The 71,805-nt window shown below is 42.4% G+C and overlaps 2 protein-coding genes across 2 annotated transcripts; one reads left to right on the forward strand and one right to left on the reverse strand.

Moving 5' to 3' along the window:
* Nucleotides 1–7,060: 7,060 nt before the first annotated feature.
* Alg2 (ALG2 alpha-1,3/1,6-mannosyltransferase) lies at nt 7,061–19,621 on the reverse strand. Its single transcript, XM_027931033.2, has 2 exons — nt 19,255–19,621; nt 7,061–16,731 (listed from the first exon to the last, which is right to left on the reverse strand). Exons 1-2 carry the CDS (start codon nt 19,600–19,602, stop codon nt 15,829–15,831), a joined length of 1,251 nt encoding a protein of 416 aa, XP_027786834.2. The 5' UTR covers nt 19,603–19,621; the 3' UTR covers nt 7,061–15,828.
* A 323-nt stretch (nt 19,622–19,944) lies between these two features.
* Sec61b (SEC61 translocon subunit beta) lies at nt 19,945–28,334 on the forward strand. The gene is made up of 4 exons (XM_027930979.2): nt 19,945–20,055; nt 20,250–20,347; nt 24,783–24,884; nt 28,048–28,334. The coding sequence occupies exons 1-4, from the start codon at nt 20,053–20,055 to the stop codon at nt 28,133–28,135; spliced, it is 291 nt and encodes a 96-aa protein (XP_027786780.1). The 5' UTR covers nt 19,945–20,052; the 3' UTR covers nt 28,136–28,334.
* The last annotated feature ends 43,471 nt before the right edge of the window (nt 28,335–71,805 follow it).

Genomic DNA, 71,805 nt, shown 5'->3' on the forward strand with positions numbered 1-71,805 from the left:
GGAAATAAAATAAAGGTTCATCAACAAGTAAAATATATATATATATATATATATATATATATATATATATATATATATAGAATATATATATATATATATATATATATATATATATATATATATCCCAAATGTGTATTTGTATTTGTGTGTGTGTGTGTGTGTGTGTGTGTGTTATTTTTTAAGGTACTAGGGACTGAACCCAGTCTTTGACTTGAGTGCTTGACTACTGCACCACATCCCCAGACCTTTTTGTTTTTTTATTTTGAGACAGGGTCTTGCTAAGTTGCTTAGGGCCTCACTATGTTGCTGAGGCTGGCCTTGAATTTTTGATCCTTCTGCCTTGCGGGGAAGGATTAAGGTGTGTGCCACTATGCAGGGCTGAATATTTTACCTTTCGTGGTAAAAGGGACTTTGTGGATGTGAGTTAAGGATCTTGAGGTGTGTGTGTGTGTGTGTGTGTGTGTGAGTGTGTGAGAGAGTGTGTGTGTGTGTGTGTGAGTGTGTGTGTGTGTGAGTGTGTGTGTGTGGTGCTGAGGATGGAACCCCTAGGCAAGCACTCCAGCACTCCAGCTTTCCTGGCTAGTTGAGGATCTTGAGGTGGGGAGATCATCTTGGGCATCGAGGTGGGCCTGACTTAATCACAAGCGTCTATGAGAGGGATAAAGCAGTAGCAGAGAGGAGGCCATGGAAGCAGCAACAAGGGTCCTAGGGCCACGTGCCCAGAAATACAGGCAGCCTCTACAAGTTGGAAGAGGCAGGAGCCGGTGCTCTTGGAAGGCTTCCGGGGAAGCAGCCCTGCCAGCACTTGGATCTTAGCCCCATGGGACTCACTTCAGATGTCTGAGTTCCAGGGTGGTAGGACAACGGATCTGTGGTGTTGTGAGCTGCTGAGTTGTAGTAACTGGTTATAGCAGCAATGAAGAACACACACAACTCAGAAGCAATATAATAGCTCGAAAGTTAGAGATTGAATCTCATAGAGAAAAATGCCTGGGAGAGGGAGTGGAGCGCTGCAGTGAGGAGAAGTGGAGTCTGGTTCTATCCTTATCAGCCAGGACCATGGGCAAGTGATGTGCCCTCTCTAAGCCTCAACTTCTTCATCTGTGAAATGGGGATAAAGACCTCAAAGTCTTTTTGTAAGAACTAAACTGTGTGTGGAACACAGTCAGCAATCACTAAGCAGTGATATCTATCCATCCATCCCTCCTCCTCCTCCTCCTCCTCCTCCTCCTGGAAAAGGAATCTGAAAGGATTTACAGCTACATGACAGTCACCCCAGGGTGAAGAAGGAGCCCTTGTGAAGGGAGCAGTGCCTGGAGGGCAGGTGATGGGGTCAGGGGAAGTAGATGCACTCCCTCTGTCCTTGCCTTGAGTTGTCACAGGGAGAGACATCTGAAGGTCAGGAAGAGCGCCCTCACCAGTGCCCAGGTGCCCTGGTCCCCTGGTCTTGGCATCCAGCTTCTAGAATGGTAAGAAAATAACTTTCTGTTGTTTAGGCCACCCAGGTTCTGGTATTTTCTTATGGCAGCCCAGTCAGACTTGGACAATCTCCTGAGAGTAAGAGCATGCTCCTACACGGCCAGATACTCTCATTATGAAGACAATTCATGATCATTCTGTGACTTCACCTAACATCAGGTCTGTATTCAATTGTCCCCAAAATGAGTTTTAGAGCTGTTTTATTTTAATCTGCTCCGGTTTCATCATGGTTGTTTTACTTATCTGAGTTAAACTGACCTCAGGATAGCCCAAGGCTATTCTCCGTAGAGCATTTGTTCACTTCGCGGAGCCCTGTTTAAAAGAAAACCAGGTCTGCAGGAGAGCCTCACCCAGGGACGACAGTACCATGTCTTATAAGAAAAGCTAGACTTTTTCAACTCCCTTTCTGACCGCCTGCAGAGGAGCCTCGGCTCTCATCTTCAGAGCCATCTGATGGAAAGAAATGCAAGAAATCAGTTCTCAGGCCCCTTTCTCAGGTACCAACTTTGAATTGATTCGATTCAGCAAACCTTTATTAAGTAGCTCCATGTGCTGGGTCCTTTCACCTACATTGTCTTGTTCAAGGCCACAGAAACTCTGCAGAGCAGTTTAGTGGGTATGATTCTAGAATCCCAGGTGTACAAGAAATGTTACCATTCTTTATTTCCTTGAAGGCAACTCCGGCTCTAAGTTCTTACTTTACCATTCTTTTGCAGCTATTGTTGGGGCCCCCTCTCCCCCTCTTTCCTTTCTTCAACCCCTCCCCTTAGTCCCTCCACCCTCTTTCATTCCCCTCTTGCTCTTCCCTCCTCCGCCTCCCACCTCCCCCTCTGGCCTGAACTTGCTCTGCTCTTCCCTCCCTCTGCCCTCTCTCCTTCCCTCCGCCACTCTGAGCCCTGGAGGATGTTGAACCCCAGCAGTGAATCCTCTTTGTGGAGTGCTCACTGCACAGCAGGCGTATGGAGGATTCTAGATACTCTTCATAACCAAAAACCCAACCAACACAGGCGTGGACCATGGGGACGTCTCTCCTTTACCTAACAGGACAGGGGAGGAGCCATGTTGCTGGCCTCAGTTCAGCTCTCCAACAATGGCATCAAGGACCCCAGCCTTCTGCTCTGCTCATTCTTTGGGCTGTTTTCTTCACGGTTACAAGATACTATTGGGCCCATGTCTGCATTCAGAAACTAGGAGCAGAAAAAGGGGAATGGGGGGATGGGGGGATGGGGGGGATGGGAATGGGAAAGACAGTAGAATGAATCGGACGTAACTTTCCCATCTTCATGTATGAATGAATACATGATCAGTGAAACTCCTTATCGTGTACAACCACAAGAATGGGAAGTGATACTCCATGCATGTATGTCAAAATATATTCTACTGTCATGTGTAACTAAAAAGAATTTTTTAAAGTTTATATTAAAAAAAAAAAAAGGAGCAAGGCAGAGGCTGTGGATGGAGTCTTTCTCGCCTGTGCTTGTCTCTTTTAGGGAAAGAATATCTTTCCCTAAACTTCCCTTTTTTAAATCATTGGCCTAAAATGAGTTCTCAAGCTACTTCTAGTTACAGGGAGGCTAAGGGGCTGGGTTTTCAGCTTCCTTGTCCTCTGCAGTGGTGAGACCAGAAGGGACATGGGACTTTCCTTTGAGGAGCCCTTTAATACTGTCTGCCTTATGATTGGTCCCACTCTTACAAAATGAAGTCTGAGGCTCGGAGAAGTTATGACTACCCAAGGGACATACTGCTAACAAATGGAAGGAAGGGACTTGAATCCACCTCTCTTTGACTTCAAATTCACAGAAGTTTTTTAACACGCAATACTTAGTGACTGAGAGCACTCCATGGGGCACGTAGCTGTCACCAGCCTCACGCACACCTCCATTCAAACTTCTCTAAGTGCTTGCTGTCATGTGCCCTGGACCAAACACCTGAGAGTCCACAGACGGATGAGGTGGATGTAGTCTAGGGGGCTCAGGATGTGCCACCAGATGACTGCAGTGTGGAGTGCTGAGTGCTCAGGGACAGCTGGCCTGTGAGCTCCGGCAAGGAGGGTGTCAATGACCAAACCTTGGAAAGGCACCTTGCCAACATCACCAGACAGAAGGCAGCGGAGCAGGGATGCACAATCTGAGTTCTCTGATTACAAAACCAGCCCTTTGCCTCTCTTGCCTTGCACCTTCTGCCACATACAATGGAGGGGACAACGGGTACCTAAGCAAGCTACAGGACCCTCCTGGGGGAGATGGTTTCTGAATGACAGTGGTTCTCTGTGCGTCTGTTCCACAGAAAGGATGCTGTGCCCAAGGACAACAAAAGCTCCACCACTCCAGAGGAAGTCCCCCCCAGCCTGCTCAGAGTGGCTTTAGAAAGAATGTCTGACCCCATCTATAAGGTGGGCTCAGCAGAGCACAGACCACCAACTGGACCGCATCTCTCAGATGCTTGTTTTTCTTCAATGGTAGCATTTTCCCTCTTACCTAAATGCCCTCACTCCCCACCTGGCTTTGTTCATAGGATGTGAGTGAAAGGAAAGGCCAGTCGCTCCAACTTGGAGGAGAGTCTTGCTCAGCCCCCACTCTCGTTATCTTCCCACTATAGACGCTGAAAACAGCAGACACTCACATGCCAGTCTCCCTTGGACCAGGCAGAGCTGTGGTCTGGGCTCAGGTGGGGCAGACTTGTAGCTCCTGGTTGGAATTACAAGTGAATGGAGTAGAGAAGGAGGGATCCTGCAAGAAGACCTTCTGGCAAGGATGTTGGCAGCTCTAGCAGCTACACCATCCCTCGAGGTAGCAGATCTGATGGCTGAATCTGAATCTAATAGCAGAATGAATACACGACCAGTGAAACTCCTTATCATGTACAACCACAAGAATGGGAAGTGATATTCCACATATGTATGATATGTCATAGTTCACCCACTCATGGTGGGTGGGTCTGTGGCAGCAACAGTGGGGTCTCCACAGGTCGGTTCTGCAGCCCGTTTCCAACACCGCAGCTGTGTAGCCTTCAAGGTTGGCTTTGAGCCTTCTTAGAGACTGTGCTGTCCGGTGTCCTGCAAGCATTCATTTTCTGTGCAAACGAGTCAGAGCAGATTTCTGCAGCTGCAAACAGGGACCTTGACTGAAACCTGCGTGACCTCTAGAAGGGCGTCTAGAAACAATCCATTCCTAAAAAGAATAGTCTCACCGCCAGTTTACCACTACGCGTTCAACAGATACAGAAAACTTCCTTTTCTCTAAATCAACTTTTAATTTTAGAATCATTTTAGACATACAGAACAAGTGCCAAAGTAGTACAGAGAGCTTTTGTAGACGCCACACCCAGTTTCCCTGTTGTCAACATCTTACATTAGTCTGCATGTTACAGTTGTCATGAAACATCATTGATCTATTATTTTTAACATCAGCTCAAAAATTATACAGATTTTCTTAGTTTTTACCCATTTTATCCAAAGTCCCATTTTACCCTTTTCATGTCACTGCTTCCCACGCAGGATGTTATGTTGTATTTATTATGTCTCTGGTGTGACAGGCTTTCAGGTTCCTTGTTTCTGAGGATCTTGATGGTTTTGAGGTGTACCAGTTGGGTATTTTGTATGATGTCCTCTACTGGAATGTGTTTGAGGCTTTTTGCATGACTAGTCTGGGGTTATGGATTTAGGGGGAGGAGACCACAGAGGTGAAGTGTCATTCTCATCTTATTGCTTTAAGGGTACATTCTATCAACGTGAGTTAGCACTGCTGACCTTGACCTTGATCACCTGAATGGGATAGTGGTTCCCGGTTTCTCCACTGCAGAGTTACTCTTCTCCCCCTTCCCTTACTGAACTCTTTGGAAGGAAGTAACTGTACCAGCCCCAAGTTAGAGAGGAGGGGGTTATGCTCCCCCTCCTCTTTTCTACATAAATTATGTGGCTTTCTTTTGCTTGGCAGATTTGTCTGTTCTACTGTGTCCCATTTATTTATTTATTCAATCATCTATTTATATCTCTGTGGAGTCAAGGGTATGTGTTTATCCTTTAGGTTGTACCTGAGTTCTGCTTTTTTTTGTCCTTCCTGGGTCTCACTGACACACCTTCGACCAGGGTGGGGTTGGTTTTTTCAAAGCACTTCCTTCCTGACTTTCTGAAGATGCTCTGGGCTTATCTGGTATATTTCCTGTGCCATTCTAAAGTTGGCCATTTCTCTTAGGGGCTCTGGACCTCTTTTGGACAACGGCACTGGGCACCAAGGTCTGGGGCCAGGTGTGCTGCTTGCTACTGCAATGTCATTGCATCTTGATCCTCTCAGCTGGTACAGCAAGGAAATATGTGTTCGTGTACCTACCTATTATATTTACATACCTATAAATATTTGTGTGTACCATCTGGGTCTATGGTAAGTGAAGTAGGAGTCCATATGATGTTTCCCGCTCTGATCCATTGCCACCTTGATCATCTAAGACCCTCCCCTTACTTACCTGTAAGCTCTCACTCTAACCATGAAAAGCCAGGCTGCTACCATCTGCCATGCATTTCATGGTCTGGTTCCAGTGCACATGCATGGTGGCTGCAGGAATGCTACTCTAAATCCCCAGGGGAAACAAGTTGGTCAATTATATTATAGTGCTTACGCACCATTTCTTTTGCCTTAGTTTTCCAGAGCTTACTAATTTCCAGAGTTACCTAGGTCGGCGCCCTTTTTAATCACCCATTTCAGTGAGGCTGTTTCGGATGCTTGTACAAAATTTCTTTTTCTCTTATTAGGCTGACTTTCTGTCTAGATAGCTTTAGCCTCACACAATCTCCTGGGCATGACCTATCTGCCTCCTTTCTACCATTTTCCCTCCTTCCTGAAATCGTAGCTTTATCCTGCCAGCCCTTCACCTTGTGCTGGCCTTGGAACACACATTTGTTTTCTTTCCTGATGGAGTAAATCACACAATGTGGAGAATGTCCCATAAGCCTCTGGGGGAGCAGGTCTAGACCCCCAGGTCTGTGAAACAAGAAAATCTTCCCCTTCCTGATATGCATGCCTTTAATAGTTTAAGAATGCTATTATGATAACCCCCACCCAGAAGTAAGAATCGAAAGGAAAGAGAAAAAACGAGGTGAATGAGGTCAGAGAACATCATTCTGCCTGTGGAAGACCAGGAGAACCTGCTGCAAACCTGGGTGGGACTCACTCATGCTACAGTCCTGCAGAACGGAGATTTTCCAAAACCAAGTTTTTCATGTAACAAAATTTTATTTGCCTTGAAACATTATGTTCTTCAAAATTCTCTGTTATGTTTATTAAAAAGAGACACAGAACATTAGAATACTTTGAAAAATCACTCACTCCTCCCTGAAAGGTGACCTAAATAACATTCTCATAGTTAGAATAATCCTGGTGGCTCTGGGGTGAGGGGCCTGAAGTGAAATGACATCCCTCATGAATTCAGTCCTTGGGGATGGAGTGGGAGCCTGACAGCTGATCACTTCTTGCTTTGATAAGCACCTTTCTTATTCTAATTACACCTTTCCCTAAAGTAACTTTTCCAGCTTCCCTCCTCACACCACCCCTTGCAACCCTGTTTGAAAGGAGCTTATTCAGACAGCTGGTGGACAATGGTGCTCTGGGATGGTTTAATTGGGGAAAGGAAACCTGTAGAGGGTCTTATCTGGGGTGAGCGTCTCAAGCATCCAAGATTATGTCCCTGTCACCCTGTGACCCATCTTCTTCATGCCACCTTTTAATTTTGGTAGCAATTACGGTGTATCTGGATAATGCCCATTAGCATATTCATGGTCATCTCTTCATATTTATTGTCCGCACAACTCATTAATCTTCATCTACTTTTGTGTGCTTGACAGCTCAATCTATTTTGCAATCTCTGGGAAGCTGCCATAGCCCCCCAAAGCCTTTGTTTTCCTGTAAATAAACTGTGTTGGGGACCAGAGGACAATGGTGCATCCTGTGGTGATTGACACCAGCCACGGCTACTAATCAGGATGGGACTTCGTTGCCAGCTGAGTCAAGTGCATTATGGGGCCATTGTTCCAACGCTGCCAGGGCAAGAACACACACAGCCAGTCACCTTCGCAAGATGGGCTGATTGTTCTTCAAGATTAGACTGAGTTGCTTTATTATCCACCCTAGACAACAAGGCATCTCACCCAAGCAGATGCAATTGCAGGAATGGCCAGTGCACCAGCCACATTTGAATTGCTAATGTATAATCTGCCCGGCACAGATGTGCAATGAATATTTGGATGTTGTTTTTCCCGTCAGTTGAGGAGGATGAATTGATGAGGTGATGAGTATCCAGTGATGGGTCCTGGACATTGGCCAAAAGCAGAGTTGGAGCACTTATATGGGTGATAATCAGATTACCCCCCAAAGTGCCTTTGCCACAGTGCAGCAGCAAATTCCGTGACAGTCTAGCAAGACATATTTCTGGTTGGTGGAAAGTTATCTTTCTCTTCTGGTACAATTAGGTGCTTTGCTATGTTTTTTAGACTTGGGAAAGATATATAGAAGTTGCTTTTATTTTACTCTTACCTTCCAACTCTTAAGACGATGAATGAAGTGATGAGCGCTGTCTGGGTTTGAATTCGACTTCACTGTTTTCTAGCTTGTTTTCTTCAGCTCTTTGTGCCTGAGATTCCTCATCTGTTAAAACAGGTTGGAAAATTCCACCAACCAGATGGAGCTGATGGGAGGATTAAACTAGTTGATATACATCGACTGAATCCTAGAACAGTGCCAAGTGAGTAAGAACGTGACAAATGTTACCAGTTCTCATATTACTGGCCATTTGCGTTCTTTCAATATAACTAATCAAATAGAGTGGGAAATAAAGTTCAACCATCTTCATTACCTCAGGATGTCTCCTGGCCTTTATTGTACTACTTGTCAGGGTACATTTCCAATAGAATGCAACATTTCTTCTATCTAGGGGACCACAGAACTCTTTTTCCAGAACCATCTCTGCAGCTTATTTTCCCTATAACACTCTATAGGAAAGGCTGCCTTGGAAGACGATGACATACCATTTACAAAGCTTTGAAAGAAAAACATGTGATTCAAGAATTTTAATCAAGCTATTTATTTTGGAGAACAATGGAAATTATGCAAATGCACACTACATATTCTCTCTGAAAAAATATTACTTAAAGAGAAGTCCAATAGGAAGGAAACACTGAACCATAGGTGGAAACTCAAGAATATCAGATAAGTTTATCAGATAAGACTATCAGATAAGAACCAGTCTCACTGGTAGGAAGCAGTGAGAGCCATTGATTGTATTGATATAAGCCCAAACAATTGCAGCAAATATATTGCCAAAATTAAAATAAAAAAGAGTAAAATATTTGAAATTATTTACACCCAAATAATGGGACAATAGCATTTAATAATGGAGAGTAAAAGAATAAAGAAATGAGGAAGGGAAATCAGAGGGTATATGTCCATAATATGCCAGTATAATAATAGAAACCCCAGTTGTCCTTTTTTCCTTTCTTTAGCCCTTAGTATTAACCCAGGGCCTTGTGGATGGTAGGCAAGCGCTGTTCCACTGAGCTAACTCCCTAGCCCCCTAGCACTTGAGCACTTGTGTGGGTGAGAATCAGTTTGTACCCCAAAGTGCTTTTGCTACAATGCAGCAGCAAATTCTGTGATACTATTTAATGCTTTAATGAAGCATTAAATGTCAATACTATTAGATCAAAAAAATAAATAAATTTAAAAAAGAAAGATCAAATCACAACGAGCAAATCTTAAGTCCAAGTTTCTCTGCTTATCAGAAAAATAAAACAAAAATTAAAAATTAAAAATCTGGGTAAGATATACTTCTTCAAATGTGAAAAAAGAGAAAGTCAGGCCTGGGAATATGAATATCAAATATTACAGAATTATATAAGCTTCTTGGTTTGGATTTAAATGTCCCCCACAGGCTTATGTATAAAAGGCTTGGTTTCCAGGTTGTGGAGTTAGTGGGAGATGGCACCTTTAAAACATGGGGCCTTAGTGGAAAGAAGGTGGGTCATTGGTGGTGTGCCTTTGAAGGGGATATTGGCATGCTAGCCCATTCTCTTTTCACTTGTAAACATAAGTGGCTTCCTGGCCATGAAATGAAAAGTTCTCCTTTGCCACATGCTCCTACCATGATGTGCTGTTTTGCCAAAGACCCAAAGCAACAGGAAAAAGCAACCATGTAACTGAAATCTCTAAAACTATGAGCCAAAATAAACCTTCCTCATTTTAAATTGATTGGACTAGTCTTAGGTGTTTTGTCATAGTGACAGAAAGCTGAGTAACAGAGAAGTTGAAGAGTATTAAACTATTTATTTATGTGCAGTTTAGTTTCTTGCACAAGGTAGGTCATAAATTATATTAGTAAAATTGATTTATTATGGAAGTGGAAGCAATGAACAGAAGGTGTGTGGGAAGGGATGGATGCTTGCTAGGCCCCTTGGGTATAAGTTATTAAGGCTTTTCTATTTCTGAGCACTGGAGAGAACATTTACTTGCCTGCCCAGGTCACCTTCTTTAGGGGACTGCTTGCTCTTCTTTCTATAATACCCCATTCCCCCAACTCCTCTTGCGGCTATGATTCCTGCTGTTATGTAATCTTGAATCTGGGCCCCAGTTGCTGGGCTCAAGGTTAGGTTGCTGACATGAACCTGCCTATCCCTAATAGCATCTTGTCTCTCAGCCTTGCTTCATTAAGTTTAGGGAGGTCCCTGAACCAAGAATGGTCCATCATAATCCTCCATTAGTGTTTTCTCTCTGGTAACAGAATCAGTGAGAGGGAGATCTTATCCACATTTCCTGCCATAAGGAAGAAACTACTCTACAATGAAAGACAATGATATACTGTATAAAGAAAGGGTGTTCAGGTGGCATTTGAATTCCTGGTTTCTTTTGCATTTCAAGCCTAAAGCTGCATCCCTGCATTTCACCTAGACCAACTGTGTAACTCTTCCTTTGTCTGATCCAATCAAGTAGCTTCCCAAGCATTTCCCTTTTCTAAGCAGCACACATTTATGGCATATGGTATGGTTTTGACACATGGATATATTGTATAATATATATCAGGTATTGAGCATTTCCATGACCTCACACATTTATCATTTCTTTGTAGTGAAAATAATAAAAATCCTGTCAATACAATATTTTCACCATAGTCACCCCACTGTGCACACTAGAACATATCCCTCCTGTCTGCACACTGTACCTCTTCACCAATCTCCCCATCACCACCTCACTACTCTCCCCATCCTCTGGCCACCACTATTCTATTCTACATCTATGAACCTGCTTCTTTAGGTTCTCTATAAAAGATCGTGGAGTCTGTGTCTTCCTGTGGTTGGCTTATTTCACTTAACTCAATGTCCTCCAGGTTCATCCACGTTGCACCAACATACTTTATTGTTGGGAAAACCCCTCCTAATTTATGAATATCAAAAATGGTTAGAAAACTAACTTATGGACTATCAGGAAATACAAAAGGACAAACGAAAGTTTTCTGGCCTGGTTCCTCTCAGGTTAAATTGCTGACATAAACCTGGCAAACCCTAATGGCACCTTGTTTCTCAGCCTTGCTTCACTAGGTTTAGGGAAGGTCCCTGAACTAAAAGGGTCCATAATAATCCTCCATTAGTGTCTTTTCTCTCTGATAACAGAACCAGAGGACAGTAGTGTTTGGGAGCCTCATTTCCTTTAAAGAAGGTGTTATGGTTTAGATGTGGTGTCCCTCAAGCCTCTGCCCCTCCTCTAATCCCCTGTTCTCTTGACAAGGACCTAGGTGTTGTTCCAGCAGACTGTTGACTCAGAATCAGCAGATAAAATCCACTTCCTTCTCTTCCCTCCCAAGAGCAACTGTTTAACCAAGGACAGTTAGAAACTGGTCTGTCACTGGGAAATGCCCCCACCCCAGAGTTAGCAGTCATGAGGGCACTAGTGTCTGAATGGTGGCACTCACACAAGGAACAAAGCTGTAGAGGGTTGAGGTTAGGAACAAAGGAGTAAGTTGGAAGTGGCAGGAAATGAGGTGTGTGTGTGTGTGTGTGTGTGATAAAAGAAGATGGAGGGGGTTCAGAAAGAAGATAGAGGAGGCTGCAACTGTCCTGTCACCTCAGGAAAGTCCCTTTCTCTTTCTGGGCCTGTTACCCATCTATGCAAAAGAAAATTCGGTTGGGTGATCATTGGGGTCCCAGTTTGCTTTGAATCTGGGAGCTGGAAATACAAAGAAAGGAAGTCACAGGATAGTTAGTGACGCTGGTAGTGGTGGGCAGAAGGGTTGACTGGGTGAGTAAAGGGGACAGTAGTGTTTGGGAGCCTCATTTCCTTTAAAGAAGGTATTATGATTTAGATGTGGTGTCTCTCAAAAGCTCACATGTAAAACAATGCAAGAAGGTTTGGAGGAGAAATGACTGGGTTTTAGCCTTAGCATAATCAGTGAATTAATCCCTGATGGGATTAACTGAGTGGTAACTGGAGAAAGGTGGGGTGTGGCTGGAGGAAGTGGCTTATTGAGGGCATGGCTATGGGGTATATATTTGTATCTGGAGAATGAAGTCCCTGCTTCCTGATCATTATGTGAGCTGTTTCCCTCTGCCACACTCTTCCGCTATGATGTCCTGCCTCACCTCAAGCTCCAAGGCGTAGAGCCCATCTTCTATAGACTAAGACCTCTGAGACCATGAGCTCTCAAACTTTTCCTCCTGTACAATTGTTCTGGTGAGATCTTTAAGTCATAATAGCTAAAAGCTGACTAAAACATGAGGAGATGATGTAGAATATTGCAGACAGAACCAGGTGCCTGGGGCAGGTTAGAAGGTGAAGCATTTATGAAGGAGGTGTTCTTACTTCAATTGAAAGAACTCTTGACCCACAGTTGCACTGACCCAGACTTGAACTCTTGCTCTGTTGCCTCCTGGTTTTAAGCCTCAGATTTCCCACCTGTAAAAATGTTTGTAATAATTACCTGGAGGGATGTTGTGAAGAGCACATGGCATTACAGAGCAAAGATCTGCTGCACAGCTGAGGCAGCCATGGAGCTCCTGATACTGGTTCTTATGATCATGCCAGAAAAGATTTCAGACATGTCACTGAGCAGCAGATGAATTTATCAGTAGAGACAGGAAATGGCGAGAAGGGGACACTCAGGGGAAAGAGTGTCCAGAAAAGTTTCCAGAGTCCCACCCAGTCCACCTCTTGACATCTGACAGCGCGACTGCCTCAGACTTCCAAGGCCCCACTGCTCATGGTAAAGGTCCAAGGCAGCTTTGGGTCACTTCAGCCCACACTGATTCTAACTGGAACTTCTTTGTCTCCCTGAGTTCTGGAATCTAGTCTGGGTAAGGATAACGAAAGTCCCCCCCTTTAGGTAACCTGTGTTCTTACCAGCAGGGAGACTTTCTGTCTGGATTTGTCCTGCAGATCATAGGTTGTATGCTGAGGAATGTGACATTTCTATTGACTTAAGCCAAGGCTGCAAGTAAATTGCCTTTTACAAGAAATCATGTGGGGGTCAGCTCAGTTGGCCCAGTTTACAGAATCATCCCCTTAACTTCATGTTCCCACTGCTCACGTTTATTACCTACCAATGGGAAACTTGGAATGAGCTTTGCAGACTCTAAAGGCCACCCATAGGGGCTCAGTTGTCAGTCACTGGATCACTGTCAGGCAGGAAGAATTGCAATTCTGCTCCCCCTTAGTTGAGTGGGTGAATTACATTTATGTGCAACATGACCACCCCAGCCCCCCACCAGACGAGTATGTATGAGAGACATACAATATTTCTTCATATCTAAGGGAAGCAGGCTGAGAAATTCTGCTCTGTGTGGAGTCCTGAATGGACCAAGTAACACTGACACCTGGCTCAGTCCCTTTTCAGTTTTGGTACTCTTTCACTTGTCCGAACTTTGTGCATAAAACGGGGAATTATATCCATCTCACAGATGGCCCCAAAGATGAGAAGAGAAAATGAAGAACAAAGTCTTTCTTAACTGGTGTATCTGAGCAAGTGCCCCTGCAGAGGTGCAGGGGGAGGTGGGTGAATTACATTTATGTGCAACATGACCACACATGGGGCTTGCTGAGGAGGTGGGACTTCAGAATCAGAGCCTTGAGACTCTGCCTATCCCTCAAAAACTGTGACCCAGGCAAGTTGTTAAACTACACTTATCTACAAAGGGAAATATATCTACACTCCCAAGACAATGAGAGGATGGAATGAGCTGTCCTCTCTGTATCTCCTGTTGTACCGAGCAAACAGAGAAGAGCCAATTATTTAAGCACTAGGCTTATTATTGATGAAGTCCCTGACAAGTCACCTCCAAAGTTCCACTGATTTTCCCTAATTCACATGTTAGAAATTTGAACACATCTTGTATGCAAAACTCCATTCTTAGCTGGCATCCAATCAGGAGCCAATGGAAGCTTGCTGGGTGCAGTGGTACACGCCTGTAATCTTAGCAGCTTGGGAGGGTGAGACAGGAGGATTGCAAGTTCAAAGCCAGCCTCAGCAATGGCGAGGAGCTAAGCAGCTCAGTGAGACCCTGTCTCTAAACAAAAGACAAAATAGGGCTGGGGATGTGGCTCAGTGGTCGAGTGTCCCTGAGTTCAATCCCTGGTACCCCCCCCAAAAAATTGAAAGCTCACGGCAGGCAAGGGTTTGCAATCCTCTCAGACTGTGAAGACCTAGTGTCACCACCGGGGCTGAGGGTAATGAAGTCAAGCTAAACTAAAGCTCTATGAACACATCTATTCCATTTTGAAAGGATCTGCATAAAATAATGGTCAAATAAGCAGATCGTTAGTGCTTGGAAGGGGTGACAGTCATTAATTCTGCTCATCTTAAACCCAGTGGCCAGTCACCAGATTTTCTGGAAAGACACAATTCCCATAAACACAGCACACCAATCCACAAAATGGGGAATCACCTAGTTTACTGGGTGGTGAACTTTCACAATGCCAAAGAAAATGGAATTGATTTGGCACTTCACTTTGTAGAACGCCTTTTGGTGGTGTTATGTGGATAAAATACTCTTGTGATACAGATGCACATGATGAATAAATTTCAACCTCTAAAGAATCCCCCCAAAATATGGTAGTGTGGAATGAACCTACATAAAACTTGTAATAATTTCCATATCCCCAAATTGCAAAATAGCAGCAGTTAACATTATGTACCAACTATTAAGTACTTTAAATTATTGAAATCTGTCATAATCACACTATGAGGAAAGTATGACAGGACAATTATCCTATTTACCATAGATAAAGAAACTGAGGTGCAGAGATAACTTTTCCTCAGGCCATACAGGCTGTTGGCTCTCAATTTGTGCTCTTAAGAGATGATTAACATGGAGCCTTTGACTAGTAATATTTGCTAGTTTTCAAAAAATTAATCTATCTTTAAATACACTGAAAATTTTGCTTTGTTTACTATTTGTACTTAGACCAATAGGTGAATACTGAATTCTAGGACTGGTTAGAGTCCTAGAATATATGAAAGGGACATTACCTCCAGTTTGAGAGGTAAGTGGAGGGTCAAGGCAAACTTCACAGCAGTGGCATTTAAGCCAGGCCTTGACAGATAATTATGTACTATGTTTACTTAGTAGGAACCTAGTTAATATAACAGATATTAACAAAACTGGAACTCAGACAACATCAGGAAACAGGTCCTAAACAAAGTGCATGTTGCACGTTGTGACAATGTGACCTCTTCGGTCAACATCCAGTTTACTCAGCTTTCTAATTTCAGGTTTGGCTCTTACCTATATTTCTAACACCAACACAGATCAAGGAAGCCAAAACCTAATCTTTTGTCTCCTCTTTTGATAAAAATTTTTTATTGTCATGTCTCAGTGTGCAAAAATACAATATCATCTTTGTAAAAAAATAAAAACAAAAAATAGAGCACTCTTGCTGTGAATTTAGACAAAAGTCTAACAAAATTTCCTAACACTACAGTAACCCTGTTCTCATTATGCCGTAAAATCAAATTAATGAACTTTGATGATGATATACTTAAACCATCAAAACCAATTAAGGCATAATATAATTCAAAATTCACATGCAGAGAAACAATAATCCAGAGAAAATATAATTACAATATTTTGCTGAAGATGGATTTGTACTTTTTAAAATTTCATACTGGTAAGACTTGGATTGATGATAGCATAAAAGATACAGGATAGTATGCACTGCATATACATAGCATAATATTTTTCTGAGACAGGGATTTGTGGTATATAGGAAGAAGAGCTCACATTCAAGACTTGGGTTTATTAAAAAAATCTCTTCTGTGCTAGATTCTGGATTTCTACTTTTTTTTTTTCCAAAACTGTATCATAGAGCTTAAAAAATTTGATTATACTAGCAGTTTGGTGACATATTGGTAGAGCTGTTCTGTAAATGCTTCAGAAGAAAACTTCTCCTTCACCCTGGCTCTTCCAGCTAGACCCATCGTGGCTTTTAAAGAAGGGTCACGGATGAACTTTTCTATTGCTTCTGAGAAGTGCAAGGGGTCAGGCTCACACAGAAACCCTGTGACACTGTGGATGATGGACTCCAAGGGCCCACCAGAATTAACAGCAATGACTGGACACTGCATGTACATGGCCTCCACAGGGACAATGCCAAAGTGTTCATTGCTTGGTGTGTAAAGCACACATGTGCAGTTATGGAGGAGTGAAATTTTTTGTTTGTCTGAGAAGGACCGCAGGAAGGTCACATATCCTCCAAGGTCAGATTGCTGGACCATTTTCTTCAATTCCTGATAGTGTTCCACGTTCTCCAGGACTCTCTCATCATAACCACCTGCCATGATCAGATGAACCCTCTCCCAATCTTGAGATGTCAATCGTGCACGTAGCTGTACTAGGGCTTCTAGTGCCAAAGACAGATTTTTCTTCCTTTCATATCTGTTAATGGAGAGGAACAGGAATTCTTTTTCTTTGGGGACTAGGTCATCAAGTTTTTCAGGAACAGTTGAGTCAAAGCTGGTGACATTCAGAGATGGGTAGAGAACATCAGGGTCTATGTGAGATAAGGACTTGAAGGTTTCCTTAAAAATGGCAGCTGTGAACTGGCTGTTGACCAAGATGCAGTCTGCCATGCCTGTGGTGTATTCCTCTATCCAGTCAATTGGGGCCCTGTATAGCCTTTTAAGAAAAGAATCTCTCCGGGTGAGCAGCAGATCTGGGAAGTGACAGTAAAACAGGATCTTCTTAGGCCGTCTGGCCAGCTTGAACACTGGGATACAGGCAGACACCTAACCAAAGCAAAAATTAACAGCAGATAAAGTGACTGTTCAACTCAGCCTCAACCACAGCAGAAGAACAGACAACCTGCCCTCCCTACCAGTGGGTGGCTCCATGGGCACTTCTGATTTGCTTTGTATCCTCCTTTCTAAGTCCAGTACAATGACTAGTATATAGAAGGGCAGCAGATATTTGCAGAATGTGTGCTAAGCATTCAACACTTCAAGTCCAGTGGTTTCCTCTCAGTGTCATCCAACAGAAATAAAATAAAAACCCAGTAACATTCAACATTTAAGGATGAAATTGATTTTAATATATTTTAATCATTTCAAAATGTAATCAATTCTAAAAAATATGAACGAAATGCTTGTTTTTCATATTAAATCTTCAAAATCAGGTTTATATTTTATACTTCAGCATATCTCAGTTCAGACTTGCCATGTTCCAAGTACTCAACAGCCATATGTGGCTACCATGTTGTACAAGGTAGCTGTGGGATCTTTCTCTTCCTAAGGAATTAATAAATGAGCAACAGTAGTTTAGAGCACAGATTCTGGAATCAAGATTGCTACGGTTTAAATCTCAGTTCTTTTAACTGTGTGACCATGATCAAATAATCAACCCCTCTTTGGATTTCAGTTTCTTCCTATGTAACATGGTGACCATCATTAGACAAAAAACTAGTATAGTTTTTATGATTATGAAATGTACTGATTTTTTATACTTACCAATTTATATTAAGAATTTAATATACAGAATGTGCTCCATAAATATCAATCAAAATCATTACTGAGAATGAACTACAAACATTACCAGAGACTTTCCTATTGGGTAACCTTTACAAATCACTTAATCCCCCGCTCCCTTGAATAACACCTGAAGGAGCTGAGGATATGGCTCAGTTGGTAGAGTGCTTGCCTTGCATGCACAAGGCCCTGGATTCATTCCCCAGCACCACAAAACAACAACAAAACAAAACAAAAAAACTAAAACATTTGAAGAAGGTGAGCTTTAGGGATATTGTGCAAATATATACAAACCTGCTTAAAGCAGCAGATATAGAACTTGAATATTCCTACCTCCAAGCCCCCTTTTTTTCTCTACCCAGTATATCTCAACTGGCTGACACATGCAGGTGTTTGGAATGTTTGCATTTTTTGAAAAGAAATGACTTCCACATAAGCAAGGATGATCAAAAAAGTAATTGAGGAGTCATAATTAAGGAAACAAATGCAAATATGATGCTATTTCCACTTATCAGTTTGGCAAAGATTAAAATGGTTGATGATATTCAATGTGGACAAGAGCACAGAGTAATAGGCTCTATCACAGACTGAGGGAGATTTAAGCCACACAACCTCTTTAGAAAGCAAATTTGGTGACCAGTACTGACATTTAAAATGAAGTGCTCTTTGACCTACAACTTTATTTCAAGGAATTCACTCAAAGGATGTTTGCAGAAGTTAACAAAAAAGTGTAGAAATGTTTACCACACCACCAGCATCCTTCAACAGAATGCATAAATTATGTTAAATTCAAACAAAAGTGCATTTCCTGCCATTAAAAAAAATGAAGTGAATCTCTGTAATGATATCTAAAGATTCTCCAAATAAGAGATTTTTGCTGGGCTGGGGATGTGGCTCAAGCGGTAGCACGCTCGCCTGGCATGCGTGCGGCCCGGGTTCCATCTTCAGCACCACATACAAACAAAGATGTTGTGTACGCCGAAAACTAAAAAATATTAAAATTATTTCTCTCTTTGCTGAAAAAAAGCAAAGTGCTCAATAGTAGGTATGTCATAATCCCAATTATGTACAAATAAGATGTATCTATAAACAGATACACACATACTGGTATGCCACAACTTTTGGGAGGATACAGGACTTTTACACTGTATTCTTTAATACTACTTAACATTTTAGTTTAAAATTAAAAGTCCTGAAGAAATGTTACTTTTTAAAATGAAAAATTGAGTGTTGGAAAAAAGTCTAGAATAGCCACAGGTAAAGAATTTGGACTTTCCCTCAAAGACCAATAAGGAGCCATGTTAAAGTTTTATCGGGGATATAATGTGTTTAGTTGGGTGTTTTATTTTTAATGTATTTTGAATTTTAAGACGGAATCTTGTCCCGGCCTGGTCTTGAACACACAACGCTCCTGCTTCGACCTCCCAGCTTCGTGTTTTAACACCAAGACATTGCTGATGGATTAGGGTGGCCTGGAAGCAGAGTCAAGGAGTATAATGGAAAAGAGGGAAGACAACACACGAGTTAGATGTAAAAGGTGACAGAAGTGGACCGCTAATGCTAATGTGCTTTAGGGCTATCCCCAAGTCCCATCTGTGGCAGAGCGCCCGAAGACCTGGTTAAAATGCAGATTTCTGGCCCCACTTCAGGGCTCCAGGAAGAAAGTTTCCTGGAATGTGAGCCCTGCGACACGCAACGACTAGAAAACAGTCTCAATCGCGGTCTACAGGCCAGTTCCGACCTACACTGGGCAGAGGTCCTCCCTCCGAGGCCCGGTGGCCTCCTCACCTGGTCGCACACAACCACGTCGAATTCCTCATCTGCGAGGAACAGCACGTAAAGCGCCAAGAAGATCATGCGCACGTAGGCGCAGACCGCAGAACCGCGGCCGCCCCAGCCCAGGCTGCGCGGCAGCCAGTCCCCAGCGCAGCGCACGGGTAGCTCGCGACTTTCAGCGAAGCAGTGGCCCGGGTCATAGTGTGCTGTCCAGATCTTCACTCTACACCCGCGCGCCCGCAGCGCCAGCGCCGCGTCCAGCACCAGCCGCTCGGCGCCGCCGACGCCCAGATCTGGGTGTAGGAACAGCACCGACGGGCCGGGCCCAGGACTCCCTCCCGGATCCTGCCTCTGCGCCATGGCCCGGAAGCCGCGTCTACACCCCGAGCCCGAAAGAGGGCTTCCCGCAAGCTCCGCCCCCGGAACCCGCTGGCCACTGAGGGCTGGCTCCGCCCCGCCGCGCGTGCGTCCGTTAGGACACATCAGCACAAATATGTGGTCGCCTAGTAACTGCCGGAGAAAATTTCTCGTCTGACTTGGCTATAGCCTCCCTGTGGGAGACATTTGTCCCCGTGAAGGAAGCTTTTAACCAAGGAAAGGATACTGACGGTCTGTGCTTTCCACTCAGCCAAGTCGCTACAAGCAGGATTTCTACAGGCATATCGTGGGGCAACCCTAGCGTCCTTGGAGTCAGCGAGGACCCTGCCAGCAGGTTTGGGGGCGGGGCCTGGGCCAGTCTCTCTACCCGTGGGTTCTCAACGCGACCGGCAACTTTCCTGCCGTCTCCTCAGTTCCCTGTCTACCTTCAGCATGGTATGCGGCCCCAGACTTCTCTTTACTCCCGCCTCTCCCGGGAGTGCTGCCTCTTGCCTTGTGTCTCGCTCTTCCCCCGGGGTTCCCCTGCTTCCCCAAGCTTCGAATGCGGGTGCCGGTCTCGGCGGTGTCAGCCAGCGGACCGGGGTGGGCCCGCGACATTCACCGTCTGTCTTGTTTTTCTCCTTCTGCAGCCGGGTCCGACCCCCAGTGGCACTAACGTGGGCTCTTCTGGGCGTTCTCCCAGCAAAGCGGTGGCGGCCCGGGCGGCGGGATCCACTGTCCGGCAGAGGTGAGGATCTCCGCGGCCCACCCTCTGGCGGACTTCGGAGAGTTGTGCCCTGAGATTCGTTGGATAAGGGGAGGAGACCTTTGGATAGTAAGACTTACAAGGGCAAGATGAGCCTGAGGTGACGTGACCATTGGGAGGGAACTCAGGGGGTGCCACTCTTAAAAAATAAAAACTAAACTGGACAACTTTGAAAAAATGAGGTCATTAAACTAATGTCTGTGAACTTGAGCTTTTGCCCTCACATTACCATCAGGAGGTTCCCTACACACTTAAATTTAAAATAACTTGGTGGCAAAACTTTCTCCTTTAACTGTAACCGCCTCCCCCCACCCCATAGTGTCTTCTTACTTCCGTATGGCACTGCCATGCAGTCATTCACTCAATACCAGAAACTTAAGCATCATTTTTTTTTCTCATGCTCTCCGTGCAGTCATATACTAGACTTTAAATTCTGCATGAAAAATCTTCTCATTAGTTCATTTCTTCTCCATTTCCCGTGTCCTTTCATCTACTTTTGCATTAGTGGCTAACTTTTTTGTCCAAGCCATTTACATTCCAATCCACCCTCCAGTCCCCTTTACTCTTCTGATTAGTTTCTTTGTTAGTTTTTCCTTGCTGATCATTTAGAAAAGAGCGACACCAAGGATTGGTGGTCTTTCCAGTCTAACCTCTCTCCTCCATCTCTTCTGTAATCTACCATTAGTGAATTTTTTTTTTTTTTTTTTTTTTTTACTGTTTTTTGAACTGACTAGCTCCTAGCTTGGTTTCTCACCCCCAGTTTATATTTATTTTCCCAAACTAGCTTAGGTTATTTCCTTGTGAGACCTCTGACAGTAGGCAGAGTAGCTACTATCCCCCCCCAATACCATTTTGTTCATGTTATTTTAAGACCACTTATGTTTCCATATTTATCTCCTACTTTAGGTTTTGATAGAGCAACTGCTCAAGTCTTCTCTCTCCCCATTTTCTATAAGTCCTAACAAAATGATGAATTAATGAAGGGATCAAGCAACCCTAGTGTTTTGGGATTTTTGAAGTAACTAGTAAGGTGGCATCTAGAGAGGAGATGAACTTAGGATCTATGAAAACTCTCCTTAAGGATGTGAAGAGGGATGATTAAGATAGAAAATCTAGATTTATGGAAGAAAATCTAAAACTGATGATTTGAAAGTACATGAACTATTTCAACTCAGAACAAGAAATTCTAATAGGCCTGTCAGAAAGAGTATCCTGAAGAGAGAATTGGCAGTACTGAGGCAGGGAAGTTTGGCAATTTGAGAGTTTTTAGAGAAAGAGCAAATGTTTAACTCACACATATAAATATGCTGTGTGCATAACTTGTTTACATAATAAATAAGAATGAAGTAACAAATGAGTGGATAAATGCAACTTCTAAAGTTGTGAAAAAAAAGTTGATGTCATCTTTTAGGTTCAGTATGGTAGGGCTACCGTAACTGAGAACATTTTTTTTAAATTTATTTTTTATTTATAGATGAATATCTTTATTTTGTTTTTATGTGGTGCTGAGGATTGAACCCAGTGCCTCACACATGCTAGGCAAGCACTCTACCTCCGAGCCACAATCCCAGCCCTTGAGAATATTTTTATGTCATTGAGAGACCCTGCAATAGTCTATTCTACAGGTTTGGTCCTGGTTAAGTATTACTTCAAGAATATAATGTAAAAGTATTGGCTAAGAACATATTCACATTTTGTAAGTCTTTGAGAAAAAGTTGAAGCTAATGGTTAATAATAATGCTGTTATAGTTTGAAGATTTGCATTCTACATGAATGAAGTAATAGAAGTGATGCAGGACTTAAATGATATTGGGCTGGAGTTGGAGTCTTTCCTCTGCTTGATTCAAGGTAAAAGGACCTTTCTGTGAGGATGAAAAGTAACAATAATGCATTAAAAACTGTAGAACTCTGAAGTGCTACACAGTATTCAAGCAGAATTAATGGGATTCAGGAATATTAAGATGGTAGTATATTAAGATGGTCATCAAGTAATTATTAGGGGTCTACTACATGCCGAACACTGTTGTAGCTTGAACGATATATCTGTGAAGAAGATAGTCAGGGTTTGTCCTCATGAACCTTGTATGCCAGTGTGGCATATTTATTTTGCAAGCCAAATAAATAAGTAACATAATTTTAGGCAGTAAAGGCTATGAAGAAAATAAAGCTGAGTGGGGAATAGAGAGTGTAGGGATAGGGTGGGGGTGGATAGTGTTTTTAGATAGGGTGTTCAGAGTGGTATTTGAGTAGAGAACTGAAAGAAGTAAGGGAGCAAATCATGAGGTGGTCTGGAGAGGAATAGACTTCTAGGTGGAAGGAATGGTTAAGTGTAAAACTGAGGTCAGTGAACTTGGCTTGTTTCTCAAACAGCCAGCATGAACTATTATAGAAGGAGGAAGGCAGTTACAGGCCAGAAAGAATTGATAAAATAGATCTCAAATAGAAATTTAAGAGATTAAAGTGGGCTCTGTTATTAACCTCTGCTTAGTTCCTAGTGATGGAATGAGGTATTTTGACTATATTTTGGTATTTCTAGGGGCCCTGATTTTCAAATCCTCTGCTGTGTCCCATGTACCACCAGATGTAAGAAATATTAAAAGAGGTTACACTGATTCTGCTGGGGGTGCTGTAATTCCAACTTTGAAGGCAGGAAATTGAGAGAATATTGACAAGAATGTGGGTCCTAGTCCTGGCTGAGCCAGTGACTTACCATGTTGACAATGGGTTTTACCTTTTAGGTCAAATTTCTCTTTAGGAACAAGGAGGAAAGTTTCAGGTACCTGCAACGTGGGTTAAAGGCTGTTTATCTTTGAGTGAAAGCTTTTCAAAGTGCATGAATTATTCTGTAAATTACATTTGTTATTCACAATGAGTTTTTCCATAGAAACAGTTATACAAATAGAGTTGTAAGTGCCTAGTTGACCAAGTAGCCCATAATTAATGTGTCTGAAATATAATTCTCTAGTACATAGACCAAAATTATTGTTTGACACTAATTGCTTTCAGAGTTATATCATGAACATAGCTTTTCCTGCTGGAACCCAAACTGGAAGTAGACCTTGATTCATCCCCTCATCAGTAGAGAAAGCTCCTTGAGCTGTAGACAATGCTTTTTGCATTTAGAGTGTGATGTAAAAGCGGGGTGAGGTGGCCATTAAGACCAGAGTTGGGAGGAAAGCAAGAAGAATTGGGTTTTCACTTGCATTTCCTCCCAATATACTCTTTCCTTTTTCAAAAATCTAGAACCTGCAGTCCACATCTACTGGAATGGTATTTTAAGGGAGTGTATATTGGGACTTGGTTATAAGTGCATAACTTGTTTACATAATAAATAAGAATGAAGTAACAAATGAGTGGATAAATGCAACTTCTAAAGTTGTGAAAAAAATGGGGGCAGGAAATAAGACAGGGTTTTCCCTCTCTGCTCTTTATTTCTGCTCACTTAGGACTTCTGAGTTGGTGATAAGTGGGCTGGAAAAGATTTCTTTTGACTTCTCCTTCCACCACTTACTAACCTCCCTATTATACACTAGCACAGGGTGGGGATGAGCAGCTGGGATTGGGATAATGTGTGGATAATTGCTGGGTGGGGTTCCCTAGTGGCTGAGGGGTGACCCCAGAGAGGAGGGAATGGACTCCCTGGGCCTGTTCCTGGTCAGCAGTATCAATGCTGCTTGTCTGCTGTCTGCCAGGGCTGCCTGTCCTATACCTCATCTTATAAGCCTTGTCCCTTTGGGAGGACAGTTCTGTTTGGGTGTTTTCTCCATTTTTCACATCCTATCTCTCTGTCCAAGATGTATGGTCAGTATATAAAATTGACAAAAACAAATTACAAAGTTCTTTTTCATAAAATAAAATATATTCCATTTTTGGAACCTGGATATAATTGAAGCTTATGCTTTTTCTTCTTTTTTTTAGTAAATATAGTAATTTGAATATCTTTTAAAGTAGGATTTTAAGACTGATTATATAGATTTAGGGCATTTTAAAACAGAGGTTTATTACTTGACTTCACCAAAATACATGTACACAGAAACTGAAATGCGCTGTCCAAATTAGAAGACTGTATATGGTGGGCAATGGATGGGTGCTAGGGTCAGAACTGGGTCCACATTCCCTGTTGGCCACCTGCTGGCCATGTGGTCTTAAGACACTTTGCTTAACCTTCTGAATCTAATTTTCCTCATTTTTGAAATGAGAAATAGTAACTACCTTTTAGGGTTATTGTATACATTGCCATGAGACAGGTGCTTACTTCATAGTGGTTATGATCAGACAGTAAAAGCAGGAATTTGAGTCTTAATAGCAAAAAAATTTTTCTTATTGGTTCTTTAACCACATCATGGTAGCATTTGTTATAATCCTATTAAAAGAATTTCCAAGAAAAGTCTGTTGGTAACATTTTTCTCTTTCACAGGAAAAATGCCAGCTGTGGAACAAGGAGCGCAGGCCGCACGACTTCAGCAGGCACTGGGGGGATGTGGCGATTCTACACAGAAGATTCACCAGGGCTCAAAGTGTAAGTCTTGGGAGCAGACCTTGTGTATCTGTCCAGTGTGGCAGAGTAGAGCAGTGCTGTCTGTCTCTGCCACATGTGGCACTTGGCTCCTCACAACAGCTTCGTTTGTGTCAATTTGGCTCAATTTGGTTTGCTTATTTTTCACTTGGTTGGCCAGGTTAGGACCTGGAATGACATCTCTTCATGGAGTGAGTGAAAGGAGAGGGAGCTCATCATGTAGCTATGTCAGAGTAAGTGATAGGAACAGAGAGAACTGGAGGGGATACTGATTAATTAGATGATTGCTCTTCAATTTCTTCAGTGTTCTTGCCCCACACTGAGAAGTAGGAGTAAACATTCAAATTAGGTGATTTATCAGCATTCTGCTGGAGGCATTCACTGATATTAAGGCCTAATGGATGTTTTCCCATTATACTATGTTACCAAAAGTCCTCTAGTCACCTTGCCTTTGGTGGGTGGTGAGTGGATTTGGGAAGATGAACTAATCACTTGCCAAGTTTTCAGACTTGGGGAGTGCTCACTAGGTGATGGGAAGTGGGCATCCAGGAGACCATACCTGGCTTTCCTTGCTTGCCAGGGTTTCTGGTACTGTGGCAGACTTAGTCCCAGATCAGGTTTCCTGATGAGTAGGCTCCAGAACACTGCTACTTATAGCTTTTCCCTGACTAAACTCAGTGGGGTGAGGAATTGGAATAATTATGGCAAATTTCATTTGCATTGCACTTGGTGCTTTGCAAAGAACTTGAGTATCTACTTTCTGGTTTGATCTGTTCAGCAGTCCTGTGAGGTGGGAGATAATGCCATTTGGAGATGGTAAAGCTCAGGTTTAGAGAGGCAAAGTGACGTGCTGAAGACACAGAAAAAGATGGAACCAGATATTCTGTTAAGTCCCATGCTATTTACATGTCTGTCTGGTAGAAAAGAGACAAATTGGATTAGTTTAATTGGACCAATAGCTTTACTTGGATTATAGATTGTTTATGGGGCTTCCCTAAAATTCTTGATATTTGGTTTAATTCATGTATTGATTTTTTTCCCTGTTATATTAGAGATTTGAAATGTAAGAATATATTTAGGAAATAACTTGGGGAGTTGGGGATATGTGAGTTAGTATCATTCTGACTGACAACCTTTTGGTATGAGTATTTCAGAGAGGAATTTTGAATTCAATAGCTCTTGGGATGTCCAGGGGATTTATTTTAAACTCTTCCTTCTCAAGTGGGTGGGAAACCTGTTTTCCTGTGGGTAAATCTTCCTGTGCTTGCTCTGAGCTCCTTGCTGTGATGCAACCAGGCTTGTAAGTCCCCCCCAGGATTGGTAGAGACTATTCCTTGATGTCATACCACATTCTTATCATATCAGAGATAGGGATTTTTGGTGAAAGGACACAGTTGGGAATTTTTACCTACAAATCTACATCTTGGAATAGTCAAGCAACATCTTGGAGCTTGTTTTTTGCTCATTCTAGGAGTTCAGAGTTATTTCAAGTTAATGTTGACAGCATTTTACGAGAGCTTACTATACGTCAGTGTTGTATGTGTGTTAATGTACTTTATACCTCAGCCGTCCTATAAGAGATACTGTGATTGTTTCCACTTTATAGATGAGGAAACTCAGACTTGAAGAAGGTAAGTAATGGGGGCCACAGTCACAGCTTGTGAGTGACAGAGCAGGTTTCCAAGCCCTAGCACTTTATTTCTGTGAGCTGTTCCCTCAGCATTATGCCCTGTGGCTGATGCTGCTCCAACATTGCCTTAAAGAAAGTAAGATCCAGTGCAGCGTGAGGATAGTCTCTGTACAGATGCCTTTAAATTTATTTACACCCTTAATTGTATGTATTTTGGAAAAACAAAATAGTAGTGTAGTGAAGACTTTAATCTCTGTGCATCATTCATTGTCCAGTCATGGTCTCTGTTACTCCTGCTACCTCACTGGGGTTTTTCCATTGCCTTGACGATTATGAAGATTTCTTTTCTATGGTCTTTCTTACTCTCCACTCCCTATTTGTATCTGGAAGATGAAGTGAGACATCTTGAACTCCCCAAAAGTGGTGAGGGCAGGAAGAGACATAGAGGTGGGGTCCTAAAATGCACATTCATAGCTTGTGAAGATCAGGGAGTTCTTTAATGAACCCATGAACAATTCCCAATTGGAAAAACATTCCATTTAGGGAAGGGCTGTGTTAATCAGCTTCTTGTTGCTGTGACCAAAATACCTGATAAGAACAACTCAGAGGAGGAAAAGTTTATTTGGCCTCATAGTTTCAGAGGTCTCAGTCCATGGTGGTTCAACTCCATTCTGGACCCCAGGTGAGGCAGAACATCATGACAGAAAGGTGTGGTAGAGGAGAGCTGCTCAGTTCATGGTTGGGGGCAGACCATCGGAAGGGAGCATGGATAGATATAGTTCAGGCCACAGCCCCCACCCCAGTGAGCTTCTTCCTTTAACCATGCCCCACCTGTCTACAATATATGTGGTAGTCACTTCACAGTTTAATCCATTAAATGGATTAATCCAGTGATAGTTAAATAGCTCTCATAATCTTTTCATTTACCTCTGAAGATTCCTCTATTGTCTAACACACAAAGCTTTTTGGGGGATATTAAAGATCCAAACCATAACAGGCAGACGAGTAAAATCTCTTTTCTTCCTACATTAATATATAAATATACGTCAGACTCATTGCATGCTGCCTAGAGTGTTTGCTCTTTGAAGATGAAAATGTTGAGATGGCAAAGTGAGCATATGTGTGGAATCAGAATACCTGAGTCTAAGTCTCTCTTGGTCTTCTGGCTGTGTGTTTTTAGGAAGATAATAATCTCTCTGAGCCTCAGTTTTATTTATTTATAAAATGAGATTAATACTTGTATTCCTTTGTCATGAATTTGTTGTACAAATCAAATGGTATCATATATTTAAAAACACTTTTGAATTATATAATGTGATACTTATTTTTGCATATCTAATACATTATAGTAAACAATGAAGTTTGTCTTTAAATAAGTCTTAATTTGAGAAAAGCGGTTTACTTGCCTTTTTTTCCCTCTTGAATGCATCTTAAGTGCTTCCCCCTTCCTCCCGCTTTACTCCTAGGCAATCTTTAGTATTAAATATAATATTATATTATCACTAAAGTAAGCATGCCTTCTCTTCTTATTTCTAGTGGCCCTGTTCCAGTATTGGTTATGAGTCTTCTGTTCATCGCTTCTGTATTTATGTTGCACATTTGGGGCAAGTACACTCGTTCATAGATTCGGCTCCATCCATCTGTCAACTGAAGAAGAAGGAAAAAACCCAACATATCTTGGACCAAAAGTATAGTGATTTTCTGTTCATGAGAAAGAAATTTTCTGTAAGCTTATTGTTTTACAGGGAACTGAACAAGAATTGATATTGAGGAATCATTTTTTTCTATGACTAATAAACTTTGTAATTCATTTATACTGGAAATCATTGCTGATGCCTCACTGTTAAGGCCTTTATTCTCTTTACCTTTAGATTTATAAGTGAGTATGAAGAAAATTTGTCTTGTGGAGATTGTGTTCTTTGTTGGGCTGGCAGTTCCTTATACAACCCTGTAGTCATTCAAATCCAAGATACTTTAATTGGCCTTGTCTTGTTTTCTTCAAGTTATTTCTGTCCTGGTGATTGTCATTTTGGGTATTCTGCAGTTTGCAAGGAGTGTGCCTATGACTCCCATGAGGCAGATCTGTGTTCAAAGGCAGCTGGTACAGGGGAACAGTCCTGGAAGTCAGAAATCAGAAATCTTGGATGAAATATTTGCTCATTCTGTTCTTTGTCTCTAAAACCATAGATAATAACTTGCCTCTTCTTTCTCCCAGTTCTTAATTCTGTACAGTACACTTACCTCTTATTTCTAAACCTATTTTAAAGGGATTTATTTGATAAATTAGATTTTATCAAATAAAATTTTGTTTTCACTTTGAGAATTAAAGACCTTTATAATCAGAGTGAGATATTAGCATTTCTACAATGAGTTGATATAATCCAGTCCCAAAATAAAAGTTTCTGAAGATTGGCTTAGCATATGCTGCCACACTCTGATTAAGTGTTCAGTTACTGTTAGGCCTGAGGAATTACCAAGAGTTGCTCAAAGGTAGCACGTTCCAGGAGTCTAGGACTCTAAACCACAATTTCCAAAGAAGTGGTGGGACCTGTAAAGTACATTATTGTCCAACAAAATCACAAAACAATGAAGAGATATGTTGAAAAACAGACAATTTAAAAATATATCCTTCTCACATTAAGCCTATTTCTTTCTTTCTTTTTTTTTTTTTTTTGAGACTGAGTCTTGTTATTGTTGATGAGCCTGGTCTTGAACTTGCATCTGCCTTCCAGTTAGCTGGAATTAGGGGCATGTGCCACTATGCCAACTAAAGCCAATTTTAAAAATCCTTTGAACAGTTAAATGATATCCAAGTTCTTTAAAAAAATCATAACCACATAGTAGTTGTGTGGTCCTACTGTGTCCATAGGACCATAAGTGGCCAAAGTGTTAAATTTAAATGATGAAGTATGTATCTTTATAAAACTTTTTTTTTTTTTTTTTTGTACTAGGGATTGAACCCAGGGCTTAACCACTGAGCCACATCCCCAACCCATTTGTATATTTTTATTTTGAGATAGGGTCTCACTGAGTTGCAGAGGGCTTCGCTAAGTTGCTGAGGCTGGCTTTGAACTCAGATTCTCCTGCCTTAGCCTCCTCAGCCACTGGGATTATAGGCGGGCAGTACCGCATCTGGCTATAAAGCATTTCTTAGAGCAATATGTTAGTATCTGTGCTGTTACAAATCTTAACAAATGACATTTTATTGGGAAATAATTGATGAAAAACTAGTTGCCTTGTATCCTGCAAATTGCTTATTGCACAAAGCAGTTGTCTTCATTTTTGAAATGCAGAGAAAAGTCTTGATTTCATTTAGAATAAATTAAATATGACAGTATCTATAAGGGAATTTTCCCCTGATATTCAGATTGGCAGTACTAATAATGGTGAAAAGTTATGCCCTTAATTTGGAAAAGAAATTGTGTGTGTGTTCCCTGGAGGCAGGGATGCTGCAGCCACTTGGGGGCGCTCTTTAGTGGCAAGGGCTGCATCGTCTTTGTTGCACTCGTCTGCTTAGCCAGGGTCTCTAGTGAATGGATAGTTGAAAGCCACTGAGTTTTCTGATCCAGTGATTTATAAGAAGATGCTAGTTTTCAGTGGCAGAATGAGGAGATGCTTCATTCAACAGAAGGAGGAGAAAGAAAATTGGGAGTTGGGTGTAGAGATAAGACAACATTTATTATGTCGCTGCTTTTGGCTCAGTGGTACAATGCTAATACCATTACTGAGAATCTTAAGTGTTCAAGCTGTTCTTTTTTTTCCCCCAATTTTTATTGTGGTAAAATACACATAAAATTTACCATCTTACCCATTTTTAAGAGAACAGTTCAGTGGCGTTAGTACATTCATGTTGTGCAGCCATCACCACCATTTACCTCTAAAACTCTTTCTACCTTGCAAAAAGAAAACTTTACCTGTTAAACAATAGCTTCCCTTCTCATAGTCCCTGGTAACCACCACCCCACTTTTTGTCTTTATGATTTTGACTGTGTTCCTCATATGAGTTCCTCATATTGTCTTTTTGTAACCTGCTTATTCCACTTAGCATAATATCTTCAAGATTCATCCATGCTGTAGCATATGTCAAGATCCTTTTTTAAGACTGAAAAGTCATTGCATTTCATGTGGAAAGCACATTTTGTGTCTCTTGCTTTTTAAATAGGTGTTTCTAGACTACTGTTTGCTGAGCTCCAGGGAACCATAAGCTAATCATCGTTTTTCCAGAAGCCTAACAAATTAGATGTTTACCTGAGTTAAGGTTATGTTGGCCCAAAGAATGCTCTCCAGCACCCTTCACTGTGGGCTATCCTTCTGATCATTTTTGAGTGGATCCACAAGCCAGTAGGTGCTGACTCCAAGTAATTAAACAAAATTGGGAAAGTGAGTTAATTTCTAACTGTGGTTTGGAGAAATGGTGTTAGGGAAAAGCTCCAAAGTTCTTGAGACTAGAGAAGGACAGACAGACTAGGATATCTGGGCTGGGGGAAGCAGCTCTGTGCCTAAAATGCCTGTAGCTCCAGTTTTCACACCTTTCCTAGTTTATACTTTAGTTTTTTTACAGGTGCCAGGAGCTAGGGCTCCCACAGGAAGAATTGGAAAACATTTTGAAATCATGCAAATGTTGGTATCAAGTTGAAAATGTCCACAAAGCTGGCTTCATTGAATAGCAAACATTTAGAACTGTGGAGCTCCTGAATGCATGGAGCCATGTTCTTGTGGGCTCCAGAGCCATTGTCCCTCCCTCCAGTGCTGGGGGAAGAGGGTTCAGGCCAGAACCAAGTTTGTTTGACTCTTTGGGTGCATTTCTAGGACTTCCAAACTTACTGTACCCCATCTTCTGGACTTAGAAGTGTTTCTGACCTGGGCCTACAATTTAACAGTTGCAAGATCCTGGGTGACTTGCTTCCTTTCTAGGGCTTATTGTTTTTATGTGTAAATGAGTATGTGGGTGTTAACTCCCACCAAAAAGGAAGATTAGATGAGGAAAAAGAAATAATAGTGCTTTATTAAGTAGCTAATGGTTAAGTGTGTATTTTCAATAATTTTAGAGATAATGGTTGCCCAGGCTGGTCTCAAAGCTCCTGGGCTCAGGTATTCCTACCTCAGTCTCCTGAGTAGTTGGAACTATGGGTGTATGCACTGTGCGCTGTTTTTTTTTTTTTTTTTAAATTTAGTTAACAGTCAAATGAGGAGTTTGCTGTTGGCCCCATTTTATACAGAAGTAAACTGAAGTCCAAGCTGCTCAGTTGGTAAGTGGAAAAGCTGGGACTTAACTTCACATCTTGGACTTACCCACTAGAGTCACACAGATGGAATTCTGAAGAATTGGGATGTGGGTAAGGGATGGGTGTCACAACACAGACTTTGACAATGGCACTTTAAAAAGTAATACAGTTCAACGAAATGCCACACTATCATGTGATCTGTTTCAGGCATTAAGTAGCTTTTTAGTGTGAAGGAACTGGTTGTCTAGTTCAGTTCTTCTGTGTTCATTCTGTGGCTCTGTGGTGTGGGGGAAGCATGGTGTTTATTCATTCAGCAAACTTTTGCTGAGCTCTAAGTGCCATGCCCTCTTAGTGGGATTTTAGAAGTGACCTGGGAAGGAGGTCTATATCTCATTCTCGAATGCTAAAATCCTGTTCCCACTTGGGACTACCAATTATAAATAACTATGTGATTATGGAGAACCCTTTCAAAGCCCCCCTGCCATTGGTGACATTGGGTAGTTGGGACCACAGATCAAACTAGTATGTTGGTAGTGCGTGGGCAGTGATGGGAGGGATTGCTGCTGGAAAATCATACTGTGTGGTCACCTGTTCAACAGAGGAAAGCTCAGGGGTCCTGGGATCCCCTAGCTGGAAGAGGTGAGAGTTCATGGCTCTTCTCCATTGTACCACAGAGGAGATGGGCCGAGAGAGGGAGCAGCTTACTTGAAATTATGTCATGTCTATACCAGAGTAGAGGCCAGAACTAGGCTTCTTTCTTCCTGCCTGGGGGCTTCTTCCCAGTGCTGTGTTGTGAACATTATCTTGAGCCTGGCTGTGGCCAACTGGCCCCCTACATGGTAGGCTACGGGAGCAGATGAACTGGGGGGTTTCCACCGGTGGGCAATGTTAGTCATGGAGAGGAGTTAGGGCCTCAAGGTTAGTAAAAATGAAATGGATTACTCTTGTTAATTTAGGAGGAACTCAACAGGTTCATGAGAATTTAAGGGGAAATAGAATAGGGAGAAGTAGCTGGCAGAACGATGTTTTGAATTTATTCTCTTTTGTTCTTTTATTTATAATCTCTATAAGTCAGTTGTTCCAGGGGTATGGTGTGTACAAAGTTGTGTGCCAAGTAATAGTTCTCTGACAGAAGTGACTAAAATTATGATTTTTACTTAAGTTTTTCCACATTGTTATGGGTTAAATTTTGTCCCCCCAAATTCCTATGTTGAAGTCACAAGCCCTAGTACCTCAGAATGTGACCTAATCTGTCTAAAAGATATCTGCAGAGGTAGTCGAATTAAACTGGGCCTCATCCAATAGGACTGGAGCCTTCCCGAGAGGGGCAAGGGTGCACCTAAGTAGCCACATCGGGAATGCCATGTGAATTGGAAGACTGTTATCTATGAGCCAAGGAGCAGCTCTTTCCTCAGAGCCCTCAGAAGGAACCGAACCCACCAGCACCTTGACTTTGGACTTCCAGCCTCCAGAACTATGAGACAGTGCATGTCTGTTGTTTCAGCCACCCTGTTAGTGGTACTTCATCATGGCAGCCCTAGCAAACTCAGACACAATGTATTAAAAGGAAAGCCCGTCAATTCCCAGCGGTGCTGCTCAAAATCCCCCTCTTGGTCTCCCTGGTTCTTTCACATCTGCATCTCCTATGCAGCCTCCTAATCTCTACTCTGAAACTTCTTCCCCACCTTTAGCCTGGATGACTTTTATTTTTCAAACACCTCTCCTTGAGAAATAAGAAACCAGCATTATCTCTTTCTTTCTCTCAAAGCGACTTTTTGATCATTGATTTTACACATTCTAGTTATCTTCCTCTTGAGAAAGGCGGAACCTGGATCTGAAACACAAGCATTTTGACTAGATATGGATATATATTTTTTGCCCCTTTGTAAACAAGCTAGTCTCTGTTGATGTACAAGGTGAATGTTAGTTCTATTTAGATTGTTTTGTGTGGAGATTTGGTCATCTGTTGGTGAAAGGAGAAAAATCCCTTGTTCTGACTTAGAGAACAAGATGGCTTTGGCTGGTCGTCAGAGAATTTGGTATCCTAGCATAGTGGTTGACAAGCATAATGCCACCAGTAGAGTTTGGGCCAGTGAGCACCTGGTGCGGCCAGCCAGGATTTGATGGAAAACAGCAGCCTGGGGAGCCAGATCCAAGTTAGCGCTCGTGTATATTATCCTTGCATTCCTAGAAAGATCTCTATTTGGTTGTTTGCTGAGGAGAGTTACCATAACTGGCCAGCCATTGCTATTTTTGGGAAGTCCTGTTTGCAGGATTGGCCCCCGTGTTTGGAAATTTGGCATTTGAGCCGTTTGCCAACTGATAAGGCCGATCGACAATGTGCTTTATCCTGGACATCAGCTTTCTTTCTGAGAGTTTGGAATTTTGGCAGCTTCCAGTCTGAAGAGGCCTCTGTGATCAGCCACTAATAAAAACCCTGGGTGTTGAGTGCCTAGCAGGCTTCCTGGGTGATTGTTGTACCTTTTTTCACTTCTGGAGAAAGGAACATGCTGGTGTCCCTCACAGGAGGCCAAGGTAGAGGAAGCCTGTGCATGCATTTGTCCACCCCACCTGAGTCCTTTTCCTCCGGTACTCTGTTGTGTGTCCTTTCATTGTGATGAGACTTACCCATGAGTACAACTATATACTGAGTCCTGTGAGTCATTCTGGATAATCACTGAACACATGGTAGTCTTGGGGACCCTGAAACAGTCACAGTATTTTAAACATGCCTTAGGTTCTGTTTGCTCTTTATTGCATATGTTATCATTATTCTTCAGTTTGACTCCCATTTATCAAGGTTTTAGTTCACGTACACTCTTCTAGACATCTTGACATGCAGCAGTCTCTCTCTCTCTAAATCTGTTCAGGTTGCCACTGTGACCTCGTTTTATGGATGAGAACACTGAGGCCCACAAAGGTGGAGTGACTCACCCCCCATCATGTGGCTACTGAATATAGTAGTGCTGGGAGCCTGGGCTATGTGCTTCTAAGTTAAGGTGACAACCATGCTCGTTTTCTTCCTGAACTTGAGGATTTTCCAGGACATGGGACTTTTGAGGGCTAAATCTGGAACAGTCCTGGGCAAACTAGGACAGTTGCTCACCCTGCTTCAAGTTTACTGTCTTTTTTAAAAAATGCTTCATCTAACTGGGTGCTTCTATTCTCCTGCAGAAGGGCTTGTCCCCATTAGGTTTTGTGCATATTTAGACCCAGATTGGAAGTGCTGGACACCTGGTCTCAAGGACAACAATCTCCAAAATACCTTTTCTTGGTGCCAAATGCTTGCCTCTCCAGCCCCGATTGCTTTGCTTGGCGCGTTGGCCCTCTCCTCTCCCCCCAGCCCGCCCTTCCCCGGCTCTGCCCACCACATTTTTCAGCATTACTGGTTTTAATTTCCTTTACCATCCCCTTTGCAAAAACTTCTTTCCTGATTTAATTACTATTTCTCTTAATTCAATTTCATTCTCTTGATTGTCGTTAAACTCCTAAAATTGTTTCCCCAAAGAATTTAATGGCTGGGCCCTGTGCTGAGAGATTGATTGTTGTCATTTGCCTTCGAACACAGGTGCTTTCTTACTTTGCCTCAATTATCTTTGGGAGGAAGAAAAGTGACCATCCTTCTTCCCAGAGCCTTTCTGAGAATAAATGCTGCTTGGGGGGCTGCCTTGCGAGGGGCGGGGGAGATTCTACTATCTCTAACTTCAGCCTTTGGGAGTAGTCAGAGGATCCCAGGCTCCTCAGGTGGGCTCAGGCCATGAAGGAATCTAGGAACAGTAGCTCCCCTTTGAGGGACAGTGAAGAGGGGCAACAGGCTGACTCTGGTCTCAAGCATCCTGCTCAGCCAGGGTTCCTAAGGAACCAAGGCTGTGGCTCAAAGGAACAGACACACTTTGGGCCAGCAGTTCCCTTCCCTGCATCATCTCTTTTAGGAAACCCGTTTCTTATCTTCAGACATCTTTCTTATGTTCCTATGCAGCACTTTTATGACCCCTGTTCTCAAATTGTTACCCTCTGCTCTATCACCCCGTATAGAATCCTAAAAATGGTTAGCACAGGAGGAGAGAGGACTCCAGGCTGGGGCTCTGGCCACTTCCTGAGATGCAGTTGCTGTAACCCTGCCCCTGTGCAGGCAAAGCACCCAGAAAGGTATAAATTGCAGGCTTGGGGTAGGGCTGGGGGCTCAGCCAAGGCCTCAGGCTCTCTTGACAACTCATGAGCTGAGATCTTGTGGCTCAGCTGCCTCCTTACCTCAGACTTCTTCATGTGGAAAATTGCATCTAATTCCAGATAACATAGACAGCTGACTTTTATGTGAGTTAAATTAAAGACTTGAAGTGTTTAGTACAGTATTTGGCACATAAAAAACCTTAACTAAAAAATATTATTAACACCAAGTAATATTTGGTCTGAGGTAAATCTGTGAATTTCCAACTTTTAGGACTGAAAAGGAAATTAAAGTCCTTTAGGTCACCCTTTCCTCCCTACCTCCTCCTATTTGATTACAAAAAAGTCCCTTATTCGACCTTTGACCCTGCTTGGATACCTCCTGTGATGGGGAGCTCACTGCTCCAGGGGAATCCCTGCTGTCTTTGGGTCAATTTGTATGTCAGTCAGGAGCTCTGTTGACAGATGTGATGTGTTTAAACTGCTTTCCAGTGACAAGGAACAGGGAGCCTTTCCCTGTGCAGCTGTGGTAGTGCAAGCTGCCAGGGAACAGGATCGAATAATCATTTGTAGGTAATTCAGCAAATAACTGAGCGACATTCTCACAGGTGAGGGTTCCAGACTCCTGACTCTGCTTTGCCAGCTCTTGGGAGTCTGATGCAGCTGAAGATGAGGGTCTGGATGAAGAGGAAGACAGCTAATTTAGGCAAGTTTTATAGACAAGGCCTCAAAGATCCCCATGGAACCGTTGAAATCACTCTTTGCCTGGGTTCATGAGGACTCATAAATGATACCTCGTTATGCTCTTTAAATGCCAGAATAAAGAGATTAGTGCTCACAAGGGGCTCCATCCCCATTATTTGGGGGCTGCCTAACTGCATTTATGATGAGGAGGCCCTCGGGGTTTTAGTAAACTGATTTGTCTAATAAAATCCTCCTGTGGCCCTGCTGATGTGACTAGCTTCATGTCACCTGCTCTGGTGCTATTGAGGCAGTATCAGAATGAATTTTAAGTTCCCATTGTGTCTATTTAATTTTTACTTAAAAGAAAATGATTTTCAAAGTTGAACGCAGATTTTCTAATGTAAATATGCCTAGATACCTAGGTATGAAGAGTTAGAACTGTGCTGTCATATTTATCAACACAAGAATGGGATGATTTAAGGATGGAATTGAAATAGGCAAGTGTGCACTCAGGGCTCATCTGCTTGTAGATCCATATTGTTCCAAGAACTGCAATTTTTGAAACAATGATTCTACGGTCATGCAGCGTATGCTGATATAATGTTGAAGTCATTTTCAGTACTGAATAGGTCTTGTCTTATTTTAAGGATATATTTTATGTAAGTGCTTAGATTGGTACAGCAGGATTGGACCTTAAAACTTAATTTGGCCATTTCCTCTCTGATACTTGTGACAAAATTGAGATTCAGAGAGGTTAAGGGATTAGCTCAAGATCATACAGGTAGTAAATTCAGGGCTGGGATTCAAACCTAGATTTATAAACTTCACTGTGGTACTCCTTAATCATTTATTAATAATCAAGGAACCGTAATATGCCTATATGTGCTTGGCTGCACACCTGCATGAGACGGAGGAACATGTATGCATAAACCTGCTTATGGGAAGGAATTGGCCATAACATTGGCCATCACTGGCCATTAGGACTCACCTGGTGCATCCAGTTGCCTTAGTGACTGGTCTCTTTCTCCAATCACTACTGCTCTTGAGTTCCTGCTGTGGCTATGACACAATAAGAAAAAGGCATACCTTGAACTTGGAACAGCTGGGTTTGGAGCCAGTTGCCACTTCACCTGTGTGGCCCTCAGCCTCCTTATTTGTAATAGGTCCCTCCTCCCTGTAATCCTTTTCCTTACTGCAGAACTGTCCGAGTGGATGCAGATGGTCTTGGTTGAAATCCACCCCGTATCGCAGGCCAAGCTGCCCTAGAAGTCTGGTATAACAGGGAAGGGAATAGCTGTGGGTGTTCTCCTGCTCGCCAGCTCTGAGCGCCCCTTTCTTCTGAATTCACTTGGTGAATGGAGCAACTTGCTCTCTCATGTGCCACCATGTCTTGCAGGGGGAATCACTGCCATTTGTGTAGCAGAAGAGACGGAGAGGTTTGGGCCACAGTGTGGCTTGTTTCCTCTACTTTTTAGAGCACCCTTCTGCAGGTACTCTAAAGTTTTTTCCAGAAATTCCCTGCCTTTCTCTTCAATTTAGTTTATCAATTCTCTTTCATTTACAAACTATATTTTGCTGAAACAGAACCTGTAAAACAATACCTTTAGCAAGGTTGAACTTTTCCCCCATGTGAAGGAACCCTGGAGGTAAGTACTTGTCTCAGTGTATTTTGTGCTGCTGTAGCAGAACACCATGGACTGAGTAATTTAGAAAAAAAAACCAAGAAATTTATATCCCACAGTTCTGGAGGTTAGGAAGACCAAGGTTAAGGCCCCAGCAGGTTTGGTTGACTGGCGAGGCTGCATCCTCTGGAAGGGCTGAGCACTGTGTCCTCCTGTGGCAGCAGAGCTGGGGAGAGAACTAGATAAACACAGTGTGAAAGAGCCTTAATTCTATGAATGAGGGAGAGAAGCCCTAATAACCTGGTCACCTCTTATACAGTCACATTGGCAACACTTGAATTTTGGAGGGGAATTATCAAACCATAGCAACATTCTAGAGCTCACTAATGTCTCTTCTTGTTTTTCTGTTTTGCCATTCTTGGCACAAATCTGTCATCAGTCAAGGCAACTTCATGATTACAAAATAGCTGTTGTAGCACCAGTCATTGCATCCATATTTTAGGCAAAGGAAAAAGGAAGACCAGTAAAGGCCTTGTCCACTGAGTCAGTCTACTTTTTAGGGGGTATTTCCAAAAGTCCTGTATGTCAGTTTTTTCCTTCATTCCATTGGCCAGAAGTTTGCATGTGGCCTTCTTCTCTGGAAGGGTGGCTAAGAAATCTAATTATTAAGCTGGGCACATTTCCACACCTAAAAAAATCAGGACCCTATATGAGAAGGGAAGAGTAAAGTTTGGATAGGCAGCCAGCAGTGTCAACTCTTGGCCTACCTTTGCATAATCAATGGCTCATTTTTCTATTAAAACTAAGAGGCCATCACATTGCTGAAGGGAGGGAGCCATGGTAGAAGAAATGGCCAGATTTTTCATCAACTGACGCCACTAACAGTCTCTGGAAGTGCAAGGGGCCGCAAAGATTCATCTTCCCATTGATGTGAAATTTACCACCCTTCTTAGAAGGCAGAAGCAGGTACAGTCGCCTTTTATTTTCCTATTACTACTCCCAAGGGTGGTTGTGAGAATCAGAAGACAGATAAGAGAAAGCATGTTATAAACCAGAAATACTGTTCAATGACAGAAATGATCGTAGGTCATTGTTACGAGTGTTGTCATGTGTCCTAAAGCTGCCTGCCCGTTTGAAGAAAAGCTAGAGAGGTGAGGGAGGAGGAGAGAGGAGCCAAGGGGTAGAGGACACAGAGGGAAAGGGAATAGAGGAGAGAGGGGTAGGGGGTAGGGGGTGGGGGGAGAGGGAAGTTAAATTCTCCACGGGAGAAAGGAAGTTGGCTTCCCTCTCAAGTCTGCCTTTCCTCATCTACCTCTGCCTTTCCCTCTGAAGTCTGCCTTTCCTCATCTACCTCTGCCTTTCCCTCTGAAGTCTGCCTTTCCTCATCCTCTCTACCCCAGAAGTCCCCAGGTGCCACTATTCACATTCTCCTGTAATAAAAACTTAGCTTTGTGTTTCTTCAAATATAAGAAATGTTACAATAAGAGTAATTTAAGTCACTTCTTGCAGCCTAAGGCTCTTTTTTTTAAAGGGTTTGGTGCCCTGTTTAGGTTTCCAAAGCAGGTGTTTCCTTGACCTGCCTGGCGGAGGTCCAGCCCCCGCGCCTAGCCTTTCCGGAGAGGCTCTGTGGCTTCCATTCCCCTTCAATGGCGGCTGGGGTGCTGAGGTTTGCACGCATCTTCTCATGTGGTAAAACTGGGTCCCCGTCACCCCTGTGAGCGGGAGAGAGTCTGAATCACTGTGGCACAGGTGAGATAACGGAGCATAGAGAAGGCAGGTTTCCAAGGCCTCAAACAGGGGAGTCGCAAGACCTGTTTCCGTTTCTGTCTAGGTGACAGGGCGCCACAATTCCATGTTGCTGTCTGTCCCCAGCGGGGAGCCCCATCCATGGATTTTGGTTTAAATTGGAGGGCCCTGGGACATGTCTTTATACAGGTGCGAGCAAGCGAAGCCACCACAAAGAGAGAAGACAGTCAGACTTTAGGGGGTGGGGAGGAGAGGCGGAGTGGGGCAGTGGCCATCTTTTGACATAGGAGTATGCAATTTGCCACTCAGCATGTGCCCCAGGTCCCATTTACTTTCTGTCTCCCATGCTTACAATTATTTCCTTCATGTTCCAACCTGTGGTATTTGCTTTCTCATTCTTCTGCAATTTTTAGTTGTCGTACCACAAAGAAGCACTTCATCTTTCCTCCCCGTTTTTATGTATCTTTTATTAGTTTATATTATATCATAGTAATCTCATGGAGTCTTACCTACTAGGTTCTTATTTTAGTTCATGGCTTTTGATGATCACATTGTCTTTATTCTGTTCATTCTGGCTCCTGTATCCCTTTTTTTTTTTTTTTTTAAATAGAGTCTCACTATGTTGCCCAGGCTGGCTCCAAGCTCCTGGCTCAAGTGATTCTCCTGCCTCAGCCTCTTGAGCAGCTGGGAATATTAGATCCCAGCTTTCTGTGTCCTCTTGATAATCTATTTTTCAGTAAATTCTTCTTTGAAATATAATTACATAATTTATATATTTATTTGTATACACACACATTTTATGTTATCTGTAATTTAAAAAATACACTTGTTATTTTAATTCTACAAACTTATGGGTAAAATGAGATGATTCAATACATATATGCAGTGTGTACCAATCAAATCAGAGTTGTTAACATTCCACCTCTTTAAACACAGTTAAAAAATTTTAAACACATAAAAATTGTATTTTTTTATGGATTACAGAGTGCTGCTTCCATGTTTAGTGATACTTTCTGCATGGCTTCCTTCAGAGAGACCAAGCGGTGAGCAGTGTGGCATGCTAGCTTTAGCTGAGAGGCAGCTGATTTTACTCAGAGCTTTCTTCATTTGGTAGATGATTTTACCTGGGGGTTCATTGAGAAAGGTCTTGCTTCATTTCCCTCCTTCCACACATAGTTTGCAGAGCCCCATGGAATGCTCCTCCTATTCTTAAGAGGAAAAGCTGGAGCCAGGGAGGGCAAGGAGGCCACAGAGGAGAACCCCAGAGGTTTCTAAAGCGGAGGTGCGTGTGTAGGGTGTGTATCTATGCACGCTTGTCTACTAAGACGGGTGCAGTAATGTCTGTACCCTCCTGCCCTTCTTAGTGTTGGGGCCATACCAGTGGACTTGGAGGTCTAATGTCTTCATTTCACACAGGGGTGACTGAAACTCACATAGAGACAGGGGGCTGCCCAAGGCCACCTGCTTCTAAGCCACAGAGCTGGAATTTCCCTTGCTGCTTGATTCAAAGACTTCACAGAGCCCCCCACGCCTCCATACCCAGTACACGTTAGCACAGCTGAACTTGTGGCCCTGCAGTTGGTAAGAACCACAGGGCCTATGGGACACAATCCTGTGGGCTCAGTCTCCCTGGGGCTGCCCGAGTGGGGCTAACAAACCACAGGGCAGAACCCGCTCCACCCAGGCCCTGCCAGGTGGCTGCTCCTATGTGCTCTCTCTTTCTCTGCAGCAAAGTTTCCAGGGGAATCCCTCTTGCCTTCATTAGGTGGCCCCATGAGACAAGTGGCTTGAGTCACTCTCACCACAGCACTGGGATGGTGACCACAGAGGGTGACCACAGATTGGGGAACTGGGGCCGTCTGAGAAGTTTCCCTTCTTGTGTCTGTCTGGAGTCTGTATAGAGGTGGCGTTGCCCCTCCCCACACTCCTCCCAGTGTGAGTGTCCTAAGCCTGGGTTGTGACTGTGTCAATCCCCAGAGCCCACAGAGTGGAGCCAAACCCTAGCAGGGCATTCAGAGGCCTTCTCCAGCTCCTGGGTGCCTTGCACACATAAGGGAGCCTCTGCCACATCCAGGAATACCAGTCACTTTTGGCCCTCGTACTTTTGCACAGCCACTTCTATTAGGTTCTTTTCTCCACTTGACTGCTGTGAACATGCCCTCTTCATTCTGTTTTTAAAAATAATCATCAATTTTTAAAAAAATGAGGTGAAATATACACAACATAATACTTAATGTTAACCATTTTAAATATACAATTTGGTGGTATTAACATTGACATTGTTGTGTAACCGTTGCCACCATCCATCCATAGAACTTCTCTCATCTTTCAAAACTAGAACCCTGTACCTGTTAAACAGTGATTCCCTATTCTCCCTATCCCTCCCCAGCCCCTGGCAGCCACTGTCCTACTTGCTGTCTCTAAGAACTTGGCTACCCTAAAGTATCTCATAGGAATGGAATCATAGTATTTGTTCTTTTGTGACTGATTTATTTCAATTTGTCTAATATTTTCAAGGCCATTCATTCTGTAGAATGTGTCAGGATTTCTTTCTTTTAAGGCTGGATCGTATTCTGTTGCAGGATATACATTTTTTTTTTTTATCCATTCATCTATTGATGGAGACTTGGGTTGAGACTACCTTTTGACTCTTATGGCCTACCATATGGTCTTGGAGAATGTTCCATGTGATTTGACTTGAGTGTGTATTCTGTTGTTCTTTTGAGTAGCACTCTGTGATGTCTGTTAAATCTGGTTGTTTTGTGTGTTCAAGTTGCTAACTCCTCTATCTGCTCTCTGGTGTTTTTACCCATTATGGAGAGAGTGTAGGCTATTGTGGTCTCCCAACTGTTATAGTAGAATGGTCTCTTTCTCCCCTCAATTTTGTCTTTGTTTTTTTTTGTTTGGTACTGGGGATTGAACTCAGGGGCACTCAACCACTAAGCCATATCCCCAACCCTATTTTGTGTTTTATTTAGAGACAGGGTCTCACTGAGTTGCTTAGTACCTTGCTGTTGCTGAGGCTGGCTTTGAACTCATGAACCTCCTGCCTCAGCCTCCCAAGCCACTGGGATTATAGTATGCACCACTGTGTCTGGCGCTCAGTTTTGTCAATTTTTGTTTTATGTTTGTGACGGTCTGTTATTGGGTACCTAAATGTTCCTCTTCGAGTTTAATGACTCTTTCAAAGCCACTTGCTCCTTACTCTCACCCTGGCCTCCTGTCCCCAGGCAGGATATTGTCCTGTGTGCTCCCCCTGTAATTTGTTCATACCTCTGAGTGCCACATTCTGCTTTATTGGATAATTTACTAGTTGTCTTCCCAGGCAGTTTGTCTTAGAGGAGACAGAATTATTTATGTATGTATCTCTAGAAGCTGGCACTGTTTCTGGCTCATAGTAAGTGCCTAGTGAATATTTGTTCAGAGGTCATTTGCTATTGAAAGCAATTGTCATGTCACTCATGTTCTTTCTGGGACATAATAATAATAGTCAGAAATTCTCAACACGTCACTGTTTTTTTATAAAACCATTGCAGCCTCCATGGTGCTTACTTTTCCCCCTCATCTGATATTTGCCTCAACCCTGTGAGGAGTGGGGATTTATGGCCTCAGATTATGGGACTCAGAGAGACTCTCTTGCTGAAGCCTAAGATGGTAAGAGGTAGAGCCAGAACTTGAACCCAGTCTGGTCTGGCTCCTGCCCAGGGCTCTTTTCTCTATGCCTACTGTTCTTATAAGCTCTGTTCTGTGTCTGCCCTGACAGGGGCCACAGCCTCTATATGTGGGTGAGATTGAGACTTGATTTGTGGGGCTGAGCCTCTCTTGAGGAGTCTTGAATTGGCCTTTGGGTGTGTTGAAGGGTCCTGTGAGTGTATGAGACGCACGTCACCAGTCCATGTTGGAGATGATGATTGACTTTCTCAGCACGGTGCAGAGAGGAGCCGAGGCTCCACCATGAGCTTCTGGACTGTATATGACACATCTGCTGTTTGGTCTGAAGTCCTGGACTGTCTTGGGAAACTTTCTGCCCACCAAGGAGCTTTTCCTTATTTTTTCCAAGCTCAACTGTTTTTTCAGGGACTTCAAGTCTGGTTTGGGTCACCTCCTCCAGATGTGTTCCTATTTGTCCATCAGCTGGGGTTGAATGACAGGAGGGTGCACACTTCACAAGGCATCTGTTCTTATTTTTCACCTTGTGAGGGCACCTGCTGTATCCCAGTGATGGTTTCCTCATGACATTGGGTGGGGTCTGTCAGTCCGTCCTCAGAAAACATTTGCGGGATGAGATTAGTCCTGGCTCTAAGTTGCTATGTGACCTTGGGCAAGATCCTTTCCCTCTCCGGGCCTCCATTTTCTTTCCTGTACCATGAAGAGTGTGATCTGGACGAGATTTGAGGTCCTTTGGCCTATAGCAACTGGGACATCTAGGCTATAGCCATTGAGGTCCTTTGGCCTATAGCTGGGGCATCTAGGCCATAGCCAGGGTGGTACTTTCTGATATCCTGACTCTTAGCAACTGGGACATCTAGGCTATAGCCATTGAGGTCCTTTGGCCTATAGCAACTGGGGCATCTAGGCCATAGCCAGGGTGGTACTTTCTGATATCCTGACTCTTTCTGTGGGGAATGGCATTGCCCTTAACTCTACCATGTACTGAGCTGGTCTGTGGTTTCCTGTACAGGCTCTTGAGAGAGGGCGTGCTGGACAGAGATCTGGAATGGGGCTTCTGAGGCTAAGACCATCTGTTCTTCCTTGTACAAAGACAGGAGCTGGGACCACTGCCTCGCTGCTGTGTGTCCTGAAAATGCCCTGAGGAAAGGGACTCTGCCTGGATTGCTCTTGGGTTCTCTCCCCACCTGCCCTGGGCAGCCTGACCCATGTCCTCAAGTCACAGGGAGAGCTCAGCATGTCCTCTGTGACATAAGGCGAGGGGGCAGTAAAACCCAAGCCTTCAGGAGGGCAGGTGATCCTCCCGGACTAGCCAGGCCTGACTCAGAGCCTCGCCTGCCAGCCCCCGAGCCAGCTGTTCCCAGGGCCACAACACAAAAATCATGCCACAGGGATGTCATCAGGTGGCGGGAAGGGTCCCATTACTGCCCAGGCAGTGAGCATATCCCTGGCTCTGGGGCCAAAGAGAGGAATGCAATATCACCCTGGCACCAAATGGTCTGAAAGAACAGCTGACTCTCTGAGAAGAAAGCTGAGACGAAGTCCCAAGTTCAAGGTTGGCCATTGGCTTCAGGACAGCAATTGCTGATGGTCTGACCCAGTGCCCGGAACAGCTGGCCAGAACCCCCGAGGCCTCGCCCCTAATCCCACCTTCCACCTGACTGTGTGACCTTCACTAGGTTCCTGTTCCTTCTGTGAGCCTCAGCTTCCCCATCTGGGCTCAATGTCAAAAGTGTTTAGAGAACATATTTTGTGGTGTCATTATTGAAAAGTTGGGGCTCTGTCCTGTCAGCCTCTAGTAGAAATGTTACTGTGAAGGGTACATGTAGGTCATTAACCATCAGTGGGATCTGTGTTTTCTGTGCTTTCCTGCCCCCTCTTCCTCACTGTGCTAAGTAAGCTGGGCTGGCCGTGACCACTCTCCCACTTTCTAGAAAGAAATTAATTTGGATTTTAGGAAATGCTGAGCTGGATTTTTCAGTGGGAGGAGATTTGGACTGACCATATAGAATTGACCTCTAATTTCAGCTGGGGTCTTGAGTGATTCTCTTCCCTCCAAGTCTCAGTTTCCCTCAAGAGTGTAAGAGGAGTTTTCAACAAGGGCCTCTAGTTTCCCTTTGGAAATTTAACTTTATTTTCCCCTTCCTGCGACTCACAAATGGATTGAATGAAAATAACAAAGAAACAAAACAATTTTGCTGTAGACCAGCTCAGGAGATCAACCACACCTATAATTTTTGAATGTGGAAAACTGTCCAAAACATGCAGCCCACACCATTTAAGAGGGTTCTGGAGGCTCACCTCCCACCCGTGGTGGAGGATTTTACAAGTGGTCACAGACACCACAGGGCAGGAGAAGCCAAGAGCCTTGGACAGTGCTCGCCTCGGAGTGAGTCAGGCAGAAGCATGTCCTTGGCACCAGGCACTGCTGGGCTTACCTTCACATAGAGCCATGATTTATCTCCCACAGACCTCGGGATTGTATGAGGGGATTCCAGAAGCTTCATGTGAGCAGTGAGTACCCATTATCCTGGGGCTGCCTGCCAAGGGGTGGCCTCCCTCAATGTCTGTCGCCACCACCTGCTGACTGGGAGCTGACTGTGGCCACCCGGGGCCCTCATAGCATCCCAGTCACATGAGAGACTTGGCAGGAAGCTGGTGCTCTTTGACTCTGGTATGTGGGTGAGAACCTCTGCCACAGAGCTGTCAACACTATCTGTGGTGGGCTCACTGGCATGTCAAGGGAAAGGGACTCATGCCAGGAGACTCCTGGGACCAGCTGCCTTGCCCTGTAGCCCACAAAGACGCCTGCAGCCACATCTGTCGTGGGTACTTCTGACAGCTGGATGCCTCCTTGGACTTCAGGCACTCTGGATGATGCTAGACCAACCTATACTCCTGCACTGTGCGCAGTGAGCAGGAGAGGAGGAGGAAGAGCTTTCTGGATGCCTGACGCAGGGGAAGAGTCATAGAAGATCAGGGTAACACCAAGTAAACCCCCAGGGCACCCGGACTACACAATGACTCCTGTGTTCTTGGCCACAGACTTGTAAGGACTTGTGAATACTGTACATTGTCACACATCAAAAGGAGAAAAGTAAAAATATTATGATGAAGTTCATAAAGCTAACATAACTTGAGTTGCCCTTTATTTTTAGATGATATTCTGGCTGCTTTTTAATATTAAGATTTCCCTCTTATACAAGGGTGGTGATAGTGGACGATAGATTGGTTTTTAAAATGTACCTACCTGATGACTCTATGTCTATCCTCTGTCACTAAAAATTTTCTTTTTCCTGATTCATGAATTCCAAAATTCTAGGAGCCACTGGACTCTCAGAGGACTCCTTCATGGACGGAGGGTAATGAGAGAAAGGGCAGAGGAAGAACAAGGCTGGATGGCCAAGGCCTTGATCTCTGGGCTTCATGATAGCAGAGGACCCTGTCTATTCTGCTTGCATACTATCTCCAGCATCTGGCATGAGGACCAATAAATCTTTTTAGTAAAGAACCCAGTAGTAAATATTTAAGGCTTTTGGACTATACTGCCTGTCACACTACTTGACACTGCCCTCAGCATGAAAGCCCAAATAGGCAATATGTAAACAAGTGAATGTAATCATGTTTCAAAAAAACTTTATCATAACAGGCAGTGAGCCTGATTTGTCCCAGAAGTGGTAGCTGGCTGACCGCAGTCTAGGACAATGCCTCACATCTGGTGGGTGTTCACTGAATTTTAGTGAAATCAATACAAGTTGTTTTTAGCAGACCAAGGGAAGACATCAGAGGGGCCTGAGGTTAGGGTCTCAGAAAGATCATGTGTAGGATGGGGGCAGGAGGCAGAGCCAAGTGGTGTGGGAAGGAGCTGGTACTGTAGCCCAGGTCTGGCTGAGGTGCGCCCCTTGCCATCTCCCTTTGCAGGGAGAGCTAAGGGCAGATGGAATCTCCATACACAGAGCCATTCAAAGAGGGAAGGGGAGGTTTTGGAGGCTCTGAGCTCCCTGTCATCCAGGATGTTCCACTGCTGCTGGATGACCATCTAGTGGGACTTTTTAAAAGGGTATGCACCCTTCAGTTGAGGCCTTTCTTCCAAATTTGTGATTAGAAAACAAAATTCTGACTCCACTGCTCTTTCCCTAGATCTCTTTGGAGACTCCAGCTCCTGAGACTGGGAATTCTGCTGGAGGTAAAGCACCAGGAACACGACTCTGGGCAGTGGGAGGGAGGGATGCTTGGGCATCAGGCTCCCTACAATGTCATTTACTTGCTGCAAGATCCTGGACACATCCTTCCCCGCTCTGGGCCATAACATAACCTTCTGTACCTTGGGGAAGGTCAGACCAAGTGTTCCCCATGTCTATTCCATGCTTCTCACACCGACTTCTGGGAAGGATCAGTCTTTTTGACCTTACAGCTTTATTGAGATACAGTTCATATACCATACAATTCACCCATCCAAAGTGTACAAACCAGTGGTTTTTAGTACCTTCATGGAGTTGTGTAACCATCACCAGATCAATTTTTACCACCCCCAAAGAAACCCTATATCCTTTTAGCATCAACTCCTAATCCCCCTCTCTACGCCTCTAGCCCTAGACTACTTTCTGCCTTTTAGCTTTGCCTGTTCTAGACCTTTCATAATAATGCAGTCATACAATATGTGTGATTTTTGTGTGTGCCTGGCTTATTTAGCACATGTTTCTAAGGTTCATCCATGCTATAGTGTGAATGACTACTTCATTCCTTCTTGCTGCTGAATGCTTAATAACAGCGCATTGCCTAGATATGCCACATTGTATTTATTTACTTGTCAGCTGATGGGTAGTAGGGTTGTTTCTACTTCTTGGTTGTGATGAGCAAAGCTGCAATGAGCATTGGCACACAAATTTTAATGTGGAGGTATGTATTCAATTCTCTTGGGGATACACCTAGAATGGAGCTATGGGATGATCAGTTTCTTCTCTGCTCTTTTAGCCCCTGCCCCCAGCAGTTCATGCACATATCTGGTTGCAGTGGGGCATTGTTCACCCCAGTCTATGCTTTAGGAAAATATGCTTTTGACTGTTTCCTCTGGGAGACTATTCCCTTGCATCTTATGGGTTAACAGAGGCCCAACTGGAATGTCACTTCTTCTTCCAGTGCTACCCCATGAGGGAGTGAGACAAGTCCATGTACCTGTGTTATAATAGCAGCCTTGAATGGCAAGCTTTTGTGCCCAGGTCTTATTGCCCCTTTTAGAGATCATCCCCCTCCTGGCTTCATATGGACTGTATTTGGGTTTACTTTTATAATCCAAGTGCTTTTCACACAGCAGACTCTGCATAAATTTATTAATAGTGAGCTTTTTATGTGCTGTTATTTTATTAATCTAAGATGGTACCTCTATACCCTATATGGCTATCAGGACTGTGACAGTCTGTTGCATCTTCTCAGATGAAAATACACTGTCCAGGCAGCACTTGGGAGGTAAGGCACAACCTCTGTCTTCTGTTCTTCTGACCCATGTCCCTTGTCTCCAGTCTGACGTGGGCATCTCAGCCTCTTCCTCACGTTTCCAGCTAAAATCTAATGAATTACTCTGAAAAACAAGGTTGTTTTGGATCCTGACTTCTTTGAGCATTGCTCATGACTTTGAAATTGATAAACATAGACAGTTGTCTTCCCAGATGACCTACCAAATCATATTCCCCTAGAAAGCAGAGCTCAATTAGATGTTTAAAGCATTGGGTAGCACAGTGGATGAGATGACTTCCTGCCCAATGCAAGGTAAGAGACAGCCCTGATAAATGGTTATCTGGTCTTAGCTTAACTATTTCCCAACACAAGCAAGTATTTTCCTTCCAAGGCCCCTGAAACAGGGGGAAATTTATCTTTACATGGAACTCAATTCTACCAACCTGCAGCTCTCAAACCATTGTGCCTGGCTTGGCCCTCTGGGGCTCCTGATCACCTCCACTCATTCCTTCAGAGGCCTTCAAGTTTTGAAAATAGGAACATGGCTTCTGCATTTGTTCTTTCCATGTAGAAAAGCCTCATTTCCTTCAGTAAGTGCTCAAATACTTAATAAGAAATAGTAAACAAAACAAAACAAAAAGGTTAAAAATGGTAAAATAATCGATTATAATAGTTCCCCCTTATCTGTGGGGGATATGTTCTAAGATCCACAGTGATGCCTGAAACTGTGGAGATTACTGAACTTTATATACAAACACTGTGATATCCCTGATAGTCTGGTAACCAAGATGGCTATAGAGTGACTGCCAGGTGGGTAGCATATACAGTGTGGATATGCTGGACAAAAGGATGATTCACATGCCAGGTGGGACAGAGCAGGCTGGCATGAGTTTCATCATGTTACTCAGTATGGCACACAGTTTAAAACTTATGATATTCTTGGAAATTTCCATATAACATTTTCACTGGTAGCTGAAACCAAGGCAAGTAAAACTGGACAAAGGGGGACTAGTTTAATAATAATAATTTGAATAAGAAAAATAACTATAAATTTGCAAATTAAAAAGTGACAATATTAAAATTGTAGTCCTTTGTATTTAATCATTGAGCATTTATCATGTGCTGGGGACTGTTCCATATACTCAACATGGCTTAACTCTTTTACTTACAATAGCCATGTGAGATGAGGACTATTATTATTCCATATGACACATAAAAAAACAGACTTGGAAAGAATAAGCAACCTGGCAAAAATCACTTAGTTACTAGGGAAGGTGGTTTTGAGCACAAGCATGTCTTCTCCTCAGTTCAAGGTCAACTTCTATGTGCTCAGCCTCATGAATGAGTCCTACCAGGTGAACATGACCTTTTCCAGGAGCTAAGTTGCAGGGAGCTGGCGTTCTTTTTGTGGCTCAGTGGAAAAAGTGTGGGACTAAGTCAGGAGATGTGGGTTCAAGAGTGGAAAAACCTAACATGGTCTATGAATCTGCACAAGGTCCTTCCTTGCCCAAATCTCAGTGACTTCATTCATTAAAGCAAGGAGGCTGCACCAGGTGTCTGTAAGGTGGCTTCGGCCTGGGATCTCAGCATCCCAGTGTTCCCTGAATGCACTAGATTCTTTCATGTCTCTGGGCTTTAGAGTCCATGTATTATCACTGTCTGAAGTTTTGTGTTCTGCTGTACCCATCTCTTAAGAGCTGGTTGGAATAGTACTTCCTCTTGAGTTCAGGGGTCCCCTTCCTCTGGGGTTCAGGGTGGGCCAGCCTCACTTCTGTTTCCTAAACACTTGAGTACATTCCTGCTCTACGTCCTGCAGTCATCTTCCCAGATGAGCCATGAACTTCTCAAGGGCAGACTCTTGCTTTGTCATCACAGTGACTTCAACCCTTAGCACAGTTGTAGCCTGGTGGCTGTCTTTTGAAGTAATCAAGAAGACTGTCAAGGTGGTTATGATGCCGTTTCACCCCACGTCTACTAGATGGCGCTGCAGCCCGCAGGAATGGAGCTGGTTGGTCCCCTGCTAGACCGCAGGTTCTGCCAGCGGGGGCGCAGGCGGCAGCCCAACTCAGAGATCACACGGAAGGAGCCCCCTGGAAGTTTCCATTTTCTCTTCATTTTATCCGTTTTCAATGCAGCTATACCTTGAACATTTATCTTTTCCATACCTTGAGGTCTGGGAAGGTGGAGGTTTCTCCCTTGTCCTTCCTCTGCTGCCTCAGGGCGGGAGAATTTAGACCACTCCTTTCCTCCCTTGCACTGTTGCAGGTTGATTGTTCAGTGTAAAGATCTGCTGATTTTTGTCACCTGTTACCCTCATTTACTTCTTTGAAAAAAGGGGAGGAAAGATATGGTTCAGGACTTCATGGCAGTATCCCTGACCCAAATCCCTGCCTTTTCTGATCTGTTTACTACTTGTTCTCATCAGTTTAGGAAAAATATCTACATCTTTCCGTTCTTTTAGGCGCTTCTGCAGAAGGAAAGCAGTGGGGTGAGTGGAGTGGGACTTTGTGGGTTGAACCTGGCTTTTGCTACTTTCGTGTTATATGACCTTGGGCAATTTTTTTTAAACCTCTTGGGGACTTGATTTCCTCATCAGCAAATAGAATTTATCTAAAAATGTTGTTGTATCAAATGAGTTCTTAGTGTGGTCCCCCATCCCCACCCCAGCACTGAGGATTGAACCCAGGGGTGCTGTACCACTGAGCTTCACCGCAGCCCTTTTTATCCTTTATTTTGAGGCAGGGTCTCTCTAAATTGCCCAGGGTGGCCTTGAATTTTCCATTCTCTTACCTCATCCTCCTAATCACTGGGATTACAGGCATGGGCCACGGTGCCTTTCTGTTAGTGTTTTACTTTTAAAAAGACTTATAAACACTAAGTGCTACAAAGCCCTTATGATAGAATTTACAGTTGGAGTTCATCAAGTACATGTTTAATGTACGTCTTATGTTAAGTTGTGAGCACTAAGAAGGTGGCTTGGTCTTGATCACTATCCTGTGTTTAGCCCCAGTGCCTGGAGTATGACAGAGGCTTCATTAAAATTTTTGGAAGAACTGAAATCTATTTTGTTTCTCATTCTGATAAAAATGAACTAAAATTATGATATATAATTGTTTACCTATTTAAATTAGGATTTAAAATTAATAACACCTAGCATCAACTAGGGCACAAAATAGGCACTTTCATTCATTGCAAATGGAATATAAAATTGTAGAACCTTTTTGGAAGGAAATTGGATAATATATAGAAAGAGCTTGAACAAAGCTGATCAGTAAGGCCACTGCTATTTTTTTTTTTTTTTAATCTGAGTGTGCAGACTTGCCCAAGTTTTGAGTACAAGGGCATTCATAACTGCAGTATTTATTCTATAAAAATTACTAACAACTGAATAGAAATTCTGAAATGGTTAAACAAACGAGGATATGCCAATGTGATGGAATATTTTGCAGTCACAGAGTGAATTCTTCTGTGGAATAGTTAATGGGGAAATATTCCCAATATAATCTTGTACAATGAGTGTCACCTATGCAGCTGGATGTACAGAGTGAGCACATTGCTTACCTCTCCATTCCTCCTGATCTGTAAAATCAAGATAATGATAATGCCTGACCCATGGGACCAGTTCAAGGTTTAAAGAGTATTTTCAAATATTTAACTATTTTATTACTATTTATTAGTTCTGGGCATGAGGATAATGGTTTAATAAATGTTAACCACTGTCATAAAATCTGTATCAGAAGAACAAGATTGGAAGAAAACACAGCATGGTTTAAATGACGTTTTATCTCAGGTGGCAGGAGTATGGGAATTGTGACTTTATTTTTATTTATAAAGCATCTAATACTTGTTGGACCATAGTAGGTGCTCAAAAAAAGTGTTATTCTATTTTTCTTTTTCTTTCTCCCTCCCTAATTTTCAAATAATGAACACTTTTATTTTAAGCTATTTAAGCCAGGCGCATGGTGTACATCTATAATCCCAGCAATACAGAAGGCTGAGGCAGGAGGATTGCAAGTTTGAGACCAGCCTTAGCAATTTAGTGAGCCCCTCAGCAACTTAGTGAGGCTCTGTTTCAAAAAATAGAAGGATTGGGAATGTAGCTTAGTGGTAAAATGCTCCTGAATTAAATCCTCAGTACCAAAGAAAAAAGAAAAAAAAGCTATATAATATAAAATGGCTATTTAATATAAAAAAGCAACAATGGCAGCTCTTTGTATTTGTTAGTTAATTAACAAGCCCTAGCATGCACTCTGTACCAGGCTTTGTGACAGCTATTAGGCTGGATGGCAAGGGGACTGACCAAGACTCTTTGGTTGGGAGTCTAATTCTGTTTGCATCATTTCCTATTTTAAGATTCTCCTAAATATTCCTTCCCTTTGGCTATCCTGAAGTCTTTTCTTTTTCTTTTTTTGACAGGTTCCTTCTATGACTCAGTAGTTTTCTCTTTTGCCATTTCTTCCTCAGACTTTCCTTTTTCACAACAAATTCCATGACTATCTTCATTGCCTTTTCCTGATTTTATCCCACACCACACTCTTCTTTCACATCCAAAATAAATAATTTCATCTCTCCTCTGCCAATAAAGTTAAGACTGTTGATTGTAATCATTTCTACCTCTTTTAAGTCCAAATAAAAATTAAGTGTATGAGTAAGTTGGGATCACAAACCCAAGAGGAAAGGATGACTAATTTGATGAAAGATATTGGGAAATTTGACCAACTATTTTGGAAAAACAGAAGTGAGATTCTTATGGCATACCACACAACAAAATAAATTCCAGATGGATTAAAAATTCATAGTGGGGAAAGCCTGAAGAATATATTGGTGAAGATCTCATGTCAGGTTGGGGAGCATCTTCCTAAAGTCATATGATATACAAAGGTTTATGTGCCTAAATAAACATAAAATCTCCTCTAGATCAACAAAGTCCCAAACAAAATGGAAAACAAAAATATTTTCAGGATTTATGACCAAGAGTAACATCCTTAAGATAGAAAAAGTCTTTACAAATCAATTAGAATTTTTGAATAAAGAATTAGAATAATGAATGAAGATAAGCAAAGTCAGATGACAAGTGATGGACCAGGAGAAAATGTTTATAGCATATAGCAGATAACTAGAGAGACAACTTTAATCAAGAATTAATTATATGAAGAGTCCCTCTGAATCAATATGATAAAAGACAACACAGAAACCAGTTGAGACTGTGAAGAGGCAAGTGACTGAGAGGAAATGAAAACAGCCAACAAAGGTATAAAAGACGCTCAATCTCATCAATGACCAGGGAAATGTAATTCTATTTTTTTAATCCCTCTTTTCATTTAATAAACTGACAAAAATCAAAAGATTAAGAAGGACCAGAGTGGTAGCGGATCTGAGGGAGGGAAGCAAGAGTTCCCTTATATTCTCATTGGTGAGAATATATAACTCAGTAGGGGCTTTTGGAGACAATTTTGCCGTAAATTTTAAATACATGCATTGACTTTGGCCTGCCAATTCAGCTTCAAGGAAAGTACTCATGCATATGCCCTGAGATGTGTGCACAAAAGTGCTAATTGTTTATAAACTGACAGAACATAAACAGAAGTGCATACACATGTATGTATAAAAATTTTTACTGAGTTTTTGGAAGGACTTGGAACTATCTCAGATGTTCAATAAGAGCAAATTACTAAATAAATCATGTACACCCTCCTAATGGAGTACTACTCGGCTTGTAAAATGAATGAGATAGATTTGTATGTACAAATAGGGAGAGATGTTCATAATAATAAAAAATTAATAATGTCCCAAATCATTACTAAAAAAAAAGCAGCTTATGGGGCTTTAGGTAAGTCTAATTCCATTTGTATAAACAAAAGTATGACCTCATCAACAGAGCTATGTCCTCTGTGGGGGTGGGCAGGACCCTGCTGATTGGGGCTGAATCTTGACTGCTGGCAAAACCAAGAGGCAGCTCCCATTCTCAGCACCCCACTTGAACAAATCATAGGGCAACAAGGTCTCTTCCTAAGCATTCTTTATCTTTTTTTAGTCTGGTGAGTGGGTCTGGGACTCAATGGCCTTGTTATAAGGTGGTTGGAGGTAAGATGTGACCCTATTCTGAAGGTTTTTCTTAAAAGGATGGGATGATCACTGCTTCTCCATCAGCGTAATGAAACACAAAGCAGAAGATGCTCCTAGACTTGCCTTGGCTAGACTCCAGGATGTCTTTCCCCACAGTCACAGAGGATGACATGCAGGCTAGACAGGAGGCCCCTTCATACCAGAAGGGAGGAGAAAGACCAAAAAGACCACGAGGTTTGTTTATCCTTTCTTTCTCATGGGAAGTTGAAATCTGCTTCTTTGAGATTCTATCCTTGGTTCTGCCCTTGGGATCAGGACCTTCTTCCTAAAGAAAATCCTTTAGAAATTCAAAGGTACTGTTCCATTTTCTCTTGTGTCAGCCTCATGAGGTAGAATTCCCCCTGTCACTTAAGAGGTTTGAACATGGGAGTGGCATTGTTAGAGAAGCCGATGATGGGAGACTGGACTGGATGGCCCCACTAACCCATAGAGTCCTCTTAGGTGAATTTGTGGCTTAATTATGAAAGGCTATACTTGTCTTCATTATCCATACATCCCTGTGATCTTTCTGTGAATTTCATGAAGGGTCTTAGCAGAGGTGGCCAGAGAGGGGATCTCTACATGAATGTATACTGGGAAAGTGAGTCATAACCCTGAAAGACTTCCTGCTGGTTGACTAAGGGATGAGTTCTCTGAAACAGGTCTCCAGAGGTCTCTTTTCACCTCCAATGGCCACACCCTCCTCAGCTGTTCAGTGGGTTTCGGCTGGACCGAGTGAGCCCACACCATCTCATCTTGGTTGCCCCATGGACATATAATTACACTAAACCTTTCCCATTTGCCGAAGTGTCCACTGATTCCACCTCCCATGCTGGTGCTGCTGTCCCTCTTCCTTCACAGCCAAGTACCTCTGCTGCGTTGGCTGCACTTGCTGCCTGCTGGCTTCCTCTCCTACTCACTCCTCAGCTGACATCACCCTAACTTCTGGCCCCATCACTTTAGCAAAGCCCATTCTTAATATGTCCCCAGTCATCTTCAGCTCACTGCATCCGTGGACATTTTCACTTCTTATCTATGGACTCCTTGGCAGCACCTGACCCTGTTCCTACACAGCTGCATCTTTCCCGAGACCCTCCCTGGGGGATTCTGAAGTGTGCTCTCCTGGTTCTCCCCATCTCTATGGCTGCCAAGCAGTTCCCTTCTACCTGTCCTTTCAGTGTTGGTATTCCTCAGGTTTCATCTGGGCTCCTTTCTTCTTTTTATTTCACACTGTCTTTCTCAATGATCACATCTATCAATTTGTAGAAAAATGACTTTAAATTCTGTGTTCCCAGTCTGGATGTCTCCTCTGAACCGGTATCTGAGTATCCAACTGACTCTCTTGGAATCCTCAATGGTTTCTCAAGGCCTTCTGTCCAATCCGGCACGCAGAGTCTCTCCCCATCCTCCTATTCCTGTCTAGTAAATGTACCACCATCCACGTACTTTGATGAGACAGAAACTAGGTTTCATCTTTGACCCCTCCCTCCTTTCACTTTATCTTGTGAACTTGAGGTTCCTATCTAAAAAGTGGAAAATCAAAGAGGGCTTCTTTGAAGAAGAATGAGGTCACTATGGGTGATGGTATCCAAGCAGACCAAGTGATGGGCCACTTCGCACCTGTGTTTAGCAGGACAGGTTGCCAAGGTAACTGCTGGTGCTCATTTTCCCTCTCTCACCTGCCTCAGCTGTGGGGGGGTTCAATCCTCCATTCTCTGAGTCTGCCCCTTCTCCTGCCTATGCAGGCACTTTGAGCCCCTGAGGCCAGCTTCTAATGAAAGTCACTTTTAGCAGAGGCCTGAGTTCCTCTGAGCTGTTGGGATCCCCGAGAGCATCTAGTTTAGATGGGAAAGCTGAAGTCAGAGAGTAGGGAAGGGAGGTTAAATGCCCAGTTTAAATGGCGAGCCATGGCACAGCGAGCTGGGACCTAGTCTCCTACCTTCTGATGCGCTTATCTTCTCTTATGCCCTGCTGCCCCTTGGATGTCTGGCCCTTTCCCATTTAGGTGGTGAGCAGCTCCTTGCTCAGAAACTACCAGATGATGATTACCCTTCTCAGGTAGGAAGGATTTTTCAGTGCTGTTCTGGTTGCAGTGTTGGAAAACAGAGAAACTGACAAGGAGACTGGAGACGGACTAACAGTCTGGGACAGAAGGCTGGCAGGTTCTTTGTGTATCCGTTTCTGAGGACCAAGTCCAGGTCTATAACTGTGCTTTGGATCTATTTCAGGGGCAAAAACAAACCTAAATAAAACTAAAAATAACAACAAAACCTCTGTGTTTGCCCACTGGAATTTTGACTTGCATAAGTATTCATTCTCCCAGCCAATGGGTAGAGACTAGTTGAACAAGGGTCAAAGGTATGATTTCTAATATTTAGTCCTGTGGTAGATAAAGAGAACCTGTATGGGCCAGAGGAAAAGGGTGTGGAATACATTCATGACAGGATTGTGCCTGATGGCTCTGTGGGTCTGTGGACCCAGGGTTCCAACATCTTTCCTCCCTATAGAGTTGGTAAAAATTGTTCATAATAAGAAAATCAGAAGAAAAGGTGTAGAGATAGAAAACAAAGTGGTTGGAAATGTCGAGCATTATTCCAGACAGTGCTGGATCTAGCGTCTCCTTTATCAACAAACAGATTGGATTTTGAAAAACTGTTTGTGAATTAATTTTTTGCTATTAATGGACTAAAATGACCTTTTACCAGTTAATGTACATACTGCTGTCAAGTTATAGTACCTGAGTGCTAGAGATATATATGGCATTTGTTTTGACTTACCCCATCCATGTAACATTTTCTTACCACTTTCAATTTTTAAAAGTATTATTGTTTTTATTTCCTCCATAACTATGTATATAGTCAAGTTCTGATGTTAACAAGTCATGTGGTGGGCAGTGTGGGTGTTGATTTGATCTGATGTATATTTACTTCTCCACATCTACGGAGTTCCATGTTTTTCCTGCCCAAAGTCATGGAAGTTTATGAAATCTTTTGGTTCTAGAAATGGTTTCTCTGAGGAGTTTCATTGCTAGCACAGAAGGGTTTCAGGATACTATCACCCATAGATCTGCATGATATACATTGATGTGTGCCACATTTAGAATGGTGATTCTTAGAAACAAAGGAATAGGGAGAGTGGAGGTTGTCTTCTGGGGCAAGGGAGAGGGCAATATCAGAATCTACATGCTGAGGGGTATATAATTTGAAAAGCATATGCAATTATCATCATCATCATTATTATTATTTTGCAGTGTTGGGGATCAAATGCAAGGCCTCAAACATTTGAGGCAAGTGTTCTACCACTTAGTTATATCCCTATTCCTGAGCATATTCAGTGTTATGACATAAATTTATTTCTGGAAAACATAAAATAGCTGATATATTCTTAGTAAAAGCTGCAGGAAAGACAGCAAAATCTTGATGGTTAGTGGCATTCACACAAAAGATATAGTAAGGAAGCATTCTATTTTCATTTATTTTTTAATTGACACATCAAAATGTGCATATTTATGGAGTGCCATGTGATGTTTCAATATGTGTACACTGTGTAATATACACATTCAAATGTGGGCGGGCATATCTGTGCTCTAAAATATTTATCATTTCTTTTGTGGTGAAAACACTCAAACTTGGGAATGGAGCTCAGTGATAAAAGTGCTCACTTGGCATGCATGAGGCCCTGGGTTCAATTCCCAACACCACAAAACAAAAACACCCCACTTTTCTTCTTGATTTTTTTTTTTTTGAAAAACACAGATTTTCATTATCTATAGTCACCCTACTATACAATAGAATACCAGAACTTACGTCTGTAAAGTAACTGTAACTTAGTACGCATCAATCAACATTTCCTCATCAGAAAGCATTTTAAATTAGCCCAGGAGAGCTGAGATACTGGCCACAAAAATCTGAATCTCTCAAAACAGGGTAAGTAGAGCTACCCAAAATCTGATGTTAGCAAAGCCAGAAGAAAGGGAATGCCCAAATTTCAAACTAACCCACAAATTCCAGCAAGTTGCCTTTCATGCTTTGTCCATTATTTGGGAGAGGGAAAAGGGAAGATAGTGAAAGGCTTGTGATTAATCTAAATTCACTGCCAGAAAGGGAAAATCTACTCTGATTTGGAAACTACTGAAGGTACAGCCACAAGGAAGGACCTTAAAAATTCATGCTATGTAAGGTGGCAGTTTTCAAAAGACATTGCTTCTGAGGGAGGAGAATGTAAAAAGGTAACAAAGGGTGATTTTTGGAAATTTGGTGGTGAAAGGGAAAAGGAGAAAGGGGAAAGGAGTCTCAAAAGATAAAGAGACACACACAAAATTGGAGGACAGATTCTTTCTCCAACCTAAAAACAAACACACACATACCATCCTTTAAAGAAACTTCACATTGATATATGGACATAAAAGAGAATCTTTGAATTAGGAAATCAAAAAGTATTGATTGAATTCATGAAGGAAATGTAAGTTAAAAGACAAAATAATGTCAGAATTCAAGTCTAAATTATAAGGTACCCAAGAGAGAATGGACTAAAATAAAAATTTAATAGGGTGAACTGAGGAAAAATCAGAACACAACAAAGAGGATGAAAATAAAGTAAGGAACGAAAGGCCAAAGAGAATGCAATTGAAATGGTATAAATAGCAGGCAAAGGAGAACCAACATACGTATAACTGGAGTCTGTGACACCAACCAGACAATGAAGCAAAATTAATATTTTAAAGTGTAATTCAAGAAGACTTTCTAGAAATGTCAGTATATGTGAACTTCATGATGTGGTTCATTAGCTGTTTGACTTTAAAAATAATACCAAACAAAAGATCAAATGACTCACAAGGGCAAGATAATTATAATTATGATTTTGTAAGCAGCAATAGATAACTAATACACAGTGGTACATATACATTGCAAAGTAAGAAGTTCAACTTCCTATATAACAGTGATTTAAACATGGAGAGCAAGCATATATTAAGTTTCTTAAATTGAATAATATTAAAATGAAATCATACTGCTTTTACTAAAAAGGCAGTGCATTTTCACACAAATTGTTTTGCCCTGCAATGCATAACTTTGGAGTGGGAATCTTTAAAAGTAAAACTGTTACCTGAAATTGCCCCTTGAAGCACAAAGGATAATTTTAAAAAATGTTCCACAAATGGAATCATTCTCCTCAAGTATTGCATTTGCAATACTGCCAAAATTTACTTGGAGATAAAATTGAGCTAAAATACTAGAAAATGGCTTTTCTTTTCTGTTTATTTCTATAGTCAAGTGTCAAATTGATGTGTTAAAGATATCAGGCTTCAAGTTTGGCAAAAGAGCCAATCATCGCTCATTTTGCTTTTAGTTGTGACAAATCCACAGAGGACAGGAATTGAGCGCCATTATTTATTTATGTGTGATTTGTGGTTAGAGAGATATTGGAATAAAAAGTGATGCTTTTCAAAGCCTTGGAGACCATCATTGAAGCTGATGATGTCTTCGAAGCTATGCCAACATTATTTGAAGTCAATGAACTGAATTGGAAAAAAGTATTGATAGTATTTCCTGATGGTGATCAAACAATGCAGGATCTGAAAAGAGTGCTTTTTAATGGAAAAAGTTGTAAACTTTCATCTATTTTTTTTAGGTTATATGGTAACTTTACTGACAAGCAAAGTGCAACCTTGCTATCCAGATGGTAATTTTTATTTAAAAAAACACAAATAAAGGTATCAATTATTTGCTTTGCTCTATGAACATTTAAGTATAGATAGCAAAGTTCTTCTGTTCTATGTGAGGGTTTATTGACTGTCAAGGGGCAATTTACTTGGAGTGTCATGATGCCCTTTTTTTGAAATTCCAGAGTAAAGACTGTGTTCATTTTAAGTGATTAAACACCTAGAAGAGTTTGGTATATTTATTTGTGAGATAAATTTGAAAATTTCAATATGTTGAAACTGAAATTTGAGTTGTTTAAGCCAAATTCATTTTCATCATATTATATTTCAAGCACTTATAGTATCATTTTCGCCAAAGATTCTGCCAGTAGTTTCTGGTGTGTACATGCTTTTACCCAAGATAGAATCTCTCTGGCCTGAGAGATGGGAAATCCAAAACAAGGTACACAGGATAGACTCAGACACTTTCTGGAATTTCCTTACTTTAAATCTAATTATAGTCTAATGACACAGTTAGTTAGAGGTAGAAAGACTGGTGGTAGAGGTGTGATATACCCCAAAAGGTGAGGATTTCCTGGAAATGATGTCCTGGTCAGTGGTTCTCAGGCCTTTTATGTATGTGCTAAATGTTTGACTACTGTAATTTTTAATATAGCATATGAGCACTTTTGACCTACTACTGTAATTTTTAATATAGCATATGAGCACTTTTGACCATCAGAATCTTTTTCTCAGAAATGTTATATAAGACACGTTTCCATCAAACACACCTGGGCAATACTTTTCTACATGACAATGAGATAATACATACAGAGCTTGAAAGAAAATTTGTGACCCCAAAATTAAACTCAGCCAAAATTCCAAGCGTGAGGCAATTGGAAATATTATAATGTATAAAAGTTCTCAGAAAGTATATCATTGCTATTGGTGTCCCTCCAAAATTTATATGTTGAAACCTATCCCCCAAGGTGATGGAGGAGAGATGGAGACTTGGGGAGGCAATCTGGTCATAAGGACCCCTTCCTCATAAATGGGGTTAGTGCCCTTATAAAGGGTTTGGTGCACCCTGCCTGCCCCTTTTGCCATGTGAGGACATAGCAAGAAGGCTTATCTATGAGAAACAGGCCCTTGCCAGACACTGAATCTGGTGGTGACTTGATCTTGGACTTCCATCTTGAGAACTGTGAGAAAAAATTTTTTGTTATTTATAAACTAACCAGTCTGAAGTATTTTGTCGTAGCCACCCAAATGTATAATTATTCAAAGATATTTGCATTTGAAATAATAATACATTATTATATATATTACCTAAGTAATTGTAGATATAAAAGTAATTTCAGACAGAGAAAAATGCTTTATCATACCTTCTTAAATGATACAGAATATATTATAGGTACTTAAGTCTATGTATTTTAGTCATACTATAGCTTTAGTTAAATTTCATAAGAAGTGTTATTTTTGTCACTTTCTAGATAATTTATACTTTCTTTGGTACAGTCATTATATAGGAGGACATTTTGTAGTTTCCAAGTAGTCATTTTTATTATGCTCATATTGGTAGACAAAGAATGTGGCTTATAAAATTTCTGCTTTTAAAATTTTATCAAGATTGTTTTTGGTCAATTACACAACTGATTTTTGTAACTACTTTAGTGTTCAAGAAGCAAACATGTTCTTTGTATTTGTATAAACCCAAGTTTTCTGTTTGTTTATTAATTTGGATGGTGGTTATTGCTGTCTGTGGTTACATCTAGCTTTAGGGCCTTCCCTTTCTTAATATGTTTTGTTTTGTTTGCTCCTAGGTTTATCCAGTTCTGAAAATGGCATATTAAAATTCCCTACAAGTTTTTTTTTTTAATTTCTAAAAGATGTTAGTTGTAGATGACACAATACCTTTATTTTATTTATTTATTTTTATGTGGTGCTGAATATATTTCTTTATTTTTATGTGGTGCTAAGGATCAAACCCAGGGCCTCACGCTTGCTAGGCGAATGCTCATCATTGAGCCACAACCCCAGCAGTCTCTCCTACAGATTCTTAAATGAAATTCTCCTTTTATTTGATGAGTTTGGGTCTTATGTTTAACTATGACCTTTTTGGGGGACTAGGAAGTTTTGTTATTTTTTACCTTCTTTTTCCTGCTTGCTGTTTTGACTTTCCCTACGTTTTATGTGACATGTTTAAGCTTTTGCTTCCATTTTGTTTGAATTTGCAAGGTGTCACCTTAGCTCTCTGTAGGTGTGCGTCTTATTTTCATTCAGTAGACTGTGCTTTCATAGAGGAATTCAGTGCATCTACAGTTAGGGTAATAAATACTCTTCCACATAATTTTATGTTTTCTATGTTTTTCTTTGTTATTGTCTCATCTTTTTTCCTTTAATCAGTCAATCAAATAATTAATTTGCTAGCTTGAGTTATTATTCATTTCCTTTTCCTCTTACTAATTTTGAAGTATTTCTCAGCTTTTCAGTTCGGCAAGTGGTTATTTTTTAGTCCCAAGAATCATCCTTGAACATCTTACGTCTTATGTCTGATTATGACAGCAATTATCAACTTGCTTCCACCAACTTGTTTTTTATAACCCATCCGTCTCCACTAAGAGCAAGATGAAAGGAAATAATTAGAAATGTTTTATTCCTTCACTCTCAACCCTCCTATTTTCTATTTCCAGATCTTGCTCAAATAGTTTAAAACATTTAGTTTAAATATTTAGTCTATTACTAGGTTTAGCTTTTCCCTTTTCTCTGTTCTAAGATTTCTTCTTTAAAACTTTAAATAAAAATCTCCATGCATATTACTCCCATTTGCACACATGCCTGAACACACACATGCAAACATACATACAGGTGTATGTATGTTCCATCAAGATGGAACCGGCACCAACCCATCACAGTGCTTGCCAGCTGTGACCAAGGACCTCAGTGCTGCCTGCTGGTGCTTTTGCTCTGATCCATCTTCCTGCTTGAACAGGTTCAAGTCTTTCTCCAGTATGCTCCTCAGCTAGGCATATGGGTATATTTCTAATGTCAGAATCCTTGCATATCTCCAAATATATTTATTGTTCCTTGCAGGTGTTATTCTAACTTGTTGTATTGCAATTGAAAAATTGGATGTTAGATGCTAGTCTGGTTTGAGCTTTCTTTCCTTTTTTTTTGTGACTAATTTCTTCTTTCTGTAAGTTGAAAGGAAACAACAGTGATTGCAGAGTGGAGACATTTGGGACTTTTTAAGATTAGGTTCTGTCAAGGTATCTAGTTCTGTCTTTAATCAGTCCTATTTGGAATGGAAAAAAACTTTCTTTTTGTTTGGGGTACCGGGGATTGAACTAGGGGCACTCAACCACTGAGCCACATTTCCAGCCCTATTTTGTATTTTATTTAGAGACAGGTTCTCACTGAGTTGCTTAGCACTTCACTTTTGCTGAGACTGGCTTTGAACTCAGGATCCTCCTGCTTCAGCCTCCTGAGCCGCTGGGATTACAGGCATGCGTCACTGCGCCCGGCTAGGAAAAACTTTCTTAATATTTAAACTTACCTTACTTTTCAGAAACTCTTTTAGGTTTTAGATTTTATGATCATTTAATCTATTCTCCTCATGACTTGCAACTTAGGTATCCTGCTTTTGTCCTCCAAGTATCTTCTGTCTTTTCCCTTTTTGAGTTTTATCTGTTTGTATTTGTTGCTGTGTTGTGAGATATTTCTTGTATAAGTTACTATTTTCAGAAGCAACTCTCTTCTCCTTCAGTTTATGTAGTAGAAGTTTCAATGAAAATGCTATGTTGTTTAGATTAGAAAGTGGTTTTTAAAAATTGTCTGATTGGATCCTTGGAAGTTTTCTTGCTGCTGTTTGACATTCTAACCTGAGTCTTCCATGAGCTCATTCTAGTGGGGCCGCTGCTTGTAAATCCTGTGCTCTGTCTCCCTTGTTCTGGTTACAGAATGAAGGTGAAATGCTATTCTCCTCAGCCTGCTCATGATTCTGTCAGGTCCACTGTTGGGTAAAATCTCTTGGATCTGTCCAGCGCAGGTGAGCCCTTGGCAACTCTGGTCTTAAGGGTTGGTGAACAACTGTGGTCTACCATGGTCTCCTGCAGAGCAGAGGGAGGAAGCTTCGGTCTGGGTCCAAGGAGCAGGCTCTCTCCACCTCATGGACAAGAGTAGTCATCCTATATCCTGTTCCCTTGAAGGTCCTCAGGAAACTTGGCTGGCCTTTCCAGGACCACAGATGAGTGGGCTCCTTTAGGCTCATGAGCTGTCTTCCCTTGTGAACCACTGGTCTCAAGTATAACCTCCAAATTCTAGCTCTTGTTTTTCTCCAGAGAGGGAATTGAGAGATGGAGCTAGAGACCTTCATTAAGGGGACACCTCCTGAGAATCTCAGACTCAATATAAATTATGTTTTAGGATTTAGCAAAGTCCTTGAAATTTCCAGCATCACCTCTAAGGGAAGGCAGAAGAAGGAGTAAAAGAAAGTCACTGAAAGTTCTTCCTGATGAGAGATGCTGTGTGTCTGGTATCCAAAGTGCATGTACATGTGACGCCAGCATATGCCAGTCTTCCATAATGGGAAGCCACGTGCTTGTTGACCGGTCCCATATTCTTCAGATTCTGAGGTTAACAGTTTCATGAGGCGCTGGTTAGTGCACAGTCAGAAGCTCAAAGGCTGCCTCAGGTCCTATGTCTCACCACCTGCCTTCTGCTGTGATCCGGCATCAAGTCTGTGTCTCCCTCAGGCCCTTCATGGCTGGACCTCGTTTTCCTTCAACCTGGCTGTTTTAGTCAGCTTTTTTTTTTACTGCTGTGACTAAAAAACCTGACAAGAATAACTGTAGAGGATAAAAAGTTTATTTGAGGGTTCACAGTTTCAGAGGGCTCAGTCCATAGACAGCAGGCTCCATTCCTTGGGGCTCAAGGTGAGGCAGAACATCATGATGGAAGGAAGTAGCAGAGGGAAGCAGCTCATGTGATGATCAGGAAGCAGAGAGAGAGAGACCCCACTAGCCAGGTACAAAATATACCCCAAAGGAACGCCCTTAGGGATCCACCTCCTCCTAGGGATCCACCTCCTCCAGCCACACCCTATCCGCCGACCTTCACTACCCAGTAATCCCATCAGGGGGGATTAATCACTGATTGGGTTAAGATTCTCATAATCCAATCATTTCTCCTCTAACCCTTCTTGCACTGTCTCACACACAAGCTTTTGGGAGACATCTCACATCCAAGCTGTAATGCCGGCCTTCCTTATATTATTTGGGGTTTAATTGGAGAGCAAAGCCACTTGGTGAGAGATATACATTAGGGGGGTTCATTAAGGGTTTGGCCTTATCTAATTGTAGGAATGGGTCTGTGAGCTGTTACTTCCGCCTCTGGTGCCAGAGCTTAAAGTCATCAGGGCAGGCAGCTGGGCTGCAACAATGGACAGGAAGTGGGTATCAAGGATAAACTGGAGCCTGCAAGGACTGGCTCCAACCAGGGAATGGGCTGGAATCCACTCTGTTCTCTCACTTCATCTATGGCTACAACTTGGATGATGGCATGATTGGCAGAAATTGTGTCTTTCCTCATGGAGCAGAGCACTCAGCTCACCCTGGGTCAGGGAAGCTGAGGGAGGACAGCCAGCAGGAGCTGGGCATGGGCTGCAGGTTATGATTCATTTTTCTACCTTTATATCCAGTTTTGGTTGGAGACTGCAGAAATCTGCAGGAAGAAAGATGGTAAATAAGAATTGTTCTGGCTTTATGGGTAATATTATGGACCAGTAAAAAGGAAGGCAGAGCACACAGCCTAACTTTTATAGGCTCATCTCAGCTACCCAGAAACAGGCTCTCAGAGACGTCTATACATTTCTGCTTCCAATGTTTACTGGGAAAATTCATATATGGTAGTTTTATAAAGCCAGACAGGAGTTTATAGAGGGTTTGAAGGTAAAAGTTTATAGAAATCTTCATGCGTTTGTTTGCATGCTAATTTTCTAAAAGTTTTCATTCTGCTCCACAATTTTGGGGAGTGGGGTTGTTGATGTTCTTAGGATGCATCTGAAAGCCCTGGAAGGAAGGGGTTGGACTTCTATCTTCTAGGATAGGCTTGCTGCCTTGGAAGGGGTGCTAGGATCTCAGGATAGGTGCTTCCCAACTACCCAGAATGCTGTCTGTGATTTAGCCAGAACATGGGCCTCCTTGAATTAACTTGGAAGTCACTCAGATAGCCACACTCAAATGTCTACTCTGTAGACACTCAAATAGCCATGCTCAAATTGTCCCAAGGTTCTCACAGCTGGTGAAGGTGGACAAGGTCATGTTGATGATTCTCTAGTCCCAGCCAGAAAGTTGGTAGAGCCTCCCAAGCCAGCCTCTGTAGGGGGAGAGGCTTCCCCAGGGAACTTCAAAGAACCCCTCAAGCCTTCCTCCAAGAACAACAAGCAGGTGAGATCTGGGGGAGAGATGTAGTTGGCTGAAAGGACACCAAGAAGGGAAGCCAGGTGCCCTGCAGGTGGCTGTCCATTTATTGCTAGCTCAGTTTTCTCTTGTAAAGAAGAATCTCCAAAATTGCTGCCAGATCTAACATGCTAGAAATTCAAAACTCAAGAAGTAGTCAAGTTTTCCACAGTCGCGTGTAGCTTCGTGATTCCCATCCTGTCCTCACTTGAATCTAATATTCACAGTATTGCTGAGGAAGTATAGAGGACTGGTTTCTGATTTCCACTCTATGGATGAAGAAACTGAAGCTATGAGTGGGTGACATGTCTAAGGTCTCAAATGGCCAAGCCTGGAGTTCAGGTGTCTCCCCATAACCACAATTGTTATGGGGCCTTCACTCTGAAAATCAATATTTATATGGTCAGCCTCAGGACAGCATAGCATCCATGGGGCAGGAGGTGAGTATTTAGATGGCAAATTTGGCTTTTATGTGGAAGATGTCTCAGTACAAAAGCCCTTGTATCAAAGGAGATGAGGAATGGGGGGCTCAGACTGTCTCTGGGATAGTGATCTTTTGTCAGTTTATTAAATTCAGATTTATTGCTGACTCCCTGACCCAAAACAGAGCTGTTAGCAGTCCATAACATGGAGCAGAAATATGAGTTCTCAGTGGATCTGAGAAGAAATAAAGAGAAGAAACCTTAATGACCTGTCGCTTGGAATAAATCTTAGCGGTCACATAAACTGGAATGACAGGAATTTATATTGTTCCTCAACACTTGAATGACTAATGTGGTCAGAGTGGAGAACCACAGAAATTATTTCTCTTAACAAGCCAGCACCTGCTTACAGGCTGTTGGAACTGTTTGATGAAGTCCGGGTATGTTGCCGTGACGTCTGCAATCACACTTTGGGTGGGTAGCAACCTTTGCACAGCTTGAGACACAGGTCATTTCAGACCTCTTCTGAGACCCTTGACTTGGTGGCTCCCAGGGGCTCTGGAAGTTCTGAGTTGACAGCCTGAGAAACTAGAGAAAAGTCATCTGAGAGACATTGACATGGACAGGGAAGGGTCTCAGAGGTCAGAGGTCTATACATCTGAATCATTTCCCTCTCCCACCCCACAATGGGATTCAGGATTTTGCAGCATCAGAATTACCAGGATGGAGCTAGAAGAACTCTCAGAGATAAGTTAGTTAAAGACCCCCATTTTTCAGATGAGAAGACTGAGGCTTATAGCTTGAAGTCACAGATGGGGAAGTGGCAGATGCAGAATGAGAGTGCAGACCTCGAGACCAGTGAGCATCCCCTAGCCTTGACTAGTGCAGCAACAGGCCTTCCTTATTTAAGCCCAGGTAAGTGTAAACCTGCACACCATCACAGCCAAACAGATGATCCATGTTTGGTGCTGGGAATGCACAGTCCTCAACTCAAGCAATCCTATCGAGGTGTTTCCATGAAAATCATTACAGACCCTAAAAATCTCCCTTACTGACACAATGTGTTAGCACCAACACCATGTTTTTGTGTGTGATGTTCATGCCAAATGAATAGATTTCAGCTGCTGTCACCACAAAAACAAACAAGCAAGGGTAGTGATGTGAGATGATGGCTATGTTAATTTGCATCACATTCTTCTTATGTGATCCTTACGACCACATGGAAAAGGCACATAAGAAGGCCACTTTTATTCTTATCGTACAGAAAACGAAACAGATTCAGAAAGTGAGTCTCTGAAGAAGCACTGTATCTTTCAGTGAAATCTCAGTGTATTATGGGGAGGTGCTATTAGTTGGTTAAGTTGATGGGCAAGTCAGTAGCTTTGCTGGTACCATTAAGAAAGCAGAGAGCCCTAGCTCCAACCCTGTGCCCCAAGACATTGCTGTCTAGTAGGGAAAGAGGAGGCCATCAAAACCTTCTGACCTCTTCTTGCCTCCCAGAGCTCACAGAACCAGTTCCTGGAGGTTCAAGTTAATTTAGGAAAACCCAGTGTTTTTCTAAAAGCAATTCAACTAAAATGTCCCTTTTTAAGCATTTGAGGATCTGATATGAGTACCTATTCTGTCATAAAAAAAACATTTTTAACAATTTTAAATCTTATTCATCTCAGAGAGTAATTATGGCTAAATTTTATGCTTCTATTCATTTATCAAATTTATAGCATTCTATGAAGTTGGGATTTCTTATATATTTAGATGTCTATTAAAAGGTATAAAATTACCACTTGTTTCAGAATGATATGAATCTAGCAATAAATACTTGCATTAAAATTTGAATTCCAGTCAGTTGTTATGCATGGACATACCTGATCCTGTCTTTGTAATTATGTACGATATGCATCACCGGTAGGTACTTTTTGTCTTGTGCTTCAAAATCAGCTATTAATTAAAGAACTAAAATATGGAAGCTCTATTCCAGGCAAACTAGAATGAAATGCTGCAGATTTTATTTATTGTGATCTGACAGAGAGCTTTAGGGGTTGTCCACACAGCACTCTGAGAACCCAGGGGACACTGTGAGAAGCTGGAGTGGCTGAAATCTGGCAAATACTGGATATATGGAAAAGTTGATGGGAAGTTCCAGGGGCCTACCTCTTGAGCCTATCTAGAATTTAAAATGTTTGAATGATGACTTTAGAATTCATTCATTCCCCTGGTTAACACACATTTATGGAACACTCACTGTATGCCTGGCACTGGGCTTGACTCTGGGAACACAATTGTGAGTATAAACAGACATGGCCCTTGACTTCCTGGAGCCCACTCTCTAGTATGGGAAGTATTAAGGAATAGTCACACATTTGTGTCATTTTTCCTTGTCTTACTATGGAATCCAGATATTGTTTCTGGTGGCAATATGCCCAAAGAAACAACTACATTTCCCAGCTTCCCTTGCAGTGGCCACATGACTTGTTCTGGCCAATGAGCTATAGGTGCTGGGTATTTCAGGAAAGTTTTGCTTTCCTTTTTTTTTTTTTTTGGATCAGGGATCTAATGGGCTCAAGTGGTAGACTCCTGAAACTCTCCATCAACTTTTCCATATTTTGAGTGATTACCAGAGTTTGAAGGTCTCTGTTGCTCTGCTTCTCACAATGCCCCCTGGGTTCTCTGTGTGTGGTGTGTATTGAACCTAGGGTGCATAACCACTGAGCCACATCCTAGTCCTTTTTATTTTTTGAGACAGTCTTGCCAAGTTGCTGGGGCTGGCCTTGAACTTGTGATCCTCCTACCTCAGCATCCCAAGTTGCTGGGATTATAGATGTGCACCACCACGCCTGGCTACCCCTTCCATCTTGATGCTTCCTTTTTTTAAAAAAATTTCCTCCTGGAGTACAAATATGAGGCTAGAAATGGGCAGTCATCTTGCAACTATGCATAATTGTTACATAAGAAAAAATCAGCACCTTCTATTTGGGTAAACCCAGTAGTTGCCTCTCTCTCACACACAACTATGTGCCGTTCTTCCTGATGCACTCATATGTACACTGGATGTGAGACTGAAAAACCAGAATTCTCTGAAGGGATGGTAGGAACCAGAAAGGGTGAACCTGATAGTGAGTGGTTGACCAGCAGGACTTTAGAATTATGCCTACAAGGGATGGCCAGGTAAGTATAGTGTGGTCTCCTGTGTGTCAAGAGCTCCTCCAACACAGAACGTGAGAACAGGTCGTAAATATTCTTCTCATCGACCATATGATTGAATTGAGATATCAGGGGACTGCCATTTCACATGACTGTCTCTTATGAGATGGAAATGGGTCAGTGGGATGGAAATCTCCCGTAAAAGTTACTAAGGTCAATTACTTTTGTGTTCTTACCAAGAAGTCTGAAATTAGAGGTAGAAAGACAGGAAACATAACAAAAGCCTGAGGAAAGGATGGATTTTGAATGGGTTCTGCTTCTTGAAAGCCCTTTGGGAAGGCAATGGGTAGATAGAAGAAGGTAAGTACTAAGGGGAGGAAGCTGGAGGGCCCACGTGGCACAAGCCAGGGAGTAGAAGCAGGTTGAGACCTAGTGTTGAAAAAATCAGGCCAGAACCCAGGGACCTTAATAGTTTAAGGAATGGATTGGAAACTAGATCACTGCTCTCTGTAAAGACCAATGACAGGGCGTGAGGGGTGCGTGTGTGTTCATGTTGAGGGTGATGTAGGGGGACTGGAGGCACTGGGTGGAGTTTTTGCCATAGAGAAACCAGCCAAAGACATGTGGAGCCCCTGGTTGGATTTTTCAAGGCAGTCTTTCCAAGTCTCAGGGGCCCAGAGCTAGAAGTTACTCTGCAGCCCTGGCCTAGGAGAAATCCAGGCCCAGCCCAGCCTCTCCCTTCTTCTAGAGCCGCCCACCCGAGCTCTGCACGCACACACTGGGGGGATCTTTCCACACGGGGCCACGGAGAAATTGCTCCCGGGTAATGAGACAATTAGCTCCCAGCATTCTTCCTGCAGGAACAAATCCGAGCCCCCATGGCATCTGTCCCCTCCTGTTCCTCCAGCTGGCCTCCTTGCCACGTGCACCCCCTCCCCGGAACCAGGCCTGCTGCCTGCCGCT

Source organism: Marmota flaviventris, chromosome 13 (assembly GCF_047511675.1).
Source record: "Marmota flaviventris isolate mMarFla1 chromosome 13, mMarFla1.hap1, whole genome shotgun sequence".
Lineage (NCBI taxonomy): Eukaryota > Metazoa > Chordata > Mammalia > Rodentia > Sciuridae > Marmota > Marmota flaviventris.

What these genes read in the sequence shown, in the direction of transcription:
- Alg2 (XM_027931033.2), bottom strand. Translation starts at nt 19,602, where the DNA reads ATGGCGCAGAGGCAGGATCCGGGAGGGAGTCCTGGGCCCGGCCCGTCG. An exon ending in ACGTGGTTGTGTGCGACCAG is followed by an intron (nt 16,732 to 19,254) that starts GTGAGGAGGCCA and finishes TGCTTTGGTTAG; the next exon opens with GTGTCTGCCTGTATCCCAGT.
- Sec61b (XM_027930979.2), top strand. An exon ending in GGATCCACTGTCCGGCAGAG is followed by an intron (nt 20,348 to 24,782) that starts GTGAGGATCTCC and finishes TCTCTTTCACAG; the next exon opens with GAAAAATGCCAGCTGTGGAA. An exon ending in GATTCACCAGGGCTCAAAGT is followed by an intron (nt 24,885 to 28,047) that starts GTAAGTCTTGGG and finishes TCTTATTTCTAG; the next exon opens with TGGCCCTGTTCCAGTATTGG.